Below are 72,089 nucleotides of genomic sequence, written 5' to 3' on the forward strand. Positions count from 1 at the left end.
AGGCAAGCCGATCCTGGATTTGTCTTCTTGAAATTAATACGTTAATTTAATTTTAGAAGGAAATAAGCATAGAGGTTTGGGCTTTTCTCACCAATTAATGCATGGGGTTTATAAAGTGAAGGATTAACAGAACTCAATAAAGTGATGCTTAAAACACTATAACGTTTTTCATAAGAATAACACAACGATATTGTTGAACAAAATGCATGCATCATGTATGGGTAGAAAAGGTATTTCTCATAGAAGATGCATGATCAATTTTCCTATTACATTTGTTAGTCCAACATTAATGTATACTAGTAGAAATAGTTACGAACGGCTAGCCTTACTTAAGAGTGTCAATTGATTTGATTTCAGTTATTCGGTTCGATTCAAGAAACAAAATGTACAAATCAAAATCGAACCGAACCGACAATAAGAACACATTTTCAAAATCAAAGCTGAATTGAATTGTTTCGGCTTTTATTCCATTTTTTATTCGGTTTCTTAGTAGGTTTTTAATTTGGTTTCATACTAGGTTTACCCGTTTAGGTCCTATTTTAAGTGTTTGGGCCAACTTTGTACATCTTCACTAATAAAAACACTTTTATTTGTTAGGATTATAGTCCACCAAACTTTTTTCAAACACTACAGAGGAATAGATTTTATCATCCACATTAATTTGCCCCTCCCAGACCCTACAGTAGTGGGAGCCTCATGCACTAGGTAGTTCTTTTTTTTTCCCTATATGATTTGAAATTAGATAATTTGATTCGATATAACGGTTATAGGCATGAAATTGAAACTCAATCGAACTGAGAAAAGATTCTAACTTTTAAAACTAAAATCGTACCAATTTATTTCAATTTGGTTTTAAACGGACGGTTTTCGTTTTCGATTCTAAATTGACATCCTCAGCCTTACTAACACATGTTTTAGATGGTCATCCAAATAACTAAACCTCCTTAATTCACATCTAAGGTGTGTCAGATTGCGGTTATGATCATACTGATTACAAAATTGAGGAGAAGAAATGGTTGCCGACTTGTAGGAAAAACAAGGATGGATCTTCGGTTGCATACACGGTTTCAATAATTTTGAATTGACCGATTTGGATCATAAGCAATCATGATTGATCTTGATTCCAGCTGATCTAATCCGCCCAATTCATGCTCAAAAGCCCTAGAATTGCTGTATTTTTTTATCTAAGGGCCGATTCCATGAAATCTGCAAACTGATTTCATTCCTGATTCTGATCTAGCAGAGTCTGGTCAATTCATATATGGGGAAAAATACGATGTGCCCATTCATTACCAAAATTAAAATTTGGTGTATATCCGCCATTCCGCGATCCCAAAAATCGATTAGCCTTTTGGGATTGGTGTGTGGTTTGTGTAATTACCAAAAAATAAAAAATAAAAAATGACAACAAACGTGTACTAAGAAGTGGAATTGATGGATTCTCTTGCTTGCTTTTCCTAAGGGCTCCATTTGGTTGCAAGGAAAATTAAAGGAAAAATAAGTGAAAATTTTCAAACCTAAAATGGAAACTTTGGTGATCATTATCCAACATGATTGTTGTTGCCGCCGGAATGTCGCCGGATGATGTGGAGACCTACAAAAGGAAGAGGACACTGAAGAGGCCCAGAGCGGACTCCGAGGGGGGACTCTCCGATGCCAAAGTTAATCCGGCAGAACGTAAGAGAAGGTTATTGAAAGAGTCAGAGTCAAAAAAGTGATTGTACCTCTCAGTGGTCCCCTTTCCTCTATATATAAGGCTCGCAATTACCGAGGCGGTGAAGACTTCTATTTTCGTACGGCTCTCACCTGGCCCTTTGGTTGGGTTTCGTGTTCCCCAAGTCCAGGGATCGTTCCCGATGCGATCACGTCAGTGATTAGAGCCCCACTAGGAGTGTTGTACGTTGTGTTGGGAGTCGTGCAGTTCAAGTTGACTTCCACGTGTCTATTTCCTATTAACGGGCTGTTTTTTTTTAGACCTACGAGGATAAATATCCTGGTGATCACCTCCAAAGTCTTATGTCGGACATCTTTTTGTCACCTCAACCATAATTAAACTATGGGAAAAGACTCTTTGAGTAGTATGGACGTAGGCTATGCCAACAACTCATGTTTCTAATTCTCTCCTCTCTCTATAATCCATGCCGTATTGACGAACCGCCAAGGTGGCCCATGATAAGTGTACTTTCCTATGCCACTTGCTCAGAGAACCCTCACTCAATGTACACAAGCACTTCGGGTTAAGTAATATCCTCACGAGGTGGACGACAGATGAGGTGATATGTATGATTCACTACTCTTACTCTGTTGGCATATGTAGTCTTAATTTTGTGATGGATAGGAAGGTCTCTAGTAATAATGGTATGTCCGTAGCTATTTTATCTGTTGTGTGCCAGTACCTCTACCTCTTAATCTCTACTAGAACTGTAGGCTCCTTCCTACCCTCAGAGGACCAGAACTTTGAGGTGGAATTTCTATGTTTTGGGGCAATTTTCCTTTCGACTTCAACAAACAACAATCCCTAGAGACCCACTTGGTCTTATTCGGACATGAACCAACATAGGACGAAATACATATCAAATCACTAATATATACAATTTTTTGGGCATTCTGACGAGTTTCGAAGGTGAAACGGCCCGCCAAATAATCACTACAACACTTTCTGGCTAAGATCAGGCTTCACCAATAACACTATCAACTCTCAAAAGTCATGCAACAATGTCAATTTAATTTTACAATGCCACATATTTTGTTCCATTTGGTATGGCATAGTGTGTGGCACAGTCCCTGCACCTAGGCATAGTGTTACACGAAATGACTGCCACGTCTCCATGGAAAGGTGAAAATTCCTAAAGGTACAGTGGTCATTTTGCACGACCCTATGCCTAGGTACAGGGGCCCTGCGCTATATGCGACCAGGTAGCGTTCTCTTTCCCAAATATAAAACATATTTTTACATGTAATCTTGAATCACCACATGAAATCATAGGTGAGTCCAATCCACCCCCGTTGTGATCGGGATCCTCTGCAATATCGACGGGAGGACGGTACACATCCGACGGCACAGCAGAGGCCAGGTGGCACACATGGCACACATGGCCTTTCACGCCCCCATCCCGATGTAAGAAGTTTTGCCACATAGGGGGTGACTGGGACAATACACATCATCCTAATACCTACCAGGATCACAGATACAGTGTCCTGAGCCACAGTCCAGCCTGTCATCACCCATGATAACAGCAAGGAACGCACCCAAAAGGAATAAATCGTTCTAATTTCAGAGTTAGCGGAAGCAAAATTCAATTAAATCATGTGAAATTATAGAGCATCGGTTCTCTAATGATAACACATAATACACTGTTCATAAATGTAATCATTCAATCTCTCCTATATAAATAAACATACAATTTGTACATGATTGTGGAATAAAGACAGAATTTAAATGGTAAATAATTGCCCCAAGAGCACCAATCTTGGGTATACATCTACATCCAAGTCACAGCCTCCGGCTCCACTTGATTTGCATCTATCGGTGCTCATCAAAGTAGTACCTCCTCCATAACAACTAAAAAAAGGGTTGCGCAACGGAGTTAGCTACACTAGCTAGTGAGGAAGCAAAGGAGAATGCACATACATCATACAATCGATATCAAACAGGATGATGCATGTTAATGTTAGATTCATTTTTCACCTAGCACACAATTTTATCGGTCAAATATATGCTACTGTGATAACTCGGGAGACACTGAGGGTCACTTATCCTATCGCCCCGGTGAAGCCTCAATTATCATGAGGGGACCTACGTCGGTAGAAGCCATCATGACTACTCAGTGGCAGACCCCGATAGCCATCACTTCCCTTGTCCTGGCCTCTCCCACCTCCACAAACCACAGGTGTTCAGACTATCCAATACATAAACCCCTATTGGCAAGGGTCGTAGCATAAGAGAACAAGCATCCTAGCCACAGATATACTATATGCAAGTCCTATCGTCCCGAGAAGTATTCCAGGTACATCAACGTCCCATTCCATCTAGTACCCGGGTACCAGCACGGCATGGCACATATAGTTCAGGATGACATGTAGCAGTTTTTATAATTTAAATAAATTGGGGTTCTGGTACCGACACACCCGGCACCGTAGCCCGATACAATAGTGAGAATAATATTGCATTCATAACAGTTCACAGTTGAATAATAATGCAATGCACACAATGCTTATATTTATAGAATAACATGCTTAAGATTGCATATTATATATATTCAAATCCAACGAAGTCACCTAACACGGGTGTCGACGTGTTTGGTTGACATGAATCTCACCTGGGTTCCTAGCTATCCATCGAATTGGGTAGCCTAGGAATACAAAACAATCATTAAAGCATGCCTAGGTGGGTCCCATGCTAGGTCCCCAAGGTTAAAATCAAGTTTCGGCCAAGACAGCACGAGTGGACTCACAGACGATTTCAGCAGAGATGAGTCTGCCCCTGACTCTGTTCAAGCCAAAAGGTAAAAAAGAGCGAGCGGACCCACGGATGGAACATCTTACTTGGATCCGATCGTGCATCCGTTCGACACCCGAGACACACCTAAAAGGGAGCGGATCGACGGGCGGATGTGCTTCTTGGGTCCGCCCTGCATCCGTTCAATCCCTGAGACATACCCGAGAGCAACTGGCCTTGGGCAGATGCAACAGACTTGAGTCCGTTCGTTCATCCGTCCAGGCCAATACATAGGGGTTATATTGGGCAGACTGACGGACGGTACCACGATTGGTGTATCCGGTCGTTCGTCCGCCGACAGTCTCTTCCGAGATTTCAGAGGGCTTTTGCTCTAGCTTGAAACTTAGAGCACCCTAGCTCTTCAGGGTCATGGAGGGGCTGTCTAAACCTCCCTAGGGTCACTAGAACCTAGGTTCACCTCTTGGATCCAAGATCTTTTAAGAGTTTGGTCTCAAATTAGTTCAAGGGTTAGGGTTCGAGGTCCAAAACCAAAGCTAAACAGTAATGACTGCAATTGCAGTACTATTAGGTCTCAAATGGGGTTTGGTCTGCATTATTAGGACTCCCAAATTTGGGCCAAGCATCACCTTGAGTCCCAAGTGGAACCCTAGGTTAGCTCAAGCTCAAGAATTTCTACCAAAAATACAAAATGGAAATGGAAAGAGAGATACCAAGCTTGAAGTCTTACCTTGGTGGGATTCTCCTTCCAACCATCCTCTCCATCTCTTTTCCTCCTCTTTCTCTTCTCCCTTGGGTCCGGTCAGCTTGGGGAGAAGATGTGGGGCAGCCAGCCATCTTGGCATTGCTTCCATCTTCTTCCCTTCCCCTCCTATTCCTCTCCTACTTCTACTTCTTCCTCTTCCTTCCTCCTTCTCCTTCTCCTCTTGTCTCTTCTCCTCCACGGTTTACTTGGGAGGGGGAGAGATAAGAGAATAAGGATTCTCTTATCCTTTTAAGGGTTAAATGGGCCTTAGGCCATGTTTGGTTTAGGCACCCCAAAACACTTAGTGGCCTTTAGGTCTTTAAATGGGTTTTAGTTAGGTCTAAGGCTTGTTTGGCCTTGGTCATAACTATTAGGTCCATTAGGTCACATTTGGGGTGTATTCTAAGTCCATAGGACTCAATTGTCCTCTAGGGTCCGTTTGATTTTAAGTTAGGGTGTATAAAACCCATTATTCATTTAAGTTAAGTCTTGTGGGCCTACTTTCATGGTTCAACTATCCCTCTAATGGTAAGGGTAGGGGTCCATGTGGTCCAAAGGTTCAATTATAGTGTCCGGGATACGAGGATGTGGGTCCCATAGAAAAATAAGCCGAAATGTAGATGACAGCACGAGCGGATTCAGTACGAGTGAGTCCGTTCGTGACTCTAGTGTTGTTGTCAGGCCCCAAACTTCGAGGGGAGACTCTTAGTAATATTTTAAGTCTAAGGTTATAGGTGTTGGTCAGTGCCACCGTGGCATTGCCCTCTAGGTAAAGGTCTAAATTGCCCTGGGTATATGGGTACATTTGGGGTGCGGGTGTAACATGGCCTCTGCTGTGCTGCCGAATGTGCACTGCCGCCCCACTGATACTATAGAGGATTTTAATTCCATTTGGCTGGTCATGTACTTCCAGCCCAAAACAACAAAGTAGGATCCCATTCTCACACGAGAATGGATGTGAGCCATGCAGATGGCATCCATCATGGGTGGATTACATATGTGGATGCCAATGGGATCCCAACTCCAAAAGAACCCGGGGGATGCCTCAAAACTTCAAATTAAGTTTGAAGTACACAAAAAATTAAAAAAATATAACATGCGTACATTCCATTCAAATTTTTATTTGGGAAACATTTTTTTATCCGAGAGTGTGGTCTATGCCAATGCTCTCAGTGTCTATCTCTCTCTCCTCTTCAAAACAAGAGTGTTGGGATGTCTTTTCATATGGGAAAAAGAAAGAAATAGACTCATGAGAGTGATGGGAGAGAGCTATTTTTCTCCTTTTTACCTTTCTGCATTTCCATTATGACTTGTTACATCAATAATCATTGTTTTAGTAATCTGTAATGGATCAGCCGATTTGTACCTTCAGGGCCAATATCGATTCTTGACGGATCCCATATTAGTGGATTGGCACGGATCAAAGGTAAAGTGGTAAAAATATCATGAAATCAAGGGTAAATCCGTTTGATATGGGCTGATTCAGATTGGTATGGGATCGATATAGGCCAAGACTGATAAAGTATTTGATACCGATCCCTAAACCCCTGCTTGTGATCAAAGAGAAAATCTAGCACCTATCTAAGATACTAGCTATTAGATTCCATTTTGAAACTTTATATTAGCCACATCATCATTGGGTGGATTCATGTGATAATAAGTCTTATTCCAACTCATGATTTGTCAAATTCTATCTCAAAACTAGTGATGGAAATGCTCTAAAAGTGATTTAAGGGGTAATATCAAGCAAATGTATTAATGTATTAAAACTTTATGACTTTTTTATTTAGAATATTGGGAAACAATTGCCGATTTATAGTCTTTATCTCATATAGAATTTGGGTATCCAATCTAAGAGAAAAGAAGGCTATAGTAGTAAAGTTCTTTACTGATTCACAAGTGCAAGTCTTTCATGAAATTTACAACTATTGAATCAAAATTCAAGCAGAAGAACCAAATACTGGATGTAAGATGCTATCTTGGATTATGCTTTCGTTATTAGAGGGAGGTAGTAAGTGGACAATTGTTGTATACCAGCAGAACCCTGGGAGCTTTCTATGCGAGAAGAGTGTTATTGCATCTGATAACCCAGAAGGTGAGAAATTCCACAGAATTCAATCCTTCTTCCATTACGATGCGATCAAGGGCCTTAATGATAGAGAATAGCAGGGACCCTTTTGTCTTATCGAGGACAACCCACTTGAGGGTTGGATTTTTCACTTCTGGGTCTTGGATTTTCTGTCGCTGGAATATTTATGAAGCGGCAATGCGGAATTCAAAACATTGTGACCACAATCACAATGTTTGGTTTCCAACCCGCTTGGAAGGGTGTGGTAGTCTAGAGCTCACACCCCGTCTAATCTCATGCACACCATGACTGATGAGTAGCTTCAAGCACCCATTAATAGAGTTCTTCCGTGCAAAACATTATGATATGGTAGGGATTAGTCTGTCTATTGCAAATTCATCAGCAATTTGTATAGTAACTGCAACTCAGCACCGAATAAAGAATAGTTTAGGGGAGATAGTACTTGGTAGTATTGTATAATAAGTTTACAAACATATTTGTTACATTTTGCCAGAACAGAGCAGCGAACATAATTGCTACATTTAGACAAAACAGAGCAGTAATATATTTGGCCATTTCTTGTCGTTCCCCTAGTGAGTTCACAAAAAATAAAGAAGGTCTAGATAATCAAGAAGCAGACTCGCGCTTTTCTTGACGTATTTTCCTCCAATATGACCAATTCGTCAATGTAGTGAAGGCCGGCATGTGGCCTATTAGTTCAGTGGGTTAGAGCATGGTGCTAAACATGGAGATTCCCGATTTGAGAGCCAATAAACCTTAATTTAACCAAAATATATTTTGGGTATATTGTTTAAAAAAAGAAATATAATTCAAAGTTTTCATTTTCAAGTACTTTCTCTACGTATTAATTCAAAGTTCTCATCTTCAAATCCTATCGCTACATATCATTCCTATTTTTTTAAATGGATTATATTGAGAATATGATGCATTTAAATTGATATTAATAAAAATATGTGGTCTATTAGTTCAGTAGGTTAGAGTGTTGTGTTAATAATACAAAGGTTGCAGGTTTGAAACTTGCATGGGCCACTAAAATATATAATTTTATTAATTAATGGGGTTTTGCAATTTTTTGTTTAATTCATGAAAATGTAATATCATAATGATTCTTGGACTCAGCAGGCCATAATAATCCTAATCCCACCGCTAGACGCTCCGCACCAACTACAGTTTTGTTCGGGTACCAACTACAGTTTTGTTCGGGTTAATCATCAGATCCTCCTCACATTAAGCCCTGCAATTGCTAGACGTTCCGCACCAACTACAGTTTTGTTCGGATTAATGGTGACTTGGTTCTTGGTTGCATCACCAATCGCTCACTCAATGTAGGCGACATAAGAGGAGAGAGGTGGGGGTGAGTGGTGTCGGCTTTTTACTTTGTGAAATTCCTCGTTCTCTCTCAACAAACTGAACAATACAAAAGAAAAACAGGGGTAAAAAATTCATAGTGAAAAAATCCTCTTCACTCTCTAGAGTGCTATGTACGGAACATTACCCTATTAGTTATATTCATTTTTTTAATTTTTTTTCATAAAACACTGGTGAAATGGATCATATTGACAAATATAAAGTTTACCTTTTTATTGGTTTCCTCCCATGTCTCAATGTCATCTCGCATAACCCTCCATCCATAGACTGTCATGATATTTAAATGATAATATTGGAGTATTTATAAGCAATCTCATATTAAATGAAATGAACAAGAATCAGTTTTACGAATGCTTGTTTTGAAAAAGAAAATAAATCATTTTGATATGTCTAAAACTAAGAGGAACTGTTTGGCTCTTTTTTCGTTCCTTACTTTAAGGGCTGAAATGCTTAATCTCTTCTATGATTTCAGAATCCGAACAAGGCAAGCCGATCCTGGAATTGTCTTCTTGAAATTTGATCTCCTTAATTAATACGTTAATTTAATTTTTGAAGGAAATAAGCATAGAAGTTTGGGTTTTTCTCTCAAATTAATGCATGGGGTTTATAAAATGAAGGATTAACTGAACTCGATAAGTGATGCTTAAAACACTATACCGTTTTTTATGAGAATAACACAACGATATTGTTGAACAAAATGCATGCATCATGTATGGTAGAAAAAGTACTTCTCATAAAAGATGCATGATCAATTTTTCTATACTTTCCACTCTGGTTACATTTGTTAGTCCAACATTAATGTATACTTGTAGAAGTGGTTACGAACGACTAGCCTTACTTAAGGGTGTCAATTGGTTTGATTTCAGTTATTCGATTTGGTTTAAGAAATAAAATGGATAAATCAAAATTAAATCAAACTGACAATAAGAACACATTTTCAAAATCAAAATCCAATCGAATTGTTTCGATTTTTATTCTATTTTCTGTTTGGTTTCACATTAGGTTTAGCAGTTTAGATCTTATTTTAAGTGTTTGGGACAACTTTGTACATCTTCACTAATAAAAAACTCTTATTTGTTAGGATCATAGTCCACCAAACTTTTTTCAAACACTAAAAAAGAATAGATTTTGTCATCCACATTAATTTGCCCCTCCTAGACCTTGCAGTAGTGGGAGCCTCGTGCACTAGGTAGTTCTTTTTTTTTTTTTTTTTTTTTTCTTATTTGGTTTGAAACTAGGTAATTTGATTCAATATAACTATTCTAGGCATGAAACCGAAACTGAATCAAGTGCCCTATTTTTCCTTCACAGGAATTGGAAGGTATTTTAGTCATTTGTATTTCACACAGTTAACCCCGTTAAATTCTGGGTTTAGTCTGTTCAGTTTGATATTTAGTTATTTAGTGGGGTTGCATTAAAGTAATGGTGTATCTCAAGGGGTGGTGATGATAATTTCCCCTTTTTTTTGGGTAAACATGCATGTGTAGCGGTACTCGCCATATTATCTCTTCCAACACTGAGTAAGAATAGACAATTTAAATTTAAAATAATAAAAATAAATGGTTCAAATTTATATTGTATTGTGGTTTTTTAAAATATTATTTTTCATTGTTACATGGATAAAATAAGTTTCTACATGTTAGTATTGAATTGTCACGGAAACAGTCATAGGTGAATCCAACTCACACCCATTTGGCCGGTCAAGTTTAGTCCAAAATAAATAAAGGAAATGCCTTAAAACTTCAAATTGAATTTAAAATAATAAAATTAAAAGAATACCACCACATTCTATTCAAATAACATTTTTTGTGTTCTTGTGAAATTTTAGAGTCACTGTTTTTACAATTTCATTAAGACATTCACCCACCATCTTAGGATTCACAAATCTTTCATAGGGTTTTGGTATGTTCCAAAATACCCTTCCAATATCCATTCCAGCCCTCTCCCACCCCATGGTGAATGTTCCATTATGACTTGATACATCAATAATCATCATGGATGAGTACTTGTGAAAGATAGAATCTCGCATCTATCAAATGTCAACCCAAAATAAGTTGAGAAGAATTTTTTTATTGTGAGTATAAATTGATTCAAAATTATAAATAAAAAAAAATACTTAACATTTTGAAACTTTATTACATTGGCCACATCATCATGGATGGATTCATATGATCAAACTCCAACTCCAACTCCAACTCCAACTCCAACTCATGACTTGTCAAAATCTAATTTAAAACAAGCGATAGAAAATCTTTAAAAATGAGCTAATAATCAAAGAGAAAGCTTTCTTCCACCCATAGAGGATGGTTTACCCACCATCCTAGGGTTCACAAACCCTTATAGAGTTTTAGTATTTTCTCAAAATACCCTCGCGATACCCTCTCACACCCATCCCACACCTGTGAATGAAATCCCATTCAATGTGAACGGAGAAAAACTCGATCCATGTATAATGTAATAAATTTTTTATTTAGAATTATTGGGAACAATTGCCAACTTATAGTCTATCTCATGTAGAAATTAGTTTCAATCTCACTGAAAAGAAGCCTAATTTTCTTTTAATTGATTCACAAAGTCCAAATCCTCCATAAAACTTACAGCTATTGAATCAAGCATAAGAACCAAATAGAGAAGAGTTCATTACACCACAACCTATGAGGATGAGAGAGAAACAAAGTAGGGGACGAATACCTTCTTGTCTATCAAGGAATATGTCATCCTTGAATTGTAATGCCCTTTCACCCAAAAAAATATCCTTATAAAAGTCGTTTAGCCAGCAGCCCAGTCCGTTTTTCTTATTTATTTTCCAAAGTGGAGGTCATGGGAAAAAAAAAAGGAAATTTACGAATCACCCCCTAAAAATGGGTCAAAACTCGGATCATCCTCTGAAATTTGAAAATACTCAAATCATCCCCTCTACACTAACATTGTTAGTCTACTGTTAGTTATTGGTGTAAAAAGACTATTTTATCCTTGTACTAAATCATTAGAATCAAATTTATAATACTACCCTTTCCTTCATATTCAACCTAAAATACCTCAACCTTCTTTCTCACATAACCTGCAACACTAAAACCAAATCCAATGGGTTTTGGGTTATGGGAATAACAGAAATGAAGGTGGTTTGGTGAGCTTTGTTTGGGTTTTCGGTTAGTGGAAATGGAGAATAGGAGTAGGGAAGGGTATAGATTAAGGGGAAAAGTGAATGGAATTCTCGGCATGTCATTTCCACTGGCCTACAACTTCCTCAATGTCAACGATACTTTATAGATCTACAAAGTATAGATATCCCTTTCGTTTATTCCTCTGGAAAACGACACCTGGGAAAACACAATTGAAAGAAAGTCTAATGAGAGATTGTTCATCTTTTTCTTTGTCGGCTTTTGTTGATCCATACCTCGCTCTTCTCTCCAATCCTTACGCCTCTCTCTCGCTCTCTCTCTCGCTCTCTCTCTCTCCCTTACCTCTTCTTCCCTGTTCTAAAATAAAAGCCTCACTTGTAGTTTTAAAATTACTTTTCCATTAATTTTTTCCTTTTTGTTTTTAAATTTGTTCCAAATCTCCGATGTGCTCATGTGCCAGTTCCACCTCTCCACGTTTTCTCTTCTCTCACTTGAGTGAAAATGAGTGAAATGAGAGTGGAGATCTTCGTCGTTGGCCATGAGAATTGAAAGGGAAGAAATTGATGAGGAGGAACTGCTGTATTGGTATGATGATGGTGCAATCCATCGTCCCACCTCCACTCCCAACCCCTATTCTTCATCCCTTTCATCCCAATTCACCTCCGGTTCCATGATTCGCAACATAATCAATAGAGAAGTGTTGGGCGGTCCTTTTATCTCTCAATCAATCTCTAATAACAGGAAGCATCTGATCGGTTTAATTCCAGATTTAAGGCTTCATTGTATACTCTGTTTTCTGTTTTTTTTTTCCAGCATAATAAACCTACAATTAAACCCAGCCCTCTAACCTGTTTGCTGTGAAACTATTGGAGCATAAAGCCCTACCTAGAGCCTCCACTCGACCTGCTTTTGGGGGCATTCTGATTTCTGGTTAGTGTGCTACTGGGATGAAGATCAGATTGAAATGGAGGAGAGAGGTGGAGGTCAAGGGGATAAAATAAAGGCTAAATTATCAAGGGAAACAAGAGATCAAGGGGAGCGTGGGGAAGATTCATAGGCCGCTGCCAGTGCCAGTGCCGGTGCCGGTGCCGGAGGAGAGAGAGAGGTGGAGTGGTCTGAGTGGAAGGTGTAGGAACGTGGTACAAACCCTAACTCCATTCGGTTTAGCCATTTGGGGAAGAAGGAGAGGGGATATTCCCTCTCCGATTCCTTATTTTAATTAAGAAAAAAAAAATACATATTGGGTTTTTAGATCTAAGGGTAAAATAGAAATTATACTCTTCTGAGGGTAGTTTAGGGTTTTCAAAAATTTTAACTAGTTGACTTCATTAGTGGACTAACGGTAGGGTTGAATCTGAGTATTGGGCTCTATTCTAGGGGGTGATCTGAGTATTTTCAAATTTCAGGGGTTCTGAGTTTCGACCCATTTTCAGGGGGTGTTTCTTAAATTTCCCAAAAAAAAACTACTGCAATGCATCGATATGGCGGTACGACTTTGTGAGCTCGACACGTGGACGTGGCGACATCCAACAATGCCAAACTCGAGAAGAAAATAAAAAGTGCAATCGAGCTAGTACCGTTGGATGTCGCCATGTCCACATGTCGAGTTCGCAAGGCCGCACCGCAGTGTATCGCCAGATTGATGCCTTGTAGAGGATTTTTATCCAGAAATCATGTCTTTTTGAATGTATGATAGTAATGGTCGATATCTAGTCGAACCATCCGGCTTGATTCTTCTTACATAAGAACATAGACAGTGGATGACCAACCCGGTGTGCCCAAATGGTGAAAAATCAGAAGTATGATTGTATGGTCCGATTGAAGCCGAAAATCGAAACTATAAATCCAGACCAAACTAATAGAAAACCGATAAGAAAATGAAAAGTTCAAAACTTGTTTTCATCATTTTTTAAAGATAAATTTAGTGTATCCTCCTGAACTTTGCCCTAATTAAACTTTCTACCACCTCTAATTTCAATTATCACTCTCCTTCCCTTACAGTTTATGATCTATTACAATTAGACCCAGTCCGTTAGTGTCCATTTGTTAAGTCGTGACGTGATCAAGGAGAAAAATTTGTAATGCCCAAAATAACCCTGAATGCATGTAAGATGACTTATTTATCCTTGGGATAAAAAAAAAAAAAGAGGATTGAGAAGGCATTAATGGTGTCCCCTTCTTCTTCCTTTGAACTTCATCTTCTCCGACAAAGGTGAGACACCCAACTCTCAAGGCATGGACCAGACATGTGGGCACCAATCATCGTCATTGCAATTTTTTCCATAACTTCACGTATCCATGGATTTATTTCCATTTGCAGTCACTAACTACCTGTTGAAGTAAAGGTGGTTGTGCTTCATGTGGTGTTGGTAGTGGTATATTGATGATGCTATATTGCTATTGGAATCATAATTTGAAGAAAAGTAGAGATCGAACCAGTCAAAATCATCAAAATCTTCCCCTAGCTTTTCCTTTCCTCTCCTCCAACATTCATTTCTTCTCATTAATCTTTGTATTATCCTTAACATCATTCTCCAAATAATTTGGCGTTTTCTTCTCCCCTCATCTCCAAATCTCACCTATAAGCTTTAAATTTCTTCTTCATTGCCTAGTGAATGAAATTCACTGCATTTGATTTGTTTCTAATGTAAATTTCATTACTTTTGCTATTATGTTCTAAAAATTTCTTTCAAGATAGTCCTTTTTTGGATTGGGGTTTCTCTCGCTATATTACATCTCAAGCATTGTCGTTTGGTGGTTCAAAAATTAGAGTTTCGATCGGCGACTGTTAAGTGGAGATTTTAAGGTTTCTTCTTTCCTCCAATGAATGTATATTTGTTTGTGTTAGATACTTAGATCAGGATTTTCTTGATCAAGGAAGAGATTTTGGGGTTATTTTTAAGTTGTGGATAAAGATAGATAGGGAGGATCGATTGGTTGAGAAGTTGATTTATGGAATTCTGTTTCCATCAATTTGTTGGATGATTAATTGTTGCAAGGAAATTTGGATGTGGTGGATTTGGTGAAGGGAGGAAGCAAATAGCTGATGATTTATTGGTTGTACAACTTTTTGAATGGTGATTTTGGTTGAATCTGACGAAGCTGCAGCCTAAGCTAGTTATTGTTATCCTTTAGAGATTAGGAGCGAGGTTTGTATAGCTGAAAGAGAGCAACAACGGTGAACAGAGTGAGTGGGAAAGGGGGCGGGGGCGGGGGCGGGGGTGGTGGAGGTTGCATCAAGTTGCGCAAAGCTGGTTGGAGGTTGCAACGGTGATGGGGCAATGGTGTACATAGTGGAGGGCGTGATTGGGTGCAACGGTGGTTGAAGAAGAAGAAGTGGTAGGTCCTACCTTTTATATTAAACCAAATTATAGCTAAAACTAGGTAAGGGTAACATAGTCCTTTTCAAATTATAACTAACAACGGGTTAATACCGTCAGCCAGATGGATTTTTAGCCACTGCTGTGCACTGCAGCGCTGCTGTGCCATCCTACGGCGCAGCAGCGGACATGTGTGCACAGCGGGCCCCATTGTGCACACATGGCTGCTGCTGCACCGCATGATGCGCACAGCAGCACCTTCAGTACTTGAGCGGATAAAAATCCTACCCAGACTGTCAGAAAAAGTCCAAGTGTAATAATTGAAAGTCAAGGAAAAAAAATTTAATTAGGATAAAATACAAAGGAGGAAACAGTAATTTTATTTTTTGTAAAATACTTTTATGTAACATCAAAGCCAATATCAAACCAATAACTCATCAAAAGAAAACCGATATCAAAACCAGACTGAACTGACCAATTTACCTTCTCTTGTTACTCCAATTCAAGAAAATCTTTCATAATTTTTAAGGTTTTGGACGAATGCTCCTTAAAAATACCCATTTGTCCAAATGCCTCTTACAATTTTTGTAATTGCAAATGCCTCCTTAATTTTAAAACATTGTAGCACTTTGGTCCAATCTGTTAGACGTTAGTTTTAGTGAATCTAATGACCAAAATGCCTTTCTAATAAAAACCCACCAAAATTAACAAATAAAATGATCAAATTGCCCTCATCTTCCCCAAATGGTGTAGGATTTAAAACTGAAAATCAAACCCTAAACCATTTGGGGAAAGATGAACCCTAAAATCAAACCTCCAAAAGTCTCAACTGAATGCAGGAAAAGAGGGGAATCAAACCCCATGATCTTCTCCTTCCTTAGTTCATATGGTTCTGAATAACCTGCCATTATCGGCGGCTGATTTGCAGTTCTCCACTTTTAATCCAACTCGGTAATGGTTAAACCCAATGGTTTATTTGTGTATTAAAAGTTAAATAACAAATAATTATTTTACTTCTTTCAGAACCCATCAAAGTATATACAGCTGTAAGGCCAAAACTACTTCTATTAGTGTTTTCTTCTTTCAAATACAGAAGGTGATGTCAACCACAGGTGCACAACCTTCTAATTCTCTATATATGCATTTGTCACATTTTAAAGTGGTGGAGTTGTTGTACCAAGATAGAAGGGATTCAATGGAAGAATGGGCAAATTTTCTGATTATAATCGAGAGTGCTTGCGAAGCAGAATTTTTTTTTAATTAGTTGCAGGTATATATGGGAGGGTATAGGACACATGAGATGATAATTATTGAATCTCGATATAGACAAGAGGTTTGATTCCCCTCTTTTCCAGCATTTAGTTGAGACTTTTGGAAGTTTGATTTTCAGTTTTGGAGGTTTGATTTTCAATTTTGAAGGTTTGATTTTAGGGTTCATTTTTCCCAAATGGTGTAGGGTTTGATTTTTAATTTCAAACCCTAAATTATTTGAGAAAGATGAGGGTAATTTAGTCATTTTATTTTATAATTTTGGTGGGTTTTTATTAAAAAAATATTTTGATCATTAGATTCCCTAAAACTAACGTAAGTCCCAAATCAATGGACTGGACCAAAGTGCTATAATGTTTTGAAATTAAGAGACATTTGTAATTAGAAAAATTATATGAGGGCATTTGGATAAATGAGCATTTTCAGGAGGGCATTTGTTAAAAACCCAATTGTTAATGATAAGTAGTGTGGCATTTGGGCAGCACTTTGTCTAACAGAGAATTGCCCTACACGGACACGAATATAAATACGAATACAAATCATATATTGAAAATAGGAGGAGAGAGAGAGAGAGGACTTTGCCTCCATTGACCTTATAAAAGCCCTTAGCGATGAACAGAGTGGGTATTTCCTCTTGTCTTTTAGCATATAGCTTGTAGGGTGTATGAATGACATTTCGAACCACTCAGCCCAGTTTCTATAGTTTTGGTCCATGCTTCTCCTTACAGACAAATCGGTTTACCAACGAATTGGAATCTGGAAGAAGAAAGGGGAGGGGAGAGGGGAGAGGGGAGAGCGACTCTGTGAAAAACTACGTATAAGAAGAGATGTTCGGCTCTTGAGCTTTCTGCCTTCGTCCCTGAAGGGCTGAAATGGGCAATGCCGAACCCATGATTTCCCATTCTCAAATCTAAGAAGCTCTACAGTAAGTACCGAAACACAGGGACACAATCTACATAGAATCCAATCCATTGCTTATGAGTATTGTTTTCCTAGATTGATTTCTCATTTTACTAAATTCCCACGCAGAAACAATCACATACGCATTCTCTCTCTCTGATCTTCACTTCTCACTCTGCTTCGTCAGACTCCGCTTCTATGGTCCGCCACCTCTGTTTCTGTAATTTTAATGTCCTCCGGATCGTGCTGCGCTTCTGATGCAAATTGATTGTTTATGTTATTCAACCATTCGATGCTACATTGGATCTTACCCTTCTCCTTTCTTCCTTATATATAAGATGTTATCTTGGATTATGCTTTCGTTATTAGAGGAAGGTAAGCACAAGAGTCACGCGAGCTTCGGATACGAGAAGAGTGTTATTGCATCCGTTAACCCAATAGGTGAGAAATTCCACATTATTCAATGCAATTAAGGGCATTAACGATTGAGGACGGCAAGGACCCTTCCGTCTTACCCAGGACAAGGGTTTTGCCACTCAGGATCTTTCAGTTCTTTGCGTTGTTTCTGTTTCTGGGTCTTGGATGTTCTGTCATCAGCATGTTTATGATCCGACAGTGGGGAGTTCAGAATGTTTTGATGCCTGAGTTCCATTTTTCCGGCTTGGAAAGGCCTGGTAGTCTAGAGCGTTGGATCATGCCTCCATCTAATCTGATCCACACCATGACTGACGAGGAGTTGTTTTGGAGGGCGACATTCATTCCCCGAATAGACAAGTATCCCTTTGATAGAATTCCTAAGATTGCTGTCATGTTCCTGGTGAGGGGGCCCTTGCCACTTTCACCTCTTTGGGAAAGGTTCTTCAAGGGTCACGCAGGGCTCTATTCAATCTATGTTCATTCATTGCCATCTTACAAAGCCGAATTCCCGCAGACATCCGTCTTCTATCAAAGACAGATTCCTAGCCAGGTATTACTTCTTTGTTTTCCTATCAATGCAGCTTAATATATGACATAAGTGTGAATGCTAATTGTGAAGAGAAAGTTCTGCAAATTCCCTTTTTTGTTACCCTGTTATTTACTATTGGTGTCATTAGTTGTATTCTTGTTTCATGGGCAAGGCATGATCTAAAGACCCCGACACATTCTCTAGTCTGTACAAGTTATTGTGCTTTACATTCTTAGTTATACTTGGAGAAAGCTGCATTCCTTACTATGATATGTCCCCTATATGGGAGCCCTCTTTGATATGTTCTTGCTGTCAATTGATGCTTGTACTCCTTTCTATGGAATTAAATCTCAGTCTTTTTATGTTAAAAAACATCCATGGCATCTTATTCAAATTCAAACTTGAAGGGAATTATCTTCTGATGTGGAAAAGTCTCCTATCATCCTTTGTGATGACGGTTTCTTTCTCTAGCATTCCTATCATGCAACTAACTTGCCATCAGATTTGCAAACTTGAAAACCTATGTAAAGGTCATGCACACCTGATGTGCTTGTCAAAAGCCCTATTGCATGACCCTTTCATTGGGGTTGGCACCAGTGCAATATGTTTACAAGGTACAACTGAGGCTAACTATTCCAAATACAGAATGCTCATTGAATCTATTGTGAGTGGAATGAAAAACATCCAGTCATCCCTATAAGTTTAAATCCAGAATTCCACAAATGTCATCATGATTTTCATGTCAGTGCTCACTATCTGTAAGCATTGAACCTGAATTTAGATAAAAATCATTGAAGACTTCAAGAATATGAGGATTTAGATGCTTATCCTTCCAGCTCTAGATTCTTAAGCAGCACTATGTGATTAGATGAGGAAACAAGTCTAACTTCCTTCTGGAGTAGGGATGTAAACGGATCGGATTCATATCGGATACGGATCGGATATGATCGGAGCCGGATATTCCCTGGCTAAATACGGATACCTCTAAACGGATTTGGATGCGGATCGGATTCGGATTTTCGATCATCCGTTTGCATCTCTACCTTGTGTAACCCGGACCTTCCTCCCCCTAGCGGATACAATTCACTCTCAATCCATATCTCTTAGATCATGATTCTCTTTTCATCATATTCTAGAACATGTTGAATCTTCAAAAAACCTCAAAATCATTATTTTCTTAATTTTTTATTATTAAGTATTCGGATTTTTTTTCGGAATGATTTTTATCGGAGTATTCGGATTTTTTTTCCGGATATCTCTAAACGAATACGGATGTCCCTAAACGGATACGGATGCGGAATCGGATTCGGATTTCAGTTATCCATTTACATTCCTATTCTGGAGCCCACATTATAAGGGATGTGGATTCTTTTATGCTAGATGGCGTAGAACCGATTCCCAACTAGACAACTAGGAACCAGCCCCACAACAGGATCACTCACTATAAATATCAGTACAATATATCAACAGTTCCAGCAATATAAAATAACAGAGAGACTCAACACTAGGTGACCAGTAAGGTAAACAAAAATAAGACAAGTTTTGATCTATCGGCTGACAAAGAAAATAGTTTATTGACCAGGATAGAGAAGGTTACAGAATTAGTAAGTAAACACCATGGACGGTGAGGGTCTTCCAGTCGAGGGTAGAGAATTAGGAACCGAGTACCCCCTCAAAATTACAGCCAAAGCTGATGGCTGGATGTTGAGTTATAACAGGGTTCTCAAATTAGAAACTAGAACTCAAATAGCAACTCACAACATGTAGCAATATTCAACCATTTGATGAGGCTGAAACTGCTATCGAAGGAAGACATTATGGAAGGTGTTACACTGTCAAAAGGTGGCCTGAATCTGGGATTTCTTGGACTTGGTCTGCTGCAAGGAAAGCACCAGAACAGTGTGACCCACAGGTTAGAGGATGCACTTCCAATGTTCAGCTTCTGATGGACTCCATAGCCTAGCCTGAGTCTCACACTCAAGCCTCAACCAGCATCACACTAGTCACCCTAACATCTCACCAGGAAAGTTTACTGCATCTCACAGTCAGCCTTATCGCACAAGGTCTTTGGGATAAACCAGAATTCATTATCTACTCAAATCGTGAGGAGCTGTAACAGCCCCTCCTTTACTTAACAGCTGCCTTGATCACAAAATTAGAAACTCCCCCTTGTCTGTTGGAGAGAAATTACAAATGAGCAACTAATTACAATTTCAAAATAGAAACTGAAATCTATTTAAGATCTAGTAACTGAAATCTAATTAATATCTTGTAATAAATATAGCAACATTTAGTAACTAAATAAAATATTCTCAAGGCAGTCTTGACAACTCAAATCTTCTAGAAATACCCCATGCAATCAGCATCATGGCCTCTTATAATATCTCCATGCAAAGACCAATTAAGTTATGATAATGGGCCTCAATCTGGCCCACAAATGTGGACCAAGGGATGGCCTGTTCGGCTGGTTCGGTGGGTTGGCTTAATGACTGCTGGTACTTCTTTTCTTCTTCATTCTTTGATCTACATCTACTCTCCCCCACTTAAAAGAAACACAACCTCGAGTTTTAAAGACTTTAGGGGTAAGCTTGGCATGGTGCACATCTAGTTTCAGGCTGAAACAATATTCTGGCTAGTCACGAACATGGGGAATAAAGTCTTTGAAACGTGTCTCTTTCCCTTCGAAAAACTCAGGTGGGATCATGAACTCTACATGCTCAACATCTAGATTAATCTCAGTTGTGAACAAGGTTTTAGGACTCTGTTTCGCCCCTGGTTCCGCCTAGCCACGAAACCGAGTTATGCCAAGATCTTGGCGAGTTTATGTAGTTTTTCCTTTCAAGACTCAGTGGTGGGTTTCAATGGCCATATCATAGCTGTCAAGGCGCTAAGCGATCCAAGGCGTTTGAGGTCCTCCCTAAGCGCTTAGGAGCTTAGGCGGCACCTAAGCGGTGCCTAGGCACCTCAATCGTGTTCCAATATTATTTTTTTAATATATCAGTTTTATGTGTGAACCAATCAAAACACACATTTGGTTTATATGTTCTTGAAATTGGTCATTTTCAAGTATACTGTTCTTAGAAAATATGATGTTATCAATAAGTAATTAACCTGCTCTCGATTTAGAGAAATGTTCTTGTTCTCTTAGAAATTTGATTGATCAATTGATTTTATTTTTACATGAGACTTTTTGTATTAGGTAGAGCACAAAGCCAGCTTTCCAACAAATCCAAGATTGCTTAAATTTGATTTGTATTGAAGGAGTTATGTTCTGGTCAAACCTTATGTGGTGTGCACGAATGCTGTCAAAATCACTCTAAATGAATATTTTACAGCACTTTTGGTTTTTAGCAATGTTTTACCATATTAAGATTTATGGAATTTTTAGATTTGAGAAAAACCCTAGCATTAGAAAGTTGAAAATTTCACCTATCGCCAAAAATCTGTTCTTGAACGGGGGGGTTTGACTTTTTATCCTTTTGGAATTTGATTTTTTAACTATTTTTATTGGCTTCAAATAGGGGGTATTTGTTTATTTATGAATAATATCTTAAGTAAATGCTTAAGTAAATGCTTAAATGATATTTGGCATAAATAAGTGTCAAACCTGGTTCGATACCAATTAAACCAACGCAAGGCGCCCTACAATAATGCGGCAGCCGCCTAGGCACCTACAAATCCGCCTGGACGCCTAAGCGACGCCTAGGCAACACCTTGACAACTATGGGCCATATGACCATGATAGGACCTGAAACTTGGCATACACCCTGCCTTCCATCGGAGTTGTTTCAAGCTGGGTCTAGGTGATTTGTATGCTCCAGCTTGAGGGGGAGCGTCTTATTTATATTACTCAAATATTCAGATTACACGAAGGATTCCTAATCACAATAGGATCCACAATTATAAAACAGAAAATAGAAATAGAACAAATCCTAATAGAACTAGGAGTTTATAATCCTAATTATAAAACACAAAAATCAAAACATTGTTCACGTAATTGTTCACGTGAACAGTGTCACATGAACAGTACTTCAACAGTCCCCCTCAAGCTGGAGCATACAAATCACCTAGACCCAGCTTGAAACAACTCCGACGGAAGGTAGGTCCAAACAACGGCTTAGTAAACATATCACCAAGTTGATTGGTGGTAGAGATAAACGGAGTAGCAATCAACTTCTTCATAACAGCATCTCGAACAAAGTGACAATCAACCTCAATGTGCTTGGTCCTCTCATGAAATACTGGATTACTAGCAATATAGATAGTGGTTTGATTATCACAAAACATCTGCATAGGCTGAGTGATGGGAAATTCCAATTCCTGGATTAAGGATTTTACCCACATCAGCTCAGCTGTAGTAGGTGTCATTGCTTGATATTCAGCCTCAACGCTAGATCTAACAACAGTGGTTTGTTTCTTACTTTTTCAGGTGACTAAGTTACCGCCCACAAAGGTGCAATAACTAATCGTGGAGCGCCTATCACCGTCAGCACTAGCCCAATCAGCGTCAGAAAACCCAACCAGATTAATATTGTGATTGGAACGATAAATAAGACCTTTGCCAGGAGCACCTTTTAGGTAGCGTAGAACACGGCAAGCAGCATCCCAATGAATTTTCTTTGGGGCTTGCCTAAACTGACTAATAACTCCAACAGTAAAGGAGATATCTGGTCGAGTAATAGTCAAATAGATGAGTTTGCCAACAAGTCTTCTATACTGATGTACATTTGTAAAGTCTTCACTCTCACTCGATCCAAGTTTGTGATGGGGATCCATAGGAGTATCAGCTGGTTTAGAAGCCAACATTCCAGTTTCAGATAAGAGATCAAGAACATATTTCCTCTGTGATAAACTAATACCTTTCTTGCTGCGCAAAACTTCAATACCAAGAAAATATTTAAGAATACCCAAGTCTTTCATCTGGAAGTGTTGATGAAGATAGGCTTTAACTTGAGCAATACTAGAAGCATCATTACCAGATATAATAATGTCATCCACATAAACTACCATTATAACCACCATTGAGCCCTGGCGGCAAACAAAGACAGAATGGTTAGAGTAACACTGTGAGAACCCGAATTGAGTAACAATGGAGCTAAATTTATCAAACCATGCTCTTGGAGATTGTTTCAACCCATAGATTGCCTTAAGAAGTCGGCATACTTTGGTACAATCCTCCCTCTGAGCAACATACCCAGGAGGTTGCTCCATATAAACCTCCTCCTGAAGATCACCACATAGAAAAGCATTCTTGATATCCATCTGATAAAGTGGTCAATCTAAATTGACGGCCAAAGAGATAAGAACCCGAACTGAATTCAACCGAGCAACAGGTGAGAAGGTCTCAAAATAATCAACATCTTAAGTTTGTGTATAGCCCTTGGCAACTAGGCGGGCCCGGGCCTTAAGACGATCAATAGAACCATCAATATTGTATTTGATGGTATAAACCCAACGACAACGGACAAGATCCTTCCCAGTGGGTAGTGAAACCAGAGTCCAAGTATGGCGAGAATGTAAAGCATCCATTTCGGTGTCCATTGCTGCCTTCTAGCCATGATGAGATAAAGCCTCATGATAGGTTGTAGGGACAAAGTTAATAGACAAAGCAGAAGCAAGTGGGTGATAGTGAGATGGAAGATGAGAAATGGAGACATATTTTTCAATGGGATAAACAATGAGAGATTGATGAGATTTTTGAGTACACGAGCAAGTGCCTTTACGAACGGTGACTAGTAAGTCAAGCGAACCCTCAACATCAGAATCAGATGGTGGGGCAGAAGGAGCGACGTCTGCATCAGTGGATGGCAGCTCTGGAACACTAGGAGTAGAGGGTAAGGGACCAGGAGCAATGGAGGTTGGTTCAGTGGTAGTGGAGGGTAAAATGCGTGGCTGACGGTGTAGACATTGATAGACCTTACCAGATGGAGAGATAGGTATGGGAGGACCTAGAAGTTCTTCAGTGGATACAGGAGACGGTGTAGGTGAAGTAAAATAAGGGGTAGTTTCAAAAAAGGTAACATCAGCGCTAATAAACTGTTTATTAGAGATAGGGTCAAAACATTTGTAACCTTTTTTGGTCCGAGGGTAACCAAGAAAAATACATTTGATAGACCTAGGTGACAACATATCAATGACAGGATGAACGATGTGAACGAAGCAGACACAGCCAAACACACGTGGTGGAGATGTGAATAAGGAATGATTTGGGTACAAAAGATAAAAAGGAATTTTATTATTTAACACGAATGATGGCATACGATTAATAAGATAACAGGTAGTGAGGACAACATCACACCAAAAACGCTTGGGGACATTCATGTGAAGCATAATGGACCGGGCCACCTTAAGTAAATGTCTATTTTTACGTTCAGTCGCTCCATTTTGTTGGGGGGTGTACGAATAACTAGTTTGGTGAACAATACCATGAGTGAGACAAAAAGCAGAAATCTCAGTTTGAGTGTATTCAAGGGCATTATCAGAACGAAAAATTTTAATAGACTTGTCAAATTGAGTTTTTATTTCTTGATAAAAATTTTTAAATACAGTAAGAAATTGAGTTCGGTCTTTCAACAAATAAACCCAAGTAGGACGAGAATAATCATCCACAAAACTAATAAAATAAGACAAACCTAATCTATTACGGACACGACACGGACCCCAAATGGACTGTCAAATGAACAGTACTTTAACACTCCCCCTTAAGCTGGAGCATACAAATCACCTAGACCTAGCTTGAAACAACTCCGACGGAAGGCAGGTCCAAACATCGGCTTTATAAACATATCACCAAGTTGATTGGTGGTAGAGACAAACAGAGTAGCAATCAACTTCTTCATAACAACATCTTGAACAAAGCGACAATCAACCTCAATGTGTTTGGTTCTCTCATAAAATACGGGATTACTAGCAATATAGATACCGACTTAATTATCACAAAACATCTGTATAGGCTGAGTGATGGGAAATCCCAATTCCTGGAGTAAGGATTTTACCCACATCAACTCAGCTGTAGTATGTGCCATTGCTCGATATTCAGCCTCAGCACTAGATCTAGCAACAGTGATTTGTTTCTTACTTTTCCAGGTGACTAAGTTACCTCCCACAAAGGTGCAATAACCAGTCGTGGAGCGCCTATCACCATCAGCACCAGCCCAATCAGCGTCAGAAAACCCAACCAGATTAATATTGTGATTGGAACGATAAATAAGACCTTTGCAAGGAGCACCTTTTAGGTAGCGTAGAACACGGCAAGCAGCATCCCAATGAATTTTCTTCGGGGCTTGCATAAACTGACTAATAACTCCAACAGCAAAGGAGATATCTGGTCGAGTAACAGTCAAATAGATGAGTTTGCCAACAAGTCTTCTATACTGATGTACATCTGTAAAGTCTTCACTCTCACTAGATCCAAGTTTGTGATGGGGATCCATGGGAGTATCAGCTGGTTTAAAAGCCAACATTCCAGTTTCAGATAAGAGATCAAGAACATATTTCCTTTGTGATAAACTAATACCTTTCTTGCTGCGCAAAACTTCAATACCAAGAAAATATTTAATAATACTCAAGTCTTTCATTTGGAAGTGCTGATGAAGATAGGCTTTAACTTGAGCAATACTAGAAGCATCATTACCAGATAGAATAATGTCATCCATATAAACTACCATTATAACCACCATTGAGCCCTGGCTGCGAACAAAGACAGAATGGTCAGAGTAACACTGTGAGAACCTGAATTGAGTAACAATGGAGATGAATTTATCAAACCATGCTCTTGGAGATTGTTTTAATTCATAGATTGCCTTAAGAAGTCGGCATACTTTGGAAGAATCCTCCCCTTGAGCAACATACCTGTGTGGTTGCTCCATATAAACCTCCTCCTGAAGATCACCATAAAGAAAAGCATTCTTGATATCCATCTGATAAAGTGGCCAATCTAAATTGACGGCCAAAGAGATAAGAACCCGAACTGAATTCAACCGAGCAACAGGTGAGAAGGTCTCAAAATAATCAACACCATAAGTTTGTGTATAGCCATTGGCAACTAGGCGGGCCTTAAGACGATCAATAGAACCATCAACATTGTATTTGATGGTATAAACCCAACGACAACGGACAAGATCCTTCCTAGTGGGTAGTGAAACCAGAGTCCAAGTATGACGAGAATGTAAAGCATCCATTTCGGTGTCCATTGCTGCCTTCCAGCCAGGATGAGATAAAGCCTCATGATAGGTTGTAGGGAGAAAGTTAATAGACAAAGCAGAAGCAAGTGGGTGATAGTGAGATGGAAGATGAGAAATAGAGACATATTTTTCAATGGGATAAACAATGAGAGATTGATGAGATTTTTTATTACACGAGCGAGTACGTTTACGAACGGTGACTGGTAAGTCAAGTGAACCCTCAACATCAGAATCAGATGGTGGGGCAGAAGGAGCAACATCTGCATTAGTGGATTGCAGCTCTGGAACACTAGGAGTAGAGGGTAAGGGACCAAGGGCAATGGAGGTTGGTTCAGTGGTAGTGGAGGGTAAAATGCGTGGGCGACGGCGTAGACGTTGATAGGCCTTAACAGATGGAGAGATAGGTATGGGCATAGGTATGGGATGACCTAGAAGTTCTTCAGTGGATACAGGAGACTGTGTAGGTGAAGTAAAATAAGGGGTAGTTTCAAAAAAGGTACATCAACGCTAATAAACTGTTTATTAGAGATAGGGTCAAAACATTTGTAACCTTTTTTGGTCTGAGAGTAACGAAGAAAAATACATTTGATAGACCTAGGTGACAACTTATCAATGACATGATGAAGGATGTGAACGAAGCAAACTCAGCCAAACACACGTGGTGGAGATGTGAATAAGGAATGATTTGGTTACAAAAGAGAGAAAGGAATTTTATTATTTAACACGGATGATGGCATACGATTAATAAGAGAACAGGCAGTGAGGACAACATCACACCAAAAACGCTTGGGGACATTCATGTGAAGCATAATGAACCGGGCCACCTCAAGTAAATGTCTATTTTTGCGTTCGGCCACTCCATTTTGTTGGGGGGTGTACGAACAACTGGTTTGGTGAACAATACCATGAGTGAGACAAAAAGCAGAAATCTCAGTTTGAGTGTATTCAAGGGCATTTTCAGAATGAAAAATTTTTAATAGACTTGTCAAACTGAGTTTTTATTTCTTAATAAAATTTTTTAAATACAGCAAGAAATTGAGTCCGGTCTTTCAACAAATAAACCCAAGTGGAACGAGAATAATCGTCCACAAAACTAACAAAATAAGAAAAACCTAATCTATTACGGACACGACAGGGACCCCAAATGTCAGAATGCACTAAAGAAAATAAGGATGAACTTCTAGGTGTAATACGAGTAGGAAAAGAGGCACGGTGATGTTTGCCTAGTTCATAAGCTTCATACTCAAGAGGAGACATGGACTTGCAACTAGGAACCATCAATTGTAGTTTAGAAAGAGATGGATGACCAAGGCGTAAATGCCATTGCATGGGAGTAGGTATAGAAGTAGATGTGGCTGTAGTAGAAGGGCCGGTGCCAGCCAAGTAATACATGCCATCATGCTCAAGCCTTCCACCAATCGTCTTCCTTGTCTGAAGGTCTTGAAACACATAATAAGAAGGATAAAAGGTCACAACATAGTTAAGAGATTTAGTAAGTTGACTGACAGATATAAGATTTAAAGGTAATTTAGGAACATGAAGGACAGAGGAAAAAGTCAAGGAAGAAGTGGGAGAAACAGTTCCATGACCAGTAACCTTAGTAGTCGACCCATCAGCAAGGATAACATTAGATGAGGTTTGTACTTGATTTAGAGAAGAAAACAAACTAGACTTACCAGTCATATGAGATGAAGTACCAGAGTCAATAAGCCAGGAGGTAGAGGAAGGATAAAAAACTGAGTTACCTTTATAGGCTAAAGTGGCGGTGGAAGTTGAGGCAGAGGCAACTTCAAGTTGTTGAAGACGTTTGACCAGCTGATTGTAATCATCACATGACACAGTGGATGGAGTACTTGATGTGGAACTCTGATTTATATCACTGGTAGGTTTCTCTGAATGGTTGTCAGTCATGGCTGTATTGGCCAGTTCATGTGCCCGTGCCCAGTCAGGTTTGCCATGTTTAGCCCAACAAGTATCTATTGTATGATTTGGTTTGCCACAATAAGAGCATTGGCAGGAAGATTTATCAAAAGATTGGAAACTAGTACCCCTTCCACCAGTACCACGGCCACGACCCCTGGTTTGGCCACGTCCACGTCCGCGACCACGGTTAGCAACAAAGGCAGAACTTTCCTTGGGAGCAGTATCAGGTTTAGATGGATTGGCCAGTCGATTGATACGTGAAAATACTTCATTAAGAGATGGAACTTTCTCCCCTGTAAGTAGTTGACCTTACACTGATTGGTAATCAGGGTGCAATCCAGCCAGAAATTTAGCAACATGAAACTCACCCCTTTGTTGTTTTAACTGATCCAAATTGGTAGTGAGGGGCTGATGGATCTGAAGTTCTTCAATCATACCCTTATAGCTAGCAAAGTATTCACTTAAGGTTTTATCCCCCTGTTGAAAAGTAAAAATCTTCTCATAGAGATCATACATACGTGAAATATCCCTTTCTTGAGAAAAACTTTCACGTAAATCATTCCAGACATCCTTGGCAAGAGTGTGAAACATCACATTGGATGCAATAGCAGGCTCAACACAGTTCCATAGCCAGATTTTAATAATAGAGTTCTCACGCATCCACTCATCATGAGCTGAAACTGAAGCAGGATCCTTTGGATCAGCAGTAGGAGGATCATTAGTGATATATTTCATTTTTCCTTTGGCATGAATATATGCATGTACGGCTTGGGCCCATAAAAGATAGTTGGAGACTCCGGAGAGCTTGATAGTAGTAATTTGAACTTGGACATTGTCCAATGGTAGTTTAGGATCAGCCATCTTGCAGAAATAGCAGCAGTAGTAATGTAAGTAGAACCAGGTTAGGGTAATACAAGACCCAAAACAGCAGCAGTATCACACTTGATAGCAGTGGCAAAAGTAATAAACTGACAATCGGCTTCTTAACAAACTCAGATTAGGGCAGGATAAAGCTACCGGCAGAATTAGGGTTTCAAAAAACCACAATTTCTAGCAGTATTAGTGAATTAAGGTTTGAAAAACCCAAAACAGTAGCAGAAAAACAAATCGGTAGTAGTAGGGATGACTTAAAATAGCAGCAGGACAATCGGCTGAGTTAGGTTTTGAGGAAACCCACACTTCAACCAAGTAAAATAACAATCGAATACTGTACCTGAAGAAGGGAACCAGAATTGGATCAATTGAAGACACAATCACCTGAAAATAAACTCTTAACAGAGAACCGCAGGGGATAGAGAAGATAAATTTTGGCAAATAAAATTTTTGAATCTGCAATCGATCCTTAGTAATATAATTGAGCAGCTCCAACTTGAAGTTCTTCAATCGATCAGACTCTTCAGGTAAGCAGTAATAAAAATAAACCCTTAGTTTTCAATTGAAAACTCTATCTAGGGCTTAATCCATATATGCAGCAGAGGGTGCTGCACCCGTAGAAGAAATTAAAACTTTAAGAAGACTCTCAAACCAGAATCGTAGGAGACAACAACCTAATGGTTGTGCTCTGATACCATGTAACAAAATATAAAGTTAAAGAACCAAAACCGAGAATGAGAAGGGAAGAGAAGAAGAAGTGATGGAGAGAAGGAGAAGGGACTGTGGATGTGTGAATAGAGTACACAGTCCCCTTCCTCATTGTCTTATTTATATTACTCAAATATTCAGATTACAAGAAGGATTCCTAATTACAATAGGATCCACAAATATAAAACAGAAAATAGAAATAGAACAAATCCTAATAGAACTAGGAGTTTATAATCCTAATTATAAAACACAAAAGTCAAAACACTGTTCACGTGAACAGTGTCACGTGAACCATACTTCAACACACCCTATTTTAAGCCTTCTAAACACAATGGAAACATTAGTTTTTTACAAATTCAAACCCAAGACGGTACTTTGACTTCGGACCCTAGGTTGGTAGTCTACAGCGTAGGTGAGTTCTACCCTAGGCTATTCCACACAATATTTAGAACTAGGAGAACAGATAATTAAAGTAGATGTGTAAAACAACTTAATTAAGCATTAGGAATTAAAAAAACATCAAACCATAAACAATTTAAGCATTAGGCGTCATATTCATAATCATACATGGTGATGGTTTGACGGTTTGTTAATAATTGTTAGAAAATTGGAAAGAGACATAGATTAAACAAATACAACTGTAAGTGTGTAACAAGTCCTACCATTTGCCAAAAAAAATCACCAAAACCCTCACTTGGAGGTGTTTTTTCTTCACAGTAGAGTGAGAGGCGAGACAGCGTGGTAAGGTTGAGATTTCGACCGAAGATGTTCTTTTATAACCAAGGTTTGGTCTGGTTCGACCGAGTCAAGTCGAGATCGAAACTTGAATTGAGATCTCGGTCGAGATAATGTACTACTTCCTTATCGCCTTGTGTCTCGATTCTAGAAACCACGAAACCGAGATCTTGTACCATGGTTGTGAATGGTGCATCTGTAGAGTCTTCCTTAGCTGTTTCTTTAACCACCTCTTTAATTGTAGTGCCAAGTTCCTCAACCACAACCTCATCGTCTACTGTCAAAACGTTGTTTGCTTCAAGTTCTTCAATGGAAGCCTCTACAGTAGGAACATCAAGGACTGTTTCTTCCTTGGTGATACAAGTTGCTGGAATTTTTTCAACATTGACCTCGACTTCAGGTGCTTTTGCTTCAAAAGGAGGTTCCTTCTCTTCCCAATGAGGTGTTTGATCGAGTCGTTATTGAATCAAAAATAAATATTAATTAACCTTATTGCTACTACTAGGATAGTGGTAAGAAGGGATCGTATCCACAGGGAACTAGAAGGCTAAGATGCAATGCTATTTGGAGTTCAAAAATTAAATTAAAAGAAAGCAAATAATTGGAATATAATGAAGGGATAAAATCTAGGGACAATTACGTCCCCCCCCCCTGTACTTTGCCCTAATTACATGTTCCTCCCCTTGGTTTTCCCACCTTACATTTGATTCCCCTATAGTTTTCAAAAAATTACTAATTCCTCCCCTGCCGTTAGCATTTGTCTATTATGTGCTGACGTGGTGTAGTAAGATTTTTTATAATACCCAAACTAACCCTTGGCCATTGTGGGATGACCCATTTACCCTTTTGATAAAAAGCCAAAATAACAAGGGAAAGGGAGAATGACTTGCCCTATCTTCCATTTCCAAACTTCATCTTCAACCTCTGAGCTGTGAAATCTCCGGCGACGATACCCTTACCATTGACTGAGTTTGGTCCATGTAAATAGACCCTTTTACCCTTCCCATCTTTTTTTCTTTTTCTTCTTCTCCTCCTGCAACACCTTTCTGCAACTTCCATGAAATGATTGATATTTTGGAAACCCTGGAGGCCCTACATATCAGAAATCCGTTTTTTTGAGAAGCGAGGATAGAGAAGATTAGTAGATTACAGAGAAAACTAAAAACTAGGAACTTTAGAGAGAGAAAGAGGCAATGCAACAGGGAAGTAGTAGAGGAATTGGAATTGCTATTGAGGATCACGGACCATAATCAATTGATGGCTGAATATCACTACTTGGATGGAAAATTCACCAGCTACTATGGCAGGAAAACTCACCAGCATTTCTAAATCGGCTCTGAATCATCGTAATCGGTCGTAAATCGTAGTAAATTGAAACTCTAAAAAATAAAGACACAATGTCAAATTCTTTTTTGGGTTTAAACTCTGTTCCAATTAAGACACAAATCAAACCTTGCAAGACTTGCAAAAAATGAGCAAACCCTTTTCACTTTCAGAAAATCCAATTTACTTCAAGATTAATAATATTCAACCAGAGCTTGAAATTTTGTCAAATTCTAGGGTTTAAACTCAGTTCCAATTCGAATCTTCAGGGTGTTTGAAGAGCAAAAAGCAGCGGTGTTGGCTGCTAGTGTCGTTGTTAAGGACCAGATGTTGACGCTAACGATCACTGCACTGGTGAACTGCGATGGATACACAGATGCTAAAATTATAGTAGAGAAAATCAAAGGATACCTCACGCTCCTAACCTCCTGAGTTCTGGCATGATGCATCTTCTTCTTCTTCTACAGTTCTTAATTCCTCCTCTTCTTCTTCCTCTTTTGGGCTTTTCTGTCTCGTTCTTTTGGGTTCCTTTTAAATGAATCAGTTTTAAGGTTGATAGGTTCAGTTGTTCATTGGTGTACAGGAAGTCAGGAATTGTAGAGAAATTTATTCAAGGGAAATATACTTTTTACAAAGATTGAGCCAATTAAGGAGACAAGAATATGGAGTATTGGAGCCTCTATGTGTGTGCATAGAATATTGCCCAAACCAGCTCCATTGGAGTTTCATAATTCATAAGGTCTGTTTTAATTTTGTTTGATGTATATCCTCCATGGTTGATGGAGGCAAAGTCTGTGATTTTATTTCCCGTACAGGAAAGCAATATTACCCTTGACCCTCCCAAAACTCAGGCAATGGAGGTGACTGTCGCCGGAGATGCTTGAAGGTTGCTGTGGCCGAAGAAGCTTGGAGGTGGCTGTCACTGGAGAAGCTTGGAAGCCCTAATCGATTTTAGAGATAATGAAAAGGGTAGAATTGGAAATGCAGTTTTAATTTGTTAGTAAAGGGTAATATTGTCTTTTCAAACCATTAACTACCAGCACCCTAACACCGTCAGCCATAAGGAGTCAAATGTAAGGAGGGAAAACCAAGGGGAGGAACGTGTAATTAGGGCAAAGTACTGGGGAGGGGGACATAATTTTCCGTAAAATCTATGGGGAAGAATTGTATTCAGGTTTCGAATCCATATTGACTTAATAATTAATCTCTAGCGACCAATTACGATTCATTACAGCTACAAGCCTAATGACACCACAGAAAAATAATCACAATTTATCCTAGTTATAATCTATCTTGCCGATCACTATCGTCTTTTGCTTTCGCTTAGCACGCTTAGTTTGGTCAGTTATGGACTATCATCGAAACAGTCACAATCACAATAAAAACCATTACTTGAATAGAAAATTTGAATCACAGAGACAAATTTCCTAAACTGGATTTAACAATAAAATTCCATTCAACAAAATAGAAGTCTTAACATCAAGCAATCAAGTGTACCAAACCGGAAATCAATTAAATAGAATCAATGTTTCATCTACTCCTAAAGACAATAGAAAACTTAGCCACTCAAGGTGCTATTCAACATGACGAAGTAGTGAAGACAATCTCCCATGAAGCACAACGAACACAATGAGGTGGCGGTGAATGCTGGATGGAGCGGCTGAAACGATGGATGAAGCTGCTGGTTCGTGATGCGGCTGCTGTGCGGTGAAGATGAGGCTGCTGAAATGGTAATGGCAAGGCTGCTCTGCACCTGGGCTCTCTTTGCTTGTTCCAAGGTAAAAACATGAGAAAGGAATAGACTGAAGAGAGAGCTTTTTAGAGAGAACCGTGAGAGATTTTAGGACAGAGGGGAGATAGTGGGTGATTTGAGAGAAGAGATAGAGAGCCGTGGGTGGCATGTGGCTCCCCCTTTAAAACGTGATTTGCTGCCCTTCTTCTAGAAACTGCCCAATACTCTCCTCTTGGAAAATCGCCAAATCCAGCTCTGTAGGAGAGCACTCTCCAGGAAATCGTGATGGACTAGAAAACCCCTCAGATTAGGAAACATAGAGATTTTTTAGGATTGATTAGAAGTCGATTTAGTTTCTGGATCCCTCCTTCTTCTCTTGGAAAATCCACTTTTGCCCTTCACACAATCTTCTCTATTAGAATCCTGCAATCATAGAAAATAACCAACTGAATTCAATTTAACTATGAACATCCAATTAAAAACATAAATTAAATAACACTTTTATGCATAAATATGGCCCGATCAGTGTTATAAATGATTCTGGGCTGCCCAAACATTGCTGCATTCGAGCCATTTGATTATCCAGTCAAGCCATTCGTTTATCCAGTTTAATCAACTCCCTAAGAACATAATCATGAACCTGTTGGGTGTCGGCCATGTCAGAGAGGCTTAATTCAAAGTTGGCCATGAGTGGCTTTGATACAAAAATGGTGTTGAATCGATTCCCGATATACAACTTGGAACCAGCCCCACAGCAGGATCACTCTATATAAATATCAGTACAATATATAAACAGTTCCAGCAATATAAAATAACAGAGAGACCCAACAGTAGGTGAACCAGCAAGTTGCTTTAGCTCTTAAAGCCCTCAACAAGGCTTAACAGTGGTTTGGGCGATGTCCACCACAGAAGAAGCAACAATAAGACAAGGTCTGATCCATCAGCTGACAAGAAAACAGTCTATTAACCTGGATATAACAGGTTACAGAATCAGTAAGTAAACAGCATGGATGGGGATGGTCTTCCATTCGAGGGTGGGGAATTAGGAACAGAATAACCCCTCTTAATTACAGCCATAACTGATGGCTGGATGTTGAGTTACAACAGAATTCTCAAATTAGAAACTAGAACTCAAAATAGCAACTCACAACATATAGCAATATTCAACTATTGGATGAAGCTGAAACTACCATCAAAGGAAGACATTATGGAATGTGTGACACTGTCAAAAGGTGGCCTGAATCTGATGGATGGATCTGGGATTTCTTGGACTTGAAGACTGCTGCAGGGAAAGCACCAGAACAGTGACCCGCAAGGTACAGGATGCACTTCCAAGGGTCAGCTTCTGATGGACTTGATAGCCTAGCCCGAGTCTCCCACTCAAGCCTCAATCAACATCACATCAGTCACCTTAGCATCTCACCAGGAAGCTTTACTGCATAGTCAATTGCATCACACAAGCTCTTTGGTATGAATCAGAATTCATTATCAACTCAAATCGTGGGGAGCTGTAACAGCCCCTCCCTTTATTAATAACAAGTGCCTTGATTACAAAATTAGATACTCCCCCTTGGCTGTTGGAAGTAATTACAAAATAGAAACTGAAATCTATTTAAGATGTAGTGACTAAAATCTTATTAATATCTTTGAATAACTAAAATAGTAACCAAATAATATCTTCTCAAGGCACTCTTGACAGCTCAAATCTTCTAGAAATACCCCACGCAATCAACACCATGACCTCTTAGAATATCTCCACGCAAAGACCAACAACAACAACTCAGCCTTAACCCAACTAAATGGGGTCAGCTTCATGTATCATTGCTCTCCAATCAGCTCTATTTGAGGTCATACTTGATACAAGGTCTGCCCACAAAAGTGGACCAAGGTCTGGCCTGTTGGGCTGGTTTGATGCGCCAGCTGAACGACTGCTGGTCCTTATTTTCTTCTTCGTAGTTTGATCTACATCACCAGATTTGGTGGGTTAGGTGTTTCTGGGTTGGGTTAATGGTTTCATGCATCTTCTATTCATCGATTTTGGATTCTTTTTTTTGATTAATTTTTTTTTAAGATGGAAAGAGAAGTTTGATCTGGATCAGAAATAAAGCTGTTAAATGGAGTACGAAGAATCTAAACCTCTTTTGGTTGGGATGACATATTGCATAGTTGCTAATTACAAGGTGGAAGAGGAAGTGATCTTGGAATTAGATAGAAAAGTAGCATGATTAGCACTGATTAGTTGTGATGAGAATATAGGAGTTCATATAGAATGAATGGCTCAGATCACATGCATACTAAATATATAAAATGAATGGACATTATGGGAAGAGAGGGAAAATTAGTCTTTTCTCTCATCTTCTAGGTGATGCTTAAACCAGATCGTCTTCATAAATAGGAAAAAAGAAGCACTGTGAACAACCATCTTGGAATTATTTCCAAAATTTAAAAGTGAACTTTTACACTGTCTATGTTGTCAATCATGTGCTTTTCAATATTAAGTGGATCAAGGAATGACATCTAAGTATGGCCATTAAATTACTGCCATATTATTATATTCCTAAATTAATTCATTTGTTTGTGTTAGAGTTTATATGTTGTAAGCGTATTTTAGGGACTAGTTAGTTTATTAGTTGCCTTATGTTGTAATTCTCTTTTTTCCCTTTTATCTCCCTAGGGAGGAGTATGTAATTTGTTCTATTCTCATTAGTTAAGTAATATAGGTGTGTGAGAGACATTCTCTCTAACACACAACTTTTCCACCGAATTCTCTTCCTCTCCATTTCTTCATCTTCTTCTTCTCTTCTTCTTCTTCTTTCTTCTTCTTTCTTCTTCTTCTTTCGTACCTTACATCCATTACCTAAATCTCAACTTGGTATCAGAGCAACCTCCGTTTCTGGTTTGAGAGTCGTCCTACAAGCTCTCTTCCTCCTTTTCCTCTCTTTGGAACCCTAGGTTACAATTTACAAAGGGGTTCCAAGGAAGAGGCTGATATGTGAAAACTTTGAAGAAATCATGCCATATCTCTTGATGAAGCCTATGGAAGCACTAAGATAGGTCTTCATGTAAAGACTTGGCTGTTTGAAGCCCAAATCAATGAAAGACAAGACAACCCAGAATACTGTTCTGTGAATAGTAACCCGAGAAATTACTGTTCCTTTTTCTGAAACAGCCCTTGTTCTCCCTCATCTTGGCTTTGTTGAAGCTTGGACCTGGCCCATTGGAGTCGCCCTAGGGTCCCCTTTCAAGCCCCCAAAACATTGGTTGCAAAGCAGGAAAGCCCAAGGTCTGCAACTCACTTTTTATGCTGCTGCTATAGTAACTCCGCCTGTTCTGGGAAGTTTTTCTTGTTTCTCCTTCATCCAAGGTCAGTTGGAGATGAAATCAGGTCCTGTGGAGTCGCCTTGGAGTCTACTTTCAAGCCTATATAGGCTCAGCTGGTGATATCTAGTCCTCTTTTTCTGCTACTCCAAACTGTGATGCTCTATAATGCTGCCAGTTGTTGAAATAATGACTGTTTTGTGATATATTACTGTATTGAACCTATTTGATGGGTTTTATTTGCTGAGTTATATTGTTTCAAGATTATGGGTTGTTTTATAATGGATAGAAGGTGCTATTGGTGAAGAAGGGGGCTACCAACCTAGATGGTATGTGATACTTTCAGCTGCTTGGTGTTGGTGAGGTGTGTTGTTTGAGTCTCTCGTGTTGTTGTATGATGCCATTACACTTTGAAGCATATGGTGGAATTGGATATTGTTGAAGTATTAGCTTGGTTTGCTACCTGGACTGCAATTACCAGTGTTGGAAAATTTTTTTTTGGGTTGAGAAAATACTCCCCATTGGATTTGAGTATCATTTCCTTTTCTTTGTTCATTCCTACATTATGTCAGCTCTTGGTGGAAGAGGCCAGGGTCCAACCCAAGAAAATGACAGAGATAGGTTCCGTTGTGACCACTGTGGGAAGTTTGGACATACGCGAGAGAGATGTTGGACACTTCATGGTTATCTCCCTGGTATACCCGGCAGTAGAAGAGGGGGAGCCAGAGCATACACCTTGTTGACTGAGGATACACCTATGCGACCTCCATATGGACTACAGACAGACACTCGTGTATTGCCAGCTTCCACTTTACAGGCCTATACATTTGGCTCTTCTACTACCTCTATGTGTGTCATTGACTCTGGAGCCACTGACCATATGACCGGTATATCTCAGTGTTATGACTCTTACTCAACCTATTATGGTCAGGAAAAGGTTAGAGTTGCTGATGGTTCCTATTCTTCCATTTCTGGTAAAGGTAGTGTCCGTGTTACTTCATCTCTCTCTCTTGACTCTGTTCTACATGTTCCTCTATTTCATACTAATCTCCTATCTGTGAGCCATCTAACCAAATCCTTGAATTGCTCTGTTACTTTCTTTCCATCTCATTGTGTTTTTCAGGATTTGGTGACAAAGAGGGTAATTGGCAGAGGCCGTGAGGAAAAGGGGCTCTACCTTCTTGATACAGGTCCATCATGTCTTACGACTGCTCAGTTATATGTATGTGGGCGTAATGACAATAGTAATGTTGACTCTGTTATGTTGTGGCATCAGCGTTTGGGTCACCCTTCTTTTGGTATTATGAGGGCAAAATTACCCCACCTGTTTTCTTCCATTCCTTCTTCCCATGTATTTAAGTGTGAACCCTGTTTATTTGCCAAACATTGTTGTTCTCCTTATCCTTATCATGGTCATAGATCTGATGTTCCTTTCCATATTGTGCACTCTGATGTTTGGGGACCATCTCCCACTACTTCTCTGTCTGGCTATCGTTATTTTGTTTCCTTTGTTGACGACTATTCCAGGTCCACTTGGACCTACTTGATGAAACAAAAAAGTGATGTTTATGATGCTTTTAAAAATTTTTATCAGCTCATTTGTACCCAGTTTCATACTCGCATTCAAATTGTTCGTTCTGATAAAGGGGGGAAGTATATGTATGGGGGGCTTCAACATTTTTTTATTGATCATGGCATTATCCATCAAGTTGCTTGTGTTGACACCCTTCAACAGAATGGGGTGGCAGAAAGGAAAAATCGCCATCTATTGGAAATCACTAGGAGTCTCCTGTTTGGCATGCATGTTCCTAAGACTTTTTGGTCTGCAGCCCTTCTTACTGCTGCCTTTTTAATCAATCGCATGCCCTCTAAACTTCTTGGCTCCAAATCCCCTATAGACTTGTTGTCTCCTCAGACTTCTGCTTTCTCTCTTCCTCCTAAGGTGTTTGGGTGTGTCTGCTACGTCTATGTCAATAAATGTGCTCGGACCAAGCTTGATCCCAAAGCACTCAAATGTATTTTTCTTGGAAACTCCTCCTTTACCAAGGAGTATAAGTGCTACCATCCTTCTTCCAGAAGGACATTTCTCTCCAAAGATGTTACCTTCTTTGAATCTATTCCTTTCTTTACTTCTTCTCATCATCCTCTTTAGGGGGAGAATAGTGAAAATGAAGAGGCTGCTTCTATCCCTTTCTATCCACCTTTGCTTACTTCTCCGTTTCTGTTTGATATTGGGAAACACAAAGAAGGGGTTGCTGTTGATACTGATACTCATTCAGGTAATGATGCTAGCAATGAAACAGAAGGGGTTGTTGTTGTTGAAAATGTACTTGATGCTAGCAATGAAACAGAAGGGGCTGTTGTTGTTGAAAATGGTTTTGGTAATTAGAAAGATTACCACATTACATACAAAAGAGGTGAAGGCTTGCATAATACAGGACAGAAGACTTGCCAAGAGCCCTCTTTGGATCCTCATCCTGAGCTCCACCGACCTCATTCAGGTGATATCCCTCCTCCTCCCTCTGATTTAGACCTTCCGATTGCTGTTAGAAAAGGAAAGAGAGCTTATACTAACCCTATTTTCCAGTTTGTTTCCTATGATGCTCTCTCTCCCACAAGTCTTGCTTTCACTGTTGCTCTTTCTTCTGATTCCATTCCCACGAATCGCACTGAAGCTATGTCTGACCCAAAGTGGAAGCAAGCCATGTCTGAGGAAATGATGGCTCTTGAGAAGAATGGTACTTGGAAATTAGTAGATCTTCCCAGGGGAAGAGTCCCAGTCGGATGCAGGTGGGTTTATACAATCAAGTATAGGTCTGATGGTGCAGTTGAGAGGTACAAAGCAAGATTGGTAGCCAAAGGTTATAGTCAAGTGTATGGGATTGATTATCAGGAGACATTTGCTCCTGTAGCTAAACACAATTCTATTCGGGTTCTCTTATCATTGGCAGCCAATAGGGATTGGCCCCTATTCCAATTGGATGTGAAGAATGCGTTCCTCCATGGTGACTTAGAGGAGGAAGTATACATGCAGCCTCCTCCTGGCTTCAAGTTCCCTTCAGCTGAAGGCAAGGTGTGTCTCCTCAAAAAGGCTTTATATGGTCTCAAACAATCTCCAAAAGCATGGTTTGAGAGGTTCAGGCAGGCTATTCTGAAGAATGGTGATGCAGATTCATCATCAAATAAGGCTTGTTTCATTGGGAATAAGTGTAGGGTTGGGATATATATATGTTGGGCCTTTGTTCCCAAGGGTTTTCTATGTATTAGGCCACTTTAGTGGGCCTGAAATAGGGGTATATAGGTTGCATACGGGATTACTTAGTTTTTATTTTGTGTTTTTAATTGAACCGGTTTAAATTGGTTGCATCCAATTGGTTCAATTGGTCTAATTTAAGTGAAGTGATCCTATTGGCTAAGAGGTTCTTATATCCTATTGGCTACTAGGGAATCTTCTTTATTTTAAGTAGTTTAAGTTGTTTTAAGTCATTAGGACTCTATTTTGAGTCTATTTGAGTTTCCTAGTCAGTTTAAGTTGCCTAATAAGTTAGGGATAAGGTTAGGCCATTCCTTTTTAGTGTCTAAGTCTATTTTTGAGTCTTCTATATAAGTTTGTAAGGGAGGCCAGCATTGTATACGAATTTGATTAATGAAAAGCTTTTGTTTGCTGCCATAGCTGCTGCTCTGCTCTGTTGAGTGAACCTTGTGAGTAATATCAAGGTTACCTTGTGGGTAATATCAAGGTGAAGGGATTGGTGGACTCCGATCGACTCCTTGCATCTTGTAGATCGGGAGGTCTTTCTTCTAGTTCTTCAAAGCTGCTACCATTGAAGATTTAATCTTTCAAGTAAGTAGTTTATTAATTCAGCATTTAACCTTCTTCTTCTAATCCTCTAACCTAAGCTCCATCTACTCCTATTATCACCCCTTCCATTAATCCATAGATCCATTAGAACCCTAAAACCCTAAATCCAATTTTGCCCTAAATTGCAGAATTTTAAAACCTTCCCAAACCCTAACTTCTTTATACCAAAATAACCCCCTAGACCTGCCCATTAATACCCTATAAACCCCTTTCCCAAAATCCACCCCTAAACCCTAGATCTCACAAACAGTCCATTTTCATAAGGCCTCTAACCCGAAACCTTAGATTTCCAACTTCATCCAAATTGATCCAAACCTACACCAATAGACTCATAAAATTCTGCACATCATTACCAAATAAAACCCTAAGTCGAAACCCTAACCATAACCCTAATTCTGCCCTAATTAGCCTAAGCTGTCCCAATCGGCCAGCCTTGTTAAGAGATCCTATTACCCTGGTTCCTAGTGGGATTACTCCTACCTAGGACTACATTAAATTGGTATCAGAGCCATGACGGAGGGAAGCTCCAACCAAGCCTTGAAAGACCCACCTCCCTTCGTTTTCAAGACCCAAGTTCGTCTACCCAATGGGAGCATAGCCATCTTAGTTGTTGATGAGAGGAGACATAACAACATTATTTCACAATCCGTGGTGGATATGTTGTCCCAATTAGGAGAGATTTGCATCGAGCCTACAGGTAAAGTCTGTGTTGAATTTGGGAGTTCTTCATATCATGAAGGTGCTTGGTGTAAGCCGGTACCATCTCCAAGGAGCTTTATTGCAGTAGGTTGCAATTGGTTGAACGAGCGACAAGGTTGGATTGAACCGGAAAACAACTTGTGTGTGCTACCTGATCGACAACGTCTATACCATTTGTTTACTCTAAAAGGATTACAACCAAAGGTGACCACATCGACTGTACAGCCACAAGGACTGCTGAACATGTCAACTCAAGTGACATCGACTGTGTTTGAAGTTTCACCTATGGCAGATGCACCAACAAAAGATTCTACTAAAGCTGTTTGTGTTGAAGAGATTCAAGAACCTATAGCTAAAGAAATTCAAGAAGACCAAGCTGCACCAGTAGTTGAGATCATGGTTGAGAAGCTCGGCCATCAAATTGATGTGGAGGTCCAACACACAATGGTAGAAGAAACTACTGAAGAGGGCAAAGTAGACAAGGCTGAGGATATGGAAGATGAAGTGGTGATTGACAACACTCCACAAGAAATCATCGACATCCAAGATGTTGTTCTTGAAGAGGTCGAGCACATAGAGTTTGTTATGCCACTATGGTTCTTTGAAGAGAACGCTCCACGCATTGAAGACTTTATCCCCAATGTTCCCGCTTCACCGAAATTCTGTTTGGGGATGGTCAAAGCTGCTGATCACATGTTGATTCCCTCTCATCACTACAAAATTCGAGGACGAATTTTTTCAAGTTGGGGAGAGTTGATGCAGATTCATCATCAAATAAGGCTTGTTTCATTGGGAATAAGTGTAGGGTTGGGATATATATATGTTGGGCCTTTGTTCCCAAGGGTTTTCTATGTATTAGGCCACTTTAGTGGGCCTGAAATAGGGGTATATAGGTTGCATACGGGATTAGCCCAATACTTAGTTTTTATTTTGTGTTTTTAATTGAACCGGTTTAAATTGGTTGCATCCAATTGGTTCAATTGGTCTAATTTAAGTGAAGTGATCCTATTGGCTAAGAGGTTCTTATATCCTATTGGCTACTAGGGAATCTTCTTTATTTTAAGTAGTTTAAGTTGTTTTAAGTCATTAGGACTCTATTTTGAGTCTATTTGAGTTTCCTAGTCAGTTTAAGTTGCCTAATAGGTTAGGGATAAGGTTAGGCCATTCCTTTTTAGTGTCTAAGTCTATTTTTGAGTCTTCTATATAAGTTTGTAAGGGAGGCCAGCATTGTATACGAATTTGATTAATGAAAAGCTTTTGTTTGCTGCCATAGCTGCTGCTCTGCTCTGTTGAGTGAACCTTGTGAGTAATATCAAGGCTACCTTGTGGGTAATATCAAGGTGAAGGGATTGGTGGACTCCGATCGACTCCTTGCATCTTGTAGATCGGGAGGTCTTTCTTCTAGTTCTTCAAAGCTGCTACCATTGAAGATTTAATCTTTCAAGTAAGTAGTTTATTAATTCAGCATTTAACCTTCTTCTTCTAATCCTCTAACCTAAGCTCCATCTACTCCTATTATCACCCCTTCCATTAATCCATAGATCCATTAGAACCCTAAAACCCTAAATCCAATTCTGCCCTAAATTGCAGAATTTTAAAACCTTCCCAAACCCTAACTTCTTTATACCAAAATAACCCCCTAGACCTGCCCATTAATACCCTATAAACCCCTTTCCCAAAATCCACCCCTAAACCCTAGATCTCACAAACAGTCCATTTTCATAAGGCCTCTAACCCGAAACCTTAGATTTCCAACTTCATCCAAATTGATCCAAACCTACACCAATAGACTCATAAAATTCTGCACATCATTACCAAATAAAACCCTAAGTCGAAACCCTAACCATAACCCTAATTCTGCCCTAATTAGCCTAAGCTGTCCCAATCGGCCAGCCTTGTTAAGAGATCCTATTACCCTGGTTCCTAGTGGGATTACTCCTACCTAGGACTACATTAAATGGATACTCTCAAAGTCAAGCTGACCATACCTTATTTACTCGGCGTGGTAATGGTACCATTACAGCCCTTATAGTCTATGTTGATGACATTATTGTGACTGGTAATGACAGTGTTGAGTTAGCTAGACTGAAGTCCTACTTGGCTCAATAGTTTGAGATTAAAGATTTGGGTCCCTTGAGGTATTTTTTGGGAATTGAAGTGTCACGGTCCAAGAAAGGCATCAACATATGTCAAAGGAAGTTTGTTCTTGACTTGTTAAAAGAGACAGGGATGTTGGGCTGCAAACCAGCAAGCTCTCCTATTGAGCAAAATCACAAACTAGGAGAAGATTGTGGTCCCCCTCTTGTTGATGCAGGGAAGTACCAGAGATTAGTGGGGAAATTCATCGACCTATCTATGACTCGCCCAGACATTTCTTATGCAGTGGGAGTTGTGAGTCAGTTTATGCATGCCCCCAAGAGTGGGCACTTGGATGCTGTATACCGTATACTTAGATACTTGAAGTCCTCCCCAGGGAATGGACTATTGTATGCCAGGCATGATCACCTGAGGATAGAGGGCTTTATAGATGCTGATTGGGCTGGATCCATCTCAGACAGAAGATCTACTTCTGGTTATTGCACATTTGTTGGTGGTAATTTGGTTATATGGAGAAGCAAGAAACAACCTGTGTAGCTAGATCCAGTGCAGAGGCAGAATTTAGGGCAATGGCACATGGAGTTTGTGAACTTATATGGCTGAAGCGATTAGTTCAAGAGTTAGGGTTTGCTGCAAATGATCCTATGCGGCTCTATTGTGACAACAAGACAGCTATAAGCATTGCTCACAATCCGGTACAACACGATAGAACTAAGCACATCGAAGTGGACCGGCATTTCATCAAGGAGAAAATAGACTCCGGCTGTATTTGCACTCCTTTTGTGAAGACAGGTGATCAATTGGCGGACATCTTTACCAAGGGGCTTTCTTCTCTCCAGTTTGGTACCCTATTATGCAAGCTGGGAATGCATGATATTTATTCTCCAGCTTGAGGGGGAGTGTTAGAGTTTATATGTTGTAAGGGTATTTTAGGGACTAGTTAGTTTACTAGTTGCCTTATGTTGTAATTCTCTTTTTTCCCTTTTACCTCCCTAGGGAGGAGTATGTAATTTGTTCTATTCTCATTAGTGAAGTAATATAGGTGTGTGAGAGACATTCTCTCTAACACAACTTTTCCACCGAATTCTCTTCCTCTCCATTTCTTCATCTTCTTCTTCTCTTCTTCTTCTTTCTTACCTTACATCCATTACCTAAATCTCAACTGTTTGATGCCTTTTGGTTTAACTGTTATAAAATGGAATTGTGTTATTAACTGCTAATTTATGGTTGCTGTATGTTTGATGTGTGTCCTAGAAAACGGGATTGTCATCTGGATTTTAGTGTACATTAGACACTAACAAAGAAGAAAGGAAAAGATGCAAAGCGTAAGAAATGAGAGGAAACACATTTTTCACTGTAAATTGATGTGTGTATCTATAAGTTTATTTATTTGTATTTTTTTTGGGGGGAAAATGGTACTTTATTGCAGAATAAAGGACTGAGGGGACTAAACAAAAAGCTACAGAAAGGGTACAGGGAGGGGAGAGAGAGAGAGGGACCCTGCAGTTGTGGGTCAAGTGCAAACTTTATTATCCATGATCATCTGCATACCCCCTGAGAACAATACTATCCCACTTCCAGACCCATCGGGAAAAGACAAACTCAATAATGCAGGTGTTGGGTGGGGATGGCAGATGAGAGGCGGATGGTAAATTCTTTCCCATCCCAATTAAAGCATGTACAGGTGGGATATTCGATAAAAAAAAATTTCATTTAAAAAAATAAAAGAATTACTCTTGAGCACTTGAAGGAAAGCTTAAAAAGAAAAAGGAGGATTCTATGCACTTTTATGGATCTAATAACATGAAAAACAGTTTCAAAGACCAAGTTCTAAGTTTTGGTTTGAACATTTATTTTCGTTTTATCATGTCAAATTGTTCAAGATCACATTTTGAAAACCTTGAAATTAAAAGAAAATCCTATCATCATTGAAAATTGAAATTTCATTGTAGTTTCTTATAAATGAGATTCTTTATTAAGGGGGGTGGATGGATTGTTACAATGATGATGAGAAAGGTTTATCCACCTAGAAGTCATGAATTTTGATCTAGGAGGTAGTTACGATGATAATCATTATTGGCTAAAGGTGCAATTGCTACTGAGGTGGACTTGATGGCTTACGGCTTTACTTGTTATGGTGTTACTGGTGACAGTTGTATTGGTGTCATGGAAATGCTTAGCTAGTTGTGTGTAGCTGGCCTCATAGAGAGCTCTTTTTGCGACCGTAAGTCATCTTGTAATTGTGACAGACAAGATTGTGTATGTCACAATAAAAATTGAAATATCGTATAGTTAAAACCTATGCTTCGGAAGGAGTTTAGGTTGGTCTCCATATACCTGGTTTTCTATTTTGTATTAATTCTTAGATTTTGTTAATAGAAGTAACTTATACGAGATATTGGTACTTTATATGGGAATTTTCAACTTTAACAACTTGTTTTCTATCGTCGTGTTTTTTTCTTCATTTCTTGTCTATAATTGTCTGTATCCTTCATTGCTTTATTAGAACTAATTAGATCGATTATTATAGGTAATTTTCATTTTGAGGCTATGGCATATTTTTTTATGTCAAAATGTTTTCTGGTCTGCGCAATCTAGGGATTATGCCACATGGAAGGATGATGTGGCAAATCTGACTGCTGGACATCTAGGGAATGGTTTTGATTGGCCATATGCAAAATTTCAGACTCTACTTTGGTCATATACACTTCCATGTAATGGCATTCACCCTTGGGTAGTTCAAGTACTGGTGTGCTCAGTCCAGGAAAGCCCCTTGAAATGCGCAGAGCTGGGAAACCAAGCCCTGCTTAATTTGGATCACATTCTTCACTTTTTCCGTGAGTGGGAGCTGGCTTGAATCACAAACTTGTTTGAGCACATGATATGAGATGTAAATTTATTTGACTAAGATCTGTTTATCTTGTAAATTATATCACTTGGGATGTCATAGATGATACCTTCTTTTGTTCAAATCCAGAATGCTGCATGATGTGCTTGTAGTTTTCAACTTTTTAACAGCCACTCCTGACTCAATTAACTCTAACGTAGCTTGGTCTTCGGACTGCCCTTTTAGATCATGCAATGGGATTGATAATGTATCAAAATTTGGGCGTAGGGAGAAGTAAGAAAAGGTCAGTTAACTCAGGCCTCAAGTAATGTTATATAAAATCTCTTACCTTATTCATAAAAAGGTATTATTTTGTACAAGAAAACTCTGAATCTATTTTCATTAGTTGTGTTGTTGAGATATTTGATTCTTAGTATACTTGTCTGAGTTGCTAGATACTGGGGTATTAGGAGGGTGACAAGTGGAGCTATACTCTTAGCTAGGAGAAACACATTTGCTTGAGTAAAGGCTTGTTTCAGATAACTTGAATAACTAGACCCAAGACATGAAGAGAATTATAGATGATTTATTGGCTTTTTCCTTCATCCTCTTCACCCTTCGTAGGGGAAGCTCTTCTGACTTTGATTATTCAATCTGTACTATCAAAATTGGTGGGTTTGGTGGAATCTTGCCCCTCAGTTCTTCCTCTCGTTGACATTTCTAATTTCTTTGCCAAGTGCTTTTTTGTGTGCCTTTGATGGATACAGTTACTATTGTGGAACCCATCCTAGTGAGTGCTATTTAGTGGCTATGCAACCTTTCCAATGCTTTGAGCAGGAAGCTGCTGAGAAAATTAGAGTGAATTTCAATATAGGCATGAGTTGAATCTTTTTTAGTTGCTTATCCAGTGTCAGGGTTTTTCATAGAGCATCAGTGTCTTATGATGGTACTTGGATAGTTGGAAGTGGTTGGTGCATAGATGCATCATTGGTGACTGGCTTGCTAAGGCATGATCAGATGGATTAATTTCTTGAAATTTTCAGTAGTCTCTTGTTCTGATATTTATTAGCTCAAATCTGAGCAGTGTGTGTATGCGCATGGCGAATGGGCACAGTTCAATCTGAGCGTGGCAATCTTTCGGCAAACTTAGTTCTCTTACCATGGAGGGCAGTTTTCATTTTGGATTTCTATGTTAGTCCATTCCAATTTATTGTTTGAAGTTAATTGAAATGTGCTAGCTTGATCACTTGGACGATGAAATGGTCATCCTTGTGTCTGGCCATGATAAGATATGAAAACTGACAAATTAATGCTTTTTCCAAACTTCCTGTCTAACCCTTGGGAGGATAGAAATTCCATCTTCCTATCGGTCAAAGTCTTTTTGGGAGTTATTTCCCAATCATTGGTTATAACTGCTATTTTAATTTTCCCTCTGATATGTACCAAAATGTTAGAACTGAACTTGATATGGTTGTTTATGCTGCTTATCACTCCTTTCATTGATTAGCCTGCTTGTTTTGGCTTTTTCTGCTGCTTATTACTCCTTTTCATTGATTAGCCTGCTTATTAGTCCTTTTCCTCTCTCTCTCTCTTGAATAATGTGTCTGATATCCACCCCCCTTTAAAAATAAATAAGTAAAAATAAAGGCAAAATGAACTTTGCCCTACCCACTTGGGAAGAGGATCCTGCAATGCCTACTGTCATTGTGCTACATGGACAAGTGATATGGATACTTTGACCATTCGACATAGAGGACACGGTCTGCATTAGCCACATCACAAATTTTAGGGCCTAAATCAAATACCCTTCTGTAAATTGCCATGCACGCTTACTGGTACTCCCACCACTACTGTGTACTCTACCATAGTCCTGGTTTTTTCGAAGCTCTATTTTTCCACTCGGTAAACTCTGTTTGTGCTGAAATTTGATATGTGAGCAGAGGACCTTGGGTCTACCTGTCCACATAATTTGGGCCCCAAACTGAGCTGCCACGTGGCAAATATTTGGGTGGCATAGGAAGCCCTTCCTACATAGGCAGCATAGGAAACCAGACTCAATCGAGATTTATCAGTATAGACACCCAAAAAATGTCGTTAGACAGTCACCCTGTTGAAATAGGCTTTAGAATTTTGAAAATAAGGTAGAATTAAACAAGTCATTATCCTATGGTTCCAGATCCTATGATTGTTATGTTTTACTGCATCTCTTACTAGTATGTTTTCTTGAGATGGATTTTAGTTGTGTGTGTTCACACGGGTCACTATAATTTGTGGCTTCTTTCTTTGCAGCCGTCTGAGTGGGGCAAGATGAGTATGTGTGATGGTGAGAAAAGACTTCTAGCAAATGCATTGCTCGATATCTCCAATGAATGGTTTGTTCTTGTATCAGAGTCTTGCATCCCTCTCTTCAACTTCAGTACTGTCTACCGCTATCTAACGAGATCCAGGTATAGTTTTATCGGTGCATTTGATGATCCTGGGCCCCACGGTAGAGGACGTTACAATGAGAGCATGGCACCTGAGGTTAATATCACACAATGGCGTAAGGGGTCCCAGTGGTTTGGGATTAACCGAAGACTTGCAATCCATATTGTGGAAGATACCATTTTCCACGCGAAGTTTGAGGAGTTCTGTAAACCAGCATGTTACGTAGATGAGCACTATTTTCCTACAATGCTGACCATTCAAGCACCAAAATTCTTAGCAAACAGGAGCATCACTTGGGTGGACTGGTCAAGGGGTGGTGCTCATCCAGCTACTTTTGGGAAGGCTGATATTACAGAGGATTTCCTAAAGAGGATTCTTGAAGGACGCAACTGCCTTTACAATAACCAGCCCTCTACTGTCTGTTTCCTTTTTGCCAGGAAGTTCGCTCCAAGTGCTTTGGAGCCTTTGTTACAGCTTGCACCAAAGTATTTGGGTATTGACCCGTGACAATTCAGCTGTGTTGATCAATGGAAAGAGAAATTGTGGGCTGTAGAAGATGGGATTTGGTAGATCAAATGATTCTTATGCCTCATTTGTTGGAGGATGAGGTCTTCTCCAAAATGCTTCATGGTATATTGCCAACTTACCACGATACTGAAGAAGGGACTGGTTGTGACATGTGTTAATGTATGTATTACTCCCCTTCACCTCCCTTTCAGGAGGAAACAAGTATCACTGTAAAAGCATTTTTTGGATGTAAAGATTTCCAATCCCAGGAATTAGCATCCAACATCCATTCTTTGAATTCAAATTTTTTAACGGTATACATTTTTTTCCTTGTTAATTGCTATTGTGCAATGTGATATGAATGCTTTTCTGCACCATTTGTGCAATTACTTTACTCATCCTATATCTGCCAGTTAAATTTGAGTAATGTTCAGGGAGACTGAATGTTTGGAATATTTGCAATGTTGCATGTATTTTCTTGTATCCTATAGTCTTCATCAATTAAGCTTTTCCCCATGCTTGACATCAAAGATTCCAGTTTATTCAAGTAAACTATTTCATCTCTTTGCTATTTCCTGTGTTTGGGATGCCATCATCCTCAGCTGACTCCCATGTTTTTTTTTTTTTTTCTAGAACTTTCCGATATAGCCTACCTCATGGAGGACTGCTTCTGCAGCTACACCTTCTAACTCAACTCAGCCTTATCCCCAACTACATGTGATCTTTTACATGTATTCCTTTTCCCCCAATCACTTCTATTCAAAGCCATAGTTGTTACTAGTCCTGAGCTATATATATCTTTCCTCACTAATCCTTTTATTATTTGTCAGGCTTACCCCTAACTCTTTTAGCTCTTTCAATCTGAATCAAATCACCCGTCCGTAATGGAACATTTAAAGAACGCCGTTGCACATGTCCATGCCATTTCAAATGACTTTTTTTCCGAACTAATCATCTATTAGAGTTACTCCAAAATTATCTTCTCTTTTTTTTTTTCTTTGCCACTTGGCAGGAAAATTTTGGTCTTTAATTTAACACATTGATAGAGGAAGACAAAGGGAAGCATATGGACCCAAAACCCTATTTTGATTGTCATAGATTCTTTTTGCAGCCTCAAATGATTCATAGGATTTGTCTAAAATTCTCTCTTACATCATGTATTATTGATGTTTTGCCAGTAAATCATGGACCTGAACCTGCTTAGCTGGGTAATACATGGGTGGCTAATTATTACCATGTGCAGATATAAAAAAAATAATCCCATAGGTTGATGATTGCTATGATTCTCCATTATAAAATATCAGGAAAATTATAAAATTTGGTTAAAGAAATGTGGTTGTATATGAGTTTGTGAGTCTTATATTCTATTCTAAAATTATGAGTCAGAAGTCTTTGAGAGAAATTAGTATATTTTGGGGTTTGAAAGGAATAGTGTTTGGTAAGGTTACAAATCTGAGGACCATCTATCTTTATTTCAAAAATTTATTGAGTGATGTCTCCAGAAGTCCAACCACCTAAGGGGATTATTTTTCGGGAAAATTATAAGATTAAACAAAATCAAATTTACTTTTACAAAACTATTCACTCATTGTTTCAGTTAACAAAAATACACTGTTTTAGGTTTAGGTTTACGAAACTAACCAAAACAGTAGACTCTCAATTAAATAACTTTTTTGACAGATTTACCCCCACCTCCCTCTTCCCATCACATTTCTTCCACGAGACCAACCCCGCTCTTAGCTGAAGCAGAACAGAGACTTCAAAGCTTTGAAACATGTCTCCAGGGCTTCTAAGAAGCTTTCCATCGATCTTGCAATGTGAATTGTCAGGGCGAGAGGATCAAATGATCACGGCAGACTTGGACGAAACTTTGTTGCTTCATGCTGGTGGCCATTGAGGCTAGCAGTTTTTGTTAGAACACGCAAGGGTTTTGTCAAACCCGAATCCGTCCCCATACAGATCTCTAGAACACGATTGAATCAAAATAAACAGGGAAAGCAAAGTGTACCTGGCACCCACGTATGCTGATGAAGAACAAATAAGAATGCCTCCATAAGCAGCATCAATCTGTCAGAGAATGAATGCAATCCGTGATGGGGATCTTCTACCGTCTCCTAGACTCTCCCACAACTCCCTTTCTTGTGGAGAAAAGAGAAAAGAGCATAGTCAGAGCAGGGACCCCTCATCAGTAATATTTATAATACTCACTAACCCTAACCCATTTCCGCAATGGGCCAGGCCGGTCCGGCCCATCTCAATAAAATAGTAGCAGCCACGTCAGCCCTTGTATTTCTTGATCCCCATCAATGATCGACCCGATAATTAATTAAACCCACACTCGTCGCAATTTGGGAAAAACCTAACAATCTCCCACTTGGACTAGATTAATTATAAAGTCATCATTATCAGATGTGACCATGGGATCTCAATACAACAATAATGCTACTAAACCTTGATCCAGTTAGCAAATATATCGATGTCGAGCAACAACAGAAAATACACCTCAACATACGGCATATCATTTTCTGTTAGCTACAAACAAAGGTTTACCTACTAACATGAATCGCCTTGAGATGATTTTGTACAAGGAATGTCGTACACATATGTGATCACATAAATATCGTCATCATTCCTTGTGGGTCCTCGAACATATCATGAACATCGTACGACTCATGGATTACCTTTGAACATCATCATGATTCATTGGTAATCGAACAACTTGATTTATCACCAATCGAACATCTATGGCTAGAAATAGCCGAACGACTTGGCTCGTCGCCAATCGAACATCCTTAGACCAAAAGGTCCACAACACATCAATCATATGCATGCATGCAAATGCTATTCATCACAACAAGCAGAAGCATCACAATCGAAACGAAATACATATTAAGTCCTCCCACTCAACAAGCGTATCAACGAAATAGGAAGAACTCTCAATACACAAACAGAACAATCATGTAAAGAAGTACTCCCACTGATCAAGAGAATCAAGCAAACTAAATCGATCAAGTTTGAAAATAAATGTTCAAACCACAAATCTTGGTACAAAGTAATCAAAAATCGTCAAATTATTCGAACCGATTACTTCTTTGTTCTCAGTCAAGTACCACTCTCAAGATTCTTTCTTTCTTTCTTGTGCACAATTAGATATCGATTTCTTTAAAGGGTATAGTCGTAGTTTGTTAAGTGCATCAATTTCTTTAACATATTCTTCGTGATTTTTAATTCGCTCATTCATTCCTTTTATTATTCCTTGTTTTATATCAGTGTTTGGCTTCATCTTTTCATATTATTGATGTATTTTCAATCCATGCCACCGAAGTAGCTTTCGTCAAATGGCTCAAGGCCGGTTATACCATATAGGTTACAAATTATTTTTAAAAACAATATTTCATCGTTACAATTCTTATTGATGGATTATTTGTTCATGGTTCATTATGCTCGTTGGTTAACCGTCAGTTACTATAATTAATCACTTATTATTTCATCTATCATAATAGGTTATTATTTGTCATCAGCATAATTTCCATCAACATATAGAAACAACATATCATAACATTAAAAGTTTTTATATCGCACAAACTAACATGTTCTTTACCCATCGCGTGTCCATTCATCACTAAACATGTATCAACATATTATCACAAAATCAGTGGTTCTAAACGTTTGTCATCAACACACCAAGTACATGTATGCATACAATCAAGATGATAAATATCAAACAACAATACTTCTTTACAACAACATTGTATTCTTGTCCTTTCAGGTCAAAGGTACACGTCTTTATCGTACTGGTACACTTCTTTATCGTATCTCAAATACCGCGAGATAGCAACAATTTATCGCACTGCAATTACCACGAGATATCGATGACTTTCGAAAACTTTCCTCCACCTTTGGGCGGTAAGAAAACCCCTAGGTCAAGCATCCCAAATTCTTTGAGTACACTATCTTTGGATGGACACACTGCCTTTCCATGAAAAAATCAGTAGTTTTCAGAAATCCCAGCACCTTTGGGCAACTGGAACCCTTAGATCACTATCCTTCCAATCCATATGCATATCATCTCGTCAATCTTTGGCAACATCGCCTTTGGGCTAATGTCACCTATTCCGCTGCCTTGACAAAACCATAAAAGGATTCAATGGGCCACTTTGGTGGATCACCATTTTACCCTCTCATAATTCATCAACTAGATATGCAGCTACATGTGTGGAAGTAAACACATCGATCGTCCATAATGTGTTGTGATATTCACGTTCATCGTCCATGTGGCATTGGTTAACCCAAAATAGTCCAAATATGCTCAAAGCAGCATAATCGTTCAAAATAAGTCCCTGAAAGTATTAAATGTCCAAAATCAGGTACCAGTGGGTAGGTCTTGAAATTACGAATGAAACAAGACCAACGAGAGCCCAATCAGATGCTCCACTCGCCCATACGACACTCGAAGGTGATACAATCGTCATTAACAGGTCCCATAAAATCAATGAAATATTCGAACAGGATACCCAAAACGTTGGTTTGAAAAATTTAAGAAAAATGGGGCATCCCAAAATAGAATCCAATCAAAACGACATTTCAAAATAGAAAAAACAGCTTTTGGAACAACAAAAACGTTTTAAAACAGTTGATTTTGTTCCCAAAACAACTGGAAAACGTAAAAACCGTCAAAATCATAATATCTGTTTATCCAAGGTATGTCGAATTAAATATCAAAATGAAGAGCACGAAAAAACAGACACACCAGAAAAAATCGCATCTCAAAATTCATCCAAACGAACCCACACGGTCCATTTGAAGTTCTCTGGTTCTTTTCCCCCCTTTTTTTTTTTTTTTTTTGGGTTTTTAAATCAAACCAAACCGGTCCAAACCCGGTTCACCTGAAACGGACCACCAGTCCACCCAAGTCGGAATCCGAGTCAACAATCGGGTCTTGGGTCGGGTCAAACGTGACCCGCAAGCATCAGGGCTGACGTCAACATCGCTACGATTTTTTTTTCCTGCAACTGCCGCCAGCGTGTGGATCTCACTCGTGGCTTCGACCGGTGGCTGGCGGCTGTGACAATCCACACGTCGCTGTGATCACCTCTTCGAGCCCTTCGCACCCATATAAAAAGTTTCGATTTTCATTGGTGGAAAAATCTGGCAGCGGCCAAAATGTGCAGTTTAGCCAAAAATCCGGCCAAAATCCCTATTTCCACCGTCAAAACTTGATCCAGGTTCTTAATCAATCGATCCTAGGTCCGTATGGTCGGCTTTGATACCACTTGTTAGAACACACAAGGGTTTTGTCAAACCCGAATCCGTCCCCATACAGATCTCTAGAACACGATTGAATCAAAATAAACAGGGAAAACAAAGTGTACCTGGCAACCACGTATGCTGATGAAGAAAAAATAAGAACGCCTCCATAAGCAGTATCGATCTGTCAGAGAATGAATACAATCCGCGATGGGGATCTTCTGCCGTCTCCTAGACTCTCCCACAACTCCCTTTCTTGTGGAGAAAAGAGAAAAGAGAATAGTCACAGCAGGGACCCCTCATCAATAGTATTTATAATACTCACCAACCTTAACCCACTTCCACAATGGGCCAGGCCGGTCTGGTCCATCTCAATAAAATAGTAGCAGCCATATCAGCCTTTGTATTTCTTGATCCCCATTAATGATCGACCCGATAATTAATTAAGCCCACACTCGTCGCAATTTGGGAAACTCCTAACAGTTTTATCTGAGGAATCGCTCTCCTACTCATCTCCCCTCTCATCCTCATCGTTTGCAAGTTAGTGTCTGAGTCCATGGGGATCCCACTTCTCATCTTCATCTCCTTCTCTAGTTTGAAGTTTAGGGACATCGAACTCACTTTAAGGTCAGTGTTGCCGAGATTCTATGCAGGAGACGTGAGATAGGAGAGCTGGAACGTGTTCTAGTAAATCTAAGAGGAAGGTGGTGGTCATTGTTGTTATGTGCCTAATGGGGCCTACTCTGGTGTATAGGCGCTAGATGGTCCAACCTAGTATGGGATAGATTAAAAGGCTTGATTTAACATGTTCCATCAGATCTGGAGCTTTTGGAGTATCGATCAAGTACCTAACAACTATCACTCTGACTGATGGTGGAGCTATTAGACTAAAAAATGAAAAAGAGAAGGGACAATTATGGTTCCTCTTTGACCAATTCAAATGTAGAAGTAGTAATTGTAGTAATGTCATTCACCTAACAAACCTACATTTTGATCCTCAAAAGAGAAATTTTCATTTTTGGTCTTCTGGGTTTGCGTCAATTTAATGATTTTGTCCCTAGGAAAGGAAATTCATAAGATGATGACGATGATGGTGGTGAATCATTGATTAACAGTAGGGATACCTGGCCCACCATGGCCCATCAACCAAACCTTTTCTGCAGGGGAGGCTAATGAGCCCCATCGTCTTCCATGACGGCCGTCTAGTCCAACAACCCACCCCCAGGCAATGCACTCGTCACCTCCCTGTCACCCCGGGCAAGAGAGAAAATTATCTCTTCCAGTTCTCTGCCCGACCCAATTCCCCAGTGCCTCTAATAGGGGGAAGGGGGGCGAGGGGGGTGGACCCCACCCGACAGTGTTCAGGCAGGGATCGGATGCTCGTTGGGAACTCATTAGGTTGGCACGCTTGTTGGAGAGGAGTCGGATCATGGTCTCAACTTCTATTAGCAAAAATGCGTTTCTGTTTTAAACAGGTTCATGTTTTTTAAATACCAAAAAACAGCAAACATTCCCGTTTAAAACACGTTACCGTTTTTTTAGACCTTGGACTTGTTAAATAATGGTTTATTTAACTTACCATATCTCTCTCTTGAACTCTGATTGACAAGATTCTTTCACCGACGTAACGATGATTTGAAGGGCTACATTTATCATGATATCACCTGCAACTCAAGGTCAATGCACGGACCCCGCAATTGAGCTACAAATTGATGCATCTACTGGAATGAGTTTCTAAAGTTAATTTTGGATGTTATAGTTATTTTGAACATTAGAAACATGTATTTCAAATAAAAATCCTTCTTACCAAAACAAAAAATAAAATAAAAATCCTCAATTTTAATGAGAATAGTACTGTTTTTTTGAAATATAAACGTTTAAAACTCATACCGTCTGTTTTTCGTTTTTTACCAGTCGATTTTTTTTTTTACCGTTTTATTTGACCTTTTGTATGCAATTTTTTACCTATTAAAATCTGTATTGTTAGACTCTGTTTTTATTACGGTTCCTTTTTTTATTAAATATGGTTCCAATGGAAAATTATCTCCTCCAGTTTTCTGTCCGGTCCAGTTCCTCTAATAAGAGGTGGTGGACCCCACCCAGGCAGAATGTTTGGGCAAGGGTAGGGTGGTCACTCCAACTCCCCTTGTTAGAAGAACTGGGGAACTGAGCCAGACAGGAAACTAGAGGTGATAAAGATCCGGTCCCAACCTTACATTGGGTGCCACTCCTCAATTTGCCAGTTATTCCAATGAAAAGTCAGAATCCACCTCCACGGCTCCACTCTCACCTGGGCACCCAATTGGAGAAGCCGGCACCAACTACCTCCAACGTGAGATACACAATGAGACATTGACACCACTAAGATTGACCGAAAGGCCCATGCATCTACGTTGCCTTCTTCTTCTTCTTCTTTTTTTTTTTTTTTTTTTTTTTTTTTTTTTTTGGTTAAAAATTGTAAAATCGAGGATGGAGGGGATGCTTATGATAAATTTTTCTTTAGACTTCGGAGGGAAGCATGTATACGCCATGTTTCTACATAATTTTTTATATCATTTTCATATAATTAATAACGTGGCCCACATTGAGTCATTGACACAGACTCTTTTAATCTAATTATTTTAATGATGTTAAGTCCATATGGATCACATATGAATGATGTCATTCTGCAACCCCTCATTGATGTAATGTGCAAATTCTTTCTTATCTTATCTTTATAAGAAAAACTCTCCCTTTACAATAAAAAAATAAAAAATAAAAGAAAGTGAAATTAATTAAAAGAATGAAAAAAAATTTACAATCTTGATTCTATAATTACAAATTATTTACCAAGTATAGTAATTAAGTTTCAAATAGACCCCTCAGCCTCACCATTAAGTAAACTTTCACCAATGAATGATCACATAATCAAATTGTTCTATTAAAATATCACTTCATATTAACATTTTTTGCCATCAAAATAAGTATTTCATGTAGAAAAAAAAATTACTAAATAGATTTGAATTAATCCATTTTTGAAAGAGTCTAGGGTGTAATGAGATTTTTTGGGAATGGACTTTCGTGGCAACTAGAAGATGGTCATTTTAAGGATGAGTGTTAAATATATTGGCATATTACTATAAAAGATTAAAAAAAGGAATTGTCTAAATTTAGACATATTTAAAGGTGTATTAAGAATTTGACACTTTATTTTTTGTTGTTGCCCCTCTTCTAATTACTAATGTTCTTTAAGCTAAAGGTAAAAAAGAATTTCAAAAAATTTTTAAAAGTGACTTATCACTATATTATTATCAAAAGTTGTCATTATTTTACACACTTCTAGCATACATCTAAAATGACATGATTTACTCTCATTTAAAAAAAAAAAAAAAAAAAAAGTGTACTATGTTATAAAGGTAATAAATATATAATGTCCATGGAATTTTGAAAAATCCAAACATTTCAAAGATAGATATATAGGTAGGAATTTCTCGAACAAACCGCACTCCTTTGTATTCGTCAGGAGTTCATTGATGAGAAGGGATTGGGGAAAGCTTGAACCCAATTCCTACAGTGATAAATATAAGTGCAAATTGAAATTCCCACGGGGTTATACACAAAATTACAAAATTTTTTGTCATTCCTATTGAGGACGCATAGGACATTAGGATGGCAACCCAAACGGGTGCCCAAAGGTGGCGTCCCAGCTCCAAAAGGAGAGGGCGGCCAAGGGGAAAGGGGGGAGGTAGGGGGAATTACAGGATGTCACACATCAATGGGAGGGGGGAGTTGACTATGTGATCTCTCCCTACGACACCATAAGTGGTATCAATAAGAAAACCCATTTAAAAAACACTAGACTTAACCAATTTATGCCTTCAATCCGCGGTTGGGGGTGTCTTATTATTATTATCATATGTTTAAAAACCCAAAATTTGGATCAAATTGCAATTGGCCTGAATCAATCCGAACCAGCCCCATAATCAATATATTCTAGGCATCTAAAGTTTTTCTGTATATAATCGGCTCGAGTCAAATGGGGATCCATCGATCCTATCCAATTTTTAAAACCCTGATCATCATCCATCGACCATCGTCTGTCATAATCTTCTTGATGGCTGCTATGTCTGTTATTAAGGAAGTCATACTATGCCCGGGAGTGTGGTCTACGCCAGTGCTCCATTTATCTATCTCTCTCCTCTATCAAACAAGAGATAGAGATGTCTTTTTCACATGAAAGGAGAGAGATAGACACATAGGAGCGTTGGTGTAGGCCACACTTTTGAAAAAAGTTCTTTTCCCTTATTATTATTAGGGAAAAGATTTTGGTAGGGCTAGCATCTTGTGTCTATCTCTTTTCTCTTCACATGAAAAGACATTGCTGCCCTCTAACATATGAAATATGAAATCGTTTTATCCCACCTTATTGGTGGACTCCTCTATGTCACTAGCTTAGAGAATCCTCTCCCTTATTATTAGTGTAAGAAATCATTGCTTGGTCGTGTGGCCCTTGCACTCATATAGGAGCCAATGAGAGTGCACTCTTCTATGCCTAAGCATAGGATCCATGTGACCAAGCAGTGTTTTTTTCTCCATAATAATAATAAAGTTGACCATAGAGGACAATTTGTCATAACACTCCTATCAAAGGGAAATGAAAATAAAAAATTAACCATCATATTTACTTTTGGCCTTCAGGAGAGGGTTTCACATGTTGTTAGTGTAGGAAGGAATTTGCACACTGCGTCAATGGTTGTACTGAAAAAAGTATCATCTACATGGGAGCCACATATTCAAAGGATGTAAAAGAAAAAATGAAAGAAAAAAAAGAAATGAACTCTGGCTGAGAATGTAATGTACGCTAGCATCTCCATGAGTCTATGTTTTTCCCTCTCCTCTCCCCTATGAAATGATATAAGGAAAATGAACTTTGTCTGGGAGCATAGCATACGTTAGCACATCCCTTTGTTTGTCCCTATGACTCAGTGAGGCTAGCGTATGTTACACTCCCAGACAAAGAACTCAATCCTTAAAAAAGGGGGGGTGATAGAATGCTATACCTGGTCACGTGGCTTCAACCCCCATGAAATAAAAAAATCGCATGTGTATGAACACCCTTACATTCACTCTTATTGACCCCTACATTGATACAAAGTGTTACACGATCAGACAACAATCTTTTACCCTAAAAATATTTATGTGAGAAGGCTTTTCCTATTATTTCACCCTTCAAATGCCATTTTTATGTTTTTTTTCTTCCACCGTTTCATATTATTGGGTGAGCTTGCTTAACCTCACCGTCGGGTGATCCAAGATTATAAGAAATTAAAAAAGAATGCCCAAACAAAGAAAACTAGCAAAAATATCCTTGCGCCGTTGCGCGCCATCGGAAATGGATGGGGCCCACAGATTGCCAGTTGTCGTATTCCACGTTAGCCAGACTGTCCGTCCGGACAGGGTAGCGCTGCCTGAGGATCAGGGCCTTATATAAATACTGCCCCCACCTTCACCACCTTTACGGCTTTACTTCCTTCGTAACAACAACGCTCACGAATCTCTCGGTGTAGCCGGAAACCTTCCTTTCTCTCTCAAAGAAGCGAAATCACAACAGGTGAAAAGGTAGAAATGGAGGATTTCAGCTGCAAATTTTCGTTCGTGGCTCTCATGGCGATCGTCTTTGCCATCTTCTCTCTCATTGGAGATGCCACCGCTGCTGATGCTCCGGCTCCGAGCCCAACTTCAGGTGCCGGAATCGGTGCCATCTTCCCCTCGGTTGCCGCCGCGTTTCTCGTCTCTTTCGTGGCCTTCATGTTCGGATCTCTCTACCGATGAACGATTCCATTATTCCAAGATCTCGTCCGTCTCTAAGTCATTTTCCATTGTTCCATCTTAATTACTACTCGGAGACTACGGATCCTTCTTATGAGTTTGTTTCTGTCGAATTTATCATGTGCTATGAATGCTTTCTCCTCTTTCAATAGATTTTTTCTTTCTTTCGTTGCATTGTTCAGATCTTTCTTTTACAACTGGTCGGATGTTCTTGATCGATCTTAAGTGAATGAAATCTGGCCTATGGTTCTGCAATAGTTTCTCTGTTGGATGAATGCCTAGGGTTTTATATGATCACAAACGTTGGAGTAAGTAATTAGATATCATAGATGGATGGAATTATAATTTCTATTACTACTGCTGAACGTAGATGTGAGGGGATGGATTTCACCATGTATTGAGGCTTCTGATGCTGTTAAATAGATATATTCCTTTCATATAGATTTCAAATTACTCTTTATCTCTTTTTCAATCAAGCACCATATGATTTTGCTCTGCTCTCTTGCTAAATTTCTCCACATGCTTACTGTAATCAATTAAGACGAGAGATGAGCACTAACTTCTCATGGTGAATGGTACTCAATCTTAATTTGAAGCGGTTTTCAAAGTTTTAAGAGGAAGTAAATGAAAATAAGAACAAAAATGTTCTTTCTGTAGCGGCGTTTCGTTTTTTCTGTACCATCAAATTTACCTGTTATACTTAATTGGCTGTGTATTCAGAGAATTCGACGTTACATTGACGATATTACCAAGTTGTATACGTAAAAATTTGCTGATTTCCGTAGGTCGTTGAACCATTCACCCAACGTGGCCACCAGTTTAGCATAAACTATGGGTTCTTCTATGCTCTGCATTAATTTAATTTAATACCTACTGTTCTACCAACTGCAATTATATAAAATTAGCATATTTTTGCAGGAACAACACTTTATTATAAGAGTAGACCATATAAAACATACAGTGTTAATGTTTGCATCTCCAACCTGCAAAGCTATCCTTTGAAAGAAAAATGGGGGAAAAGAGCAGTTTCTCTAGTGTCAATGTGGGTGGCCGGGTGACCTTTATCTCACAGAGTCAACACTTAAAAACTACCCAAATCAAGCTCTAAACAGGCCCAGTGCTTTCATAAACAACTGATACTATAAGAATTACCTCATAATTCATCATGGGCCTTTCCCTCTGCCAACTGAGACTTGGGTTGGAACTCAAGAAGGTACCTCATTGCCAATGATGCCTGTAGTGCTGCACCATAAGGAAGTGAATCTTCATTGAGTGTGAAACTAGGGTTGTGATTAGCTGCAAGAGGTCCCTTTGTCTCATCCTTCATCCCAAGGAAGAAGTTGTATCCAGGTATGATCTCAGAGAAGAAGGCAAAGTCCTCTGCTCCCATCGTTGGTTTCATTATTTCCAAGTTCTGCACACCGATCATATCCCCTGCTACCTTCCAGAAGTGCTCATGTAAGTCTTCATTGTTTACAGTCACTGGATAGAAGGGCTTCTTGTCTTCAAGGAAATCAACCTTTGCACTGCACCTATGTACTGCAGCTCCGCCCTTGATAACCTGTGTGTCACTAAAAGCATTAGTGATTGATCACCAATATCATAAGCTGTTTATGATCAATTTTCACATTTCATCGATGCATATATAAATACCTCCTCAATTCTTTGCTTGAGTTGCATAAACTTTTCATTTGAAAGAGCTCGGAATGTGCCACCAATTGTTACAGAATCTGGAATAACATTGAATGCACTACCTCCTTGAAACTTTGCAACTGAAACCACCTGCAGGACATTATGAATTGTGTTCATGCATGAGACAGTGACTATTCTTGCATTTGAGATTGCAAACAAGAAAATCTATGCAACACTAAAAAAAAAAAAGAGACAAAACCATACTTGTGAATCTAGAGGATCAGCTTCACGAGAAACGAGATGCTGCAAGCTAACAACTGCATTGGAAGCTGCTAAAATTGGGTCAATTGTATTATGAGGGATGGCTGCATGACCCCCTCTTCCACTTATTACTGCCTCAAAGAAACCACTTCCAGCCCTTATAAGGCCAGGCCTGGAAGCTACTGAACCAACGGGTATTTCAATAGAAACATGGAGCGCAAAGATAGCAACAATGTTCTCCAATGCTCCATCCTCAATCATTTTCTTTGCTCCCCCACCACCTTCCTCAGCTGGTTGGAAAAGAAGAGCAACTGTTCCCTGTTCAAACCATCAAATACCATTCACATTACACATTACATACATTTATATTCATCCATCACTTAAAATACCTGCAACAATCAGAAACTGCTAAAGTTAAAGTTAAAGGTGTCAATGGGGTTGACTCTGGTTTTGGAGAATTGGAATGGTTGGTAATCAGTTTTGGTTGCAAGGAATCAAATCAATAACCGTTTTGTTTATTAAGCGGTTCCAAAATTAAGATCCACTCCGGTCTAATAATGGGATAGTTTGATTTATTAATGATTTTGGGCTCTCAAACAATTAAATAAGAAGTCTCAAATTCCTAAGAAAGCAAATAAGTTACAGTATATAAATTATTTCAATATATATTTCTAAGCAAAATCGGGATAAGGCTGTGTAGATTATGACCCTCCCAAACCCCACAGTTGCTTAAGTAGGTCTTGAAGTGTGGATCATATAACCAAAAATGCTAAATGTTCTCTGTGCCGGGGTGCAGTCTGGCCCAGATACATGGGGGTGGGCGAAATGATCACCCTGCCCCCCTAATGGCAGGCCCATGTATCTAGACGAAGCCTGTGTTGCGGCACAGAGAACATTAACCCAAAAATAAAAAAAAAAATAAAAAGAACACACCTGAATATTATCCCGATACTCATTAAGGATTTTAGCTGCGCCAAGAAGCATGGCAACATGACCATCGTGACCACAAGCGTGCATCTTCCCAGGGATTTTACTCTTATGTTCCCACTCCACAATTTCCTATTTCATCACAGAACAAAACTAAATAAATCTTCAAAGAAATTAAAAGGAGAAAAAAAGAATTTATTTATTTTTTCTTTGTGAGTCAGTCTGAATATTCTTAATTACCTGCATAGGAAGAGCGTCCATATCTGCTCTAATCCCGACGAAGGGTGCTTTACCGGTGCCGACATAGCCGACAACGCCGGTACCTGCAAATGGGTGTTTGTAAGGGATGCCCATCTTATCAAGCTCAGCTCTGATAAGCTTACTGGTCTCAAATTCCTCGTAAGCAATTTCTGGGTACTCATGTATTTTCCTCCTAACACCTACTATCCAATCCATAAACTCTGGTGTTTTGGCATGGCTGAGATAACTCACAGAACTTTCAGCAAGCTCTTTGGCCGTCAAGGAAGAACTTGAGATAGTGAGTATTGTCTCAAACAAGTGAAGGATCAAAATCAGAAAAACCCATTTGCTGAAAGCCATGGTTCTCTCTCTGCAACTGAGCTTAGAAGTCGACGAATATATATAATGGATAGTTTGTGGGGAATCTAACAAACGAGAGAAAGAGATATGAATCTCTTTTTTCCTTTTTTTATTAAGAAGTCATGGATTCATGCCATAGTTGAGTTGGATGCTTCAGTCATTCCTCCCATAATCCATACATCTCTGATCTAATCTAAGCTCTCTGGCTATACAAAAGGACGAATAAATGCAGTCTCTTTCTCAAACTGGATGAGTCAGGCTTCACTTCAGAGTCGCTCCTAACAGCGGACCAGTGATGCAACCCCATAACGCATGTGACAAAGTTGCTGCCCCTTCCACGTTGCCTTCTGGGCCCACAGGGTCTATATTTATATTATCCAAGCCGTCGTTGCATTGGGCCCCAACTACCTCTTCTACTTTGGATTTGGGATCATTTTCAGTACAGTAAATACTCAATTGGACAAAACTTGGCAGCTGCCCGGGTTGCAGTCATGTTCCTACTGCCCCAATCATAGGCATGGATTTGGAATCCTAAAGTATATTCTAGAAAATATTAAAATCTATAAGGTATTATGAATCCAAAGTGGAAAAGAATTATTCCAAGTTGGTGCTTGTTATTGGGGGCCACAACAACTTGGGTTGCAATCAAAAGTTTTCCTATGCATCTTGTGGATGGAGGATAATAAATTTTTTTTTTTTGTAAATAACATCTTTTATTTTTCTAAAATTGAAATGAAAGATCATTATTAATTAACGAAGGTGCAACGGTAAAATTATTGTATTACGACTTAATGGTTCAGTGATGAGACACTCGTGCATTAGGTATTCTACTTTTTTTATCTTCTTTTTTCTTCTTTTTTATTTTTCTTTTTTTTTTTTTTTTTTTTTTTTTGTGTTAACGTAGACACCCATCACATTTCCATTAATGACCATGGTGAAAGAATATTTCATTAGCTTAACCGTCGAAGAAGGAAAACTGCCTCAAATTTATAATGTGTGACATATTCATTTGTGAAAGATGATGGTCTAGATAAGTTAAGTTCTATGATTCTGTCCCGTTTCATGCTTGTCTTTCATCAAAATATCTTATGCAATTGGTGCCTTAACAAAGATTTTTTTTATTAAATAAAAATAAGAAGAAAGGAACTAATGATGGGTTTTGATCAAAGTACCTACCAGTGGGTCAGAAATAAAAGATGAGCCCTGGCTTAGAAATTCCATATTTCAATTAGAAATAGAAATATTTTAGTGACAGATAACGTGGTTAAACATCAAAATATACTTTTAGCAATTAGTAGATAAACCCGTTTGCTGAAAGCCATGGTTCTCTCTACCTCTCTTTTTCTCTCAAGTAAATTCTTGTTTCATCCACGAATTGAATCTCATTAGAAGCTATTTGGATGAAACTTATTGTTGGCGAGACAAAAGTGAGGGGGAGTCCTGGCGAGATAAGGACACTAGATCACTCCAATCCCAATATAGTAAGAAATCGTGAAGAATTATATGGTGATTATGATTACCCAATTAACAATTGTAATCAATCTCTATTTTACTTTATTTAAGGAGATAAATCCTTTTCAGAAAATAAGTTGAATGGGGATTAGCATCGTGGATGTAGCCTACGGGTGAACCACGTTATTTTCTTGTGTTCTCTATCATTTTCTCTTCTCTTATCTTCTTGTTTCTCGGATTTTCTATGCGATTAAAGCTGAAAACACTTATATAGTTCGATTGTAGCCCATTTAGTATGGGCCTTTTATAATCCACTTAGGATCATGTAAGTAAATCATAGATGTCAGACATTTGTGTTGGATTAATTGCATTTGATGTATATATCTATCAAACCCAATTTAATATAATTAAATTAAGGGCAAAAAGTCTCTACTTGGTCGCATGGTCTCTACACAAGCGTCTAGGCCAATAAGTGAACACGCCTGGATATCTACCCACGGGGCATAGGTGTCAAGTCACGGTGCCCTATGAGAGGGCGTAGGAAACACCACCAAGTATAGATCTTTTTTCTTTTAAATTGATTAATATATTTTTATATCCATGTGCTTTTTGTGATTAATTTAATAATGTGCAAATGCCCACTTTTACCGTTAGTAGTTCACAACTATGGATACTTTTGGGCACTCTATTCTAGCGTTGCCACCTTGTATATTTTTCTAATGGAATTATTTTGGAAAAATAAATATGGGCACTTAATTGTGTTGAACATTGATCCATTGGAATTTTCGTTTTGGTTTACCGTCATTGTATTTGCAAGGAGAATTTCAGTAGTTACTTTTCCCGTATCTAAGAGGCACTTACTGTTGCGTTTATATTTCATGTGATTGTGGTGATCCAATGATTGATGTCTATCGACAGGACTAACAACACACCAAATGCTCGTTGTATGATACATGTGTGAATGTGAGTGTTTATCAACATGGTTTCACACCCCCAACAAGGTGAACATCTAAGTACGTGAGTAATTGGATAATAATCGATCAGAATCTGGGGTCTTGATAATATTAGTTTAATATTATTATTTGAAATAATTTTCAAATAGTTTTAGTTGATCATTGGTCCTAATACTCACCATTAATTATACATTATAGTAGCAATTTGGCGGGTTTTTTGATTGCATACTTGTGAGGATGCATTGTGGATGTTGGTAGTATGAAGATAAAATATAATGAAAGTATCAATTATAGGGAGTTTTCAGGTTACGTCTTTTATATAGATGTCTATTTGTTAAATTAAGGATAACTTAAAAGGCTACTCTTTAGGATCACACCGCATTACATGAACTTGACCGTTGATTTATAATCTCATAATTAAGGTTTTCTATTTAAAGAGAGGCTTGATTCAAACCCTAGTTGTTGCACACAATTATTCTCAGCAGTTGAAAAATAAAGAGTTCTTGAGAGAGAAAAAGAGAGTCTTCTTCCTAAAACTATGGTTTCTATCGTTGGAGTTGGAGCAAATCTTTGGAGATCGTGTTCTTATGTTTCATTCATTTGGAGGAATGTGTCATTAATGCGTTCTAGGTAACCTATTTTCCCCAACAATTAGATTTGTTATCACATGTGTTCATTGAGATCCTTCTTAATAATTTTTGTTATGTATTTGATACCATACCATATCCGCTCCTACCAACAATTTGGATTGTATTGGCAGGCCTCTCAACAATATATTATGAACTAGTTTTCCCACACTAACATTTATGCTTGTATGTTTTCTAGTATTCAAAAGATTTCCTAGTTTGGCAAGACAAGAGAGCATATCTACACTTACCCCGTATTTTGCCACTTGAAAAAGTGATATGACGGTCTTGACCGTACGGTTATTTAGAAAATGGTCTAGATTATACATCAAATTTCTGAATTAGATTTTTATCATATACCTTCTTATTTTTTTAAGATCCTACTCTCTCCTATTCTATGAGGGGGAGGGAAGGTGTGAACCAGAAGACTTGAACCCAAGACCTTCTAGTAGGATGGGCTTTAACACTCCATACCCACATCATATAATATACCCTCCTATGTATAGATTGAAATATTCATTTGTATTTCCAGCTATCCATATCTTTTTGGGAAAAAAGTTACATTTGTCCATCGAACTTTTAGAACGTTGTTTTGCCATTTGTGCAACTCTATTTTGACTAAAACTTGACATATTAACAGGTTCCATGTGATTTGCTATGTGGCAGATTATTGTACCCATTTAGAGTAACTCTCTAGATCTGATGGCGTTAAATCAGCGTGAATGGATATGAAACGTGGCCTTAGGAGAGCGCCATTGGAGAAGAATCCTCTTCAAAGACGCTGGAGAGGATCCGGACTCTAGAGAAACCTAATCATTCTTGTACATTTTTGCATCCTGTTATGGTGTCCCAATGGGTGTCCGAATGGGTGTCCTGCAGGAACCTTCATCCCACAGAGTCCACACTTAAAACTGCCCAAATCAAGCTTCAAACAGAGCAGTGCTTGCATAAACCACTGATACTATAAGAATCACCTCATAATTCATTATGAGCCTTTCCCTCTGCCAACTGAGACTTGGGTTGGAACTCAATAAGGTACCTCATTGCCAAAGATGCTTGTAGTGCTGCACCATAAGGAAGTGAATCTTCATTGAGTGTGAAATTAGGGTTGTGGTTAGCTGCAAGAGGTCCCTTTTTCTCATCTTTCATCCCAAGGAAGAAGTTGTATGCAGGTATGATCTCAGAGAAGAAGGCAAAGTCCTCTGCTCCCATCGTAGGTTTCATTATTTCCAAGTTCTGCACACCAATCATATCCCCTGCAACCTTCCAGAAGTGCTCATGCAAGTCTTCATTGTTTACAGTCACTGGACAGAAGGGCTTCTTGTCTTCAAGGAAATCAACCTTTGCACTGCACCTATGTACTGCAGCTCCTCCTTTGATAACCTGTATCAGTACTTGCATTTTAAAAGCATTAGTGATCACCAATATCATCATAAGCTGTGTATGATCGAAGTTCACATTTCATTGATACATTTATAAATACCTCTTCAATTCTTTGCTTGAGTTGCATAAACCTTTCATTTGAAAGAGCTCGGAATGTACCACCAATTTTTACAGCATCTGGAATAACATTGAATGCACTACCTCCTTGAAACTTTGCAACTGAAACTACCTGCCAGTTAATCATGAACAAGTTCATAATGTTTATAGGATTTATAATCCTCTAAAAAGGTAAAAATAAGGTTATCATTTTTTTCTCACCAATAATTTGTTGGGGCTTCACACGGAAGGCAGAAGTAAAGATGTGAGTTACTTTTTATGGTTAGTTTTTAAGGATGAATTCTACTCAAGTGCTAAAATGTGGTGTCCAAGAACCTATAAATCTCCAATTTGACTCAAGGAGAGCCGTGGCAGGAGCTGGAGGATCCAGCCTAGCAAAAAGAGGGGAGGGGGTTGGTTAAACTACTCACATTGATGTGGGATAATTATTTCTACCATCCCCCCTCTCCCTGTAGGAGCAATCAAGATCTTTCCCGTCTCTCCCTTCATGCGGGAGAGATCAGATCTGTTTTGACTTTATCTAAGAGTCACACTAGTTTGGCACGTCTTGACTTTGCCACAACCTTGGCTTTAGTACCACTTCTTAAGGATTTGGCTAGCCTTTTAATGATGAGTTTTACCCAAATTACTAAAACATAATTCTGATTAGTTGGGAGAAAAAAAACAAAAGCTAAACTATTCTTGCATTTGAGATCAATAGAATTAAACAAGAAAATCTCTCAAACATTAAGGGGAGAAAATCATACTTGAGAATCTAGAGGATCAGTTTCACGAGAAACGAGATGCTGCAAGCCAACAACTGCATTGGAGGCAGCTAAAATTGGGTCAATTGTATGGTGAGGCATGGCTGCATGACCCCCTTTTCCAGTTATTACTGCCTCAAAGAAGCCACTCCCAGCCCTAATAAGGCCAGGCCTGGAAGCTACTGAACCAACGGGTACTTCAGTGGATACATGGAGTGCAAAGATAGCAACAACGTTCTCCAATGCTCCTTCCTCAATCATTTTCTTTGCTCCTGCACCACCTTCCTCAGCTGGTTGGAAAAAAAGAGCAACAGTTCCCTGTTGTAATTTCAACATTAGAAAACATTTCAACATATAAATTTTTCTAAGTAAATTTTATATCAAAACAAACGGAGCCTAAGTATACAAATAAAATTACCGGTATACAAATTATTGAATGTATATTTCTAAGCAAATAAATAATTAAAGGAAAGAGAACACTACCCGATCACATAACGCATGCCGCCCCTGCTCTTGACACAAGGGCGCATGAAATGATCGTTGCAACCCCTGTAACCCCGAAAATGAAAAGGAGTGTGCGGCCATTTTACAAGGCTCTGTGTCAGGGCGCAAGGGTGACATGTTTGGTGCAACCGGATGGCTTTCTTTCTCCCAATAATTAAATATTAATCATTAATTTATCTTGATAATTACGACATAACCCATATAGATATAAGTTATAACTATTATTTTATCTTGATAATAGATTTGAAACTTTATTTTTTTGTCCCTTAATCTATTTAATGCAGTCCTTAAGTAGGGATAAAAATGGGTTTTTAGGAAGTTAAAAAAATAATTTAATATATAACATTTAATGTAGCTCCTATGTGAAATGACAGATTTACCCTCATTAAAAAGTTACATCAAATATTTTTTTAAATAAGACAAAAGACAATTAAATGAAGGTGTCAAGTTCTAAGGATTAAGTATTAATTTATCGTATTAACAGGAAGAAAAAAAAAAAAAAAAAAAAAAAAAAAAAAAAACCTGAATATTATCACGATACTGATTAAGGATTTTAGCTGCACCAAGAAGCATGGCAACATGACCATCGTGCCCACAAGCGTGCATCTTCCCAGGGACTTTACTCTTATGCTCCCACTCCACAATTTCCTATTTCATCACAGTAGTAGAACCCCACAAGTATATAAGCAGAATCACATAACAAAACTAAATAATTCTTCAAAGAAACTAAATGGAGAAAAAAAGAATTTATTTATTTTTTCTTTGTGAGTCAGTCTGAATATTCTTAATTACCTGCATAGGAAGAGCGTCCATATCTGCTCTAATCCCGACGAACGGTGCTTTACCGGTGCCAACATAGCCGACGACGCCGGTACCTGCAAATGGGTGTTTGTAAGGGATGCCCATCTTATCAAGCTCAGCTCTGATAAGCTTACTGGTCTCAAATTCCTCGTAAGCAATTTCTGGGTACTCATGTATTTTCCTCCTAACACCTACTATCCAATCCATAAACTCTGGTGTTTTGGCATGGCTTAGATAACTCACAGAACTTTCAGCAAGTTCTTTGGCCGTCAAGGAAGAACTTGAGAAAGTGAGTATCGTCTGAAATAAGTGAAGGATAAATATTAGAGAAAAAACCCATCTGCTGAAAGCCATGGTTCTCTCTCTCTCTCTCCAACTGAGCTTAGAAGTCGACGAATATATATATATATGGAGGTACGTAGTTTGTGGGGAATCTAACAAACGAGAGAAAGAGATATGAATCTCTTTAAGATTTTTTATTTTTATTTTGGTAGACTCTCTTTAAGATTAGAAGTCATGGATTCATGCCATGGCTGAGTTGGCTGCTTCAGTCATTCCTTCCATAATCCATGCCTCTCTCTCTCTCTCTCCAAGAGGACCATAACGCATGTGACAAAATTGCTGCCCCATCCACGTTGCTTTCTGGGTCCACAGGGTCTATGTCCATATTATCCAAGCCGTCGTGGCATTGGGCCCCAACCACCTCTTCTACTTTGGATTAGGGATAATTTTCACTAGAGCAATACACGAATATTTATTTATCCCCTTTAGTTCCCCAGTGCCTCTAACAAGGGGGTGCAATGACCACTCTACCTTTGATCGAATACTCTATTTGGGAGAGGTCCACCCCCCTTATTAGAGACACCGGGGAACTAGGCCAGACAGGGAATTGGAGGAGATATGGATGATAAAATTTTTTTGTAGATATCCTTTTATTGGCATCTTTTACGTACATGTACTGCATTATGTTCGGTATTTGATCGATACATCAAAAACTCCAGAGTTGCTGGAACACATTAAATCATGTCTTTTAACTTATCTCATACTACGCTGACCCAATCTAGTGATCATAGGCACATAACACATTACTAGCAACATTTTTTTCCTAAAATTGGAATGAAGTCTCAGTGATAAAGGCTCAATGTTAAGTTTGTTGCATATTATGATTCACCCCAGATCCCTTAGTGGTGGGAGCGTCCTGCACTGATTATACCCTTTATTTGTAATGAAGGTTCAATCTACTTGTCTTTTTAATTATGTTTCTTTGGCAAAAAGCTCTCTTATGCTTGCAAGTATCTAAGGGTGGTTAACAAATAAAAAAATGCTAAAAAATATCTCATCAATGAGACGACAATTCAAATTTGATAAATTTATAAGGAGACATTTTTGTTCTATCATAGAAGAAGGTAATTAAACCCAAGATCTGACCTTTAATTAATTGAAACTTCCCTTACTTGTTGAAGGATGAAAATACCTCTCCTTCATTTAAGACACCCATTACATTTTTAATTAATTAATGGTCACGGTGAAAGAATATCTCATTCATCGTGGATGAAGGAAAACTACCTGAAATAATTTATATTTGTGAAAGATGAAGTTAGATAAG

The 72,089-nt window shown here is 38.9% G+C and overlaps 2 protein-coding genes and 1 long non-coding RNA gene across 3 annotated transcripts; 1 reads left to right on the forward strand and 2 right to left on the reverse strand.

Moving 5' to 3' along the window:
* The first annotated feature begins 30,613 nt into the window (after positions 1 to 30,613).
* LOC122657103 lies at positions 30,614 to 51,299 on the forward strand. Its single transcript, XR_006332212.1, has 4 exons — positions 30,614 to 30,623; positions 35,792 to 35,801; positions 45,681 to 45,684; positions 51,170 to 51,299. It is a non-coding gene; the product is annotated as an uncharacterized LOC122657103 (long non-coding RNA).
* Positions 51,300 to 61,637: 10,338 nt separating this feature from the next.
* LOC122655856 (IAA-amino acid hydrolase ILR1-like 1) lies at positions 61,638 to 63,979 on the reverse strand. The gene is made up of 5 exons (XM_043850225.1): positions 63,545 to 63,979; positions 63,311 to 63,436; positions 62,381 to 62,695; positions 62,138 to 62,266; positions 61,638 to 62,045 (listed from the first exon to the last, which is right to left on the reverse strand). Exons 1-5 carry the CDS (start codon positions 63,902 to 63,904, stop codon positions 61,638 to 61,640), a joined length of 1,338 nt encoding a protein of 445 aa, XP_043706160.1. The 5' UTR covers positions 63,905 to 63,979.
* Positions 63,980 to 67,867: 3,888 nt separating this feature from the next.
* Positions 67,868 to 70,871, reverse strand: LOC122655855 (IAA-amino acid hydrolase ILR1-like 1). Its single transcript, XM_043850224.1, has 5 exons — positions 70,475 to 70,871; positions 70,205 to 70,330; positions 69,182 to 69,496; positions 68,419 to 68,547; positions 67,868 to 68,318 (listed from the first exon to the last, which is right to left on the reverse strand). The coding sequence occupies exons 1-5, from the start codon at positions 70,835 to 70,837 to the stop codon at positions 67,911 to 67,913; spliced, it is 1,341 nt and encodes a 446-aa protein (XP_043706159.1). The 5' UTR covers positions 70,838 to 70,871; the 3' UTR covers positions 67,868 to 67,910.
* Positions 70,872 to 72,089: the final 1,218 nt, after the last annotated feature.

Source organism: Telopea speciosissima, chromosome 3 (assembly GCF_018873765.1).
Source record: "Telopea speciosissima isolate NSW1024214 ecotype Mountain lineage chromosome 3, Tspe_v1, whole genome shotgun sequence".
NCBI lineage: Eukaryota > Viridiplantae > Streptophyta > Magnoliopsida > Proteales > Proteaceae > Telopea > Telopea speciosissima.

Bases quoted from the DNA above. Each gene is read 5' to 3' on its own strand.
- LOC122655855 (XM_043850224.1), bottom strand. From the start codon at position 70,837: ATGGCTTTCAGCAGATGGGTTTTTTCTCTAATATTTATCCTTCACTTA. The intron at 68,548-69,181 runs GTATGATTTTCT...ATTAACTGGCAG, and splicing joins CTGATCCTCTAGATTCTCAA to GTAGTTTCAGTTGCAAAGTT. The intron at 68,319-68,418 runs GTATTTATAAAT...GTACTGATACAG, and splicing joins TCAAGCAAAGAATTGAAGAG to GTTATCAAAGGAGGAGCTGC.
- LOC122655856 (XM_043850225.1), bottom strand. From the start codon at position 63,904: ATGGCTTTCAGCAAATGGGTTTTTCTGATTTTGATCCTTCACTTGTTT. The intron at 63,437-63,544 runs GTAATTAAGAAT...GTGATGAAATAG, and splicing joins TGGACGCTCTTCCTATGCAG to GAAATTGTGGAGTGGGAACA. The intron at 62,046-62,137 runs GTATTTATATAT...AGTGACACACAG, and splicing joins TCAAGCAAAGAATTGAGGAG to GTTATCAAGGGCGGAGCTGC.